General features: G+C 43.5%; 2 protein-coding genes and 2 pseudogenes across 3 annotated transcripts; 2 read left to right on the forward strand and 2 right to left on the reverse strand.

Annotated features, from left to right (window-relative positions):
- The first annotated feature begins 25584 nt into the window (after nt 1-25584).
- LOC147456145 (uncharacterized) lies at nt 25585-26240 on the forward strand (annotated as a pseudogene).
- Nucleotides 26241-26373: 133 nt separating this feature from the next.
- LOC147456146 (uncharacterized) lies at nt 26374-27399 on the forward strand (annotated as a pseudogene).
- A 4499-nt stretch (nt 27400-31898) lies between these two features.
- LOC147456147 (wall-associated receptor kinase-like 3) lies at nt 31899-47584 on the reverse strand. Of its 2 annotated transcripts, none has more exons than XM_086514715.1 (4): nt 46556-47580; nt 34884-35066; nt 34069-34673; nt 31899-33345 (listed from the first exon to the last, which is right to left on the reverse strand). In XM_086514715.1, the coding sequence occupies exons 1-4, from the start codon at nt 47514-47516 to the stop codon at nt 32752-32754; spliced, it is 2343 nt and encodes a 780-aa protein (XP_086370841.1). In that variant the 5' UTR covers nt 47517-47580; the 3' UTR covers nt 31899-32751. The 2 variants fall into 2 exon arrangements, with proteins under 2 accessions (XP_086370841.1, XP_086370842.1); XM_086514716.1 differs by having other exon boundaries at nt 33054-33345; nt 34055-34673; nt 46556-47584.
- Nucleotides 47585-67149: 19565 nt separating this feature from the next.
- LOC147456148 (uncharacterized) lies at nt 67150-69462 on the reverse strand. The gene is made up of 3 exons (XM_086513815.1): nt 69269-69462; nt 68968-69159; nt 67150-67360 (listed from the first exon to the last, which is right to left on the reverse strand). Exons 1-3 carry the CDS (start codon nt 69460-69462, stop codon nt 67150-67152), a joined length of 597 nt encoding a protein of 198 aa, XP_086369941.1.
- Between the last annotated feature and the right edge of the window lie 2627 nt (nt 69463-72089).

The raw sequence follows: 72089 nt of genomic DNA on the forward strand, positions 1-72089 counted from the left end.
TGTGAAAGTATAATATATTAAACCCATAGTTCATGTATCTATAATCATAAGGCCTTTTTGAAATCTAGTAAGTGATGTCCCAACTATTTGTTCTTTGGTTTGTCCAGTTGCACCAGTAGGTAGCCAAAACTAGTTTTTTGCAAAACATTAATTAATTAGTTTGGGGGGGGGGGAAGAAAGGAAAAGGGAAGGGTGGGGGAAAAAAAGTGAAAGGAGAAAGGGAGGGGGGGGGGGGGGGGGGGGGGGTAAAGTTGTTTCTTCTAGTGCTTAAGGGAGCCCTAAGGGCAGCCAAGGCGAATAGCCTCGTGGTTAAGCTTGTACAAGAGAACAAGACCTTTTTTGAATTTGTACATAATAAAAATATTAATGACCTCCATTGTTAGACTCATTGATGTACTACAAGTTTTGTACAAAGTATTTAACCTCGTAATGTTTTCAATTGATGATTGTAGTTGTGATGTAAAGAATAGTGGGGCAATAGGTGTTGTTACACACTTTGTCAAGTAGTTCTCAAATAGGGATCCCAAAATGACAGCTCTAAATGTCTCGATATTTACACTTCTTTGCAATATATTATGGAGTGCTAAAAATAGTTCTTGATTGGAAGGATTTGTTTGCACAAAGACTACATCAATGTGACTATCTCTTGCAATGTTCATATTAAGAGAATTATCCATGAGGATGTGAATGTTGTCTTGTATATGTATGGGCGTGCATGCTTGTGTTTGCGTGCTGATAAGGAGAGAGTGAGATGGAGAGTAAGTACGAGGGACAACAAATATATATATATATATGAGAGAGAGAGAGAGAGAGAGAGAGAGAGAGAGGGGGGGGGGGGGGGGGGGGGGGGGGGGTGTTGTTTCTTGTGTCTATGTGTGTGTGTGTGTGTATTTCTGTGTATTCAATATTTGAGACAAATTATTGCGATGGTTTGTAACAAAGAGAGAGAGAACTGTTGTGTTTTTTCAAGTTCTTCTAGGATTATTCATGTGTGTGAAAAAAGGTGTGTTTTTTCTATGTGTGTGTGTGTGTGTGTGTGTGTGTGTGTGTGTGTGTGTGTGTGTGTGTGTGTGGCTATAGATAATAAAATTATGGTGTACTTAAGAGATAAAGAGAGAAGAGAATGACAATATAATTCTTCAAAATCTTGATTATAAATACAAAAGATACGTGCTTCCAACTTTGCAGTTGTGATTATAGTGGTGATGCTATCGCACAATCGGCAACAAAGTCCTTCGCTACTCCTATACACTTTTGTGGACCTACACTTTGTACAATGCTTCTCCGCTAACACACTATTGATATTCACAAATTGAAGGGTTCCAACAACCTGCAAAAGCACACTTTGTTAGAAAATTGAAGAAATGGTATGTGATTGAACACTTCTTCTTATGTAATGTCCCCTCACGATTGTAGCCGAAGCTTTCAGTTTGAACTTCAAACGCACTAGCAAGCTCCTGTCTGAACCGCACACTATAAACTGGCACCAAAATTGTAATATCCAATACAAACAAAGTGTTGGGTTTAATGAGTAATGGACCAAGATTCCGTATGACACACATTACATGCCCATTTCTAATCATTTCCTCTAGCAATTCTTGACATTCGTTCTTACAAGAATTGACAAAACTCACCTACAAGGGAGCATTCAAAATTAGAGAGAGCAACCACCAATTATATTCAACTTAATAACAAACACAAAAAAAAAAAAGCAAGGCAGATGAAATCTTACAATCTCTCTACCCGATAGAAGAGGGCCATCAGCAACCAAAAGATCCGCGTCCAGCAAATCTTGATTGTGAGTTGTGCTTTTGTAAAATAACAAAGCATGAGTGGTTAATTGAGGGCATCCACTAGAAGGTTGTTTTGCACTGACATCATCAAGAAATACACGTATCTTGCATTCAAGGGAGAAGGTAAGAGACACTGGGAAAGGTTGACCAAGAATCAATACAGTCATGGCATCAATATACAATGAGTACAATGTAGAGCCTCCATCTGTCTTGTTTTTGCGCTTGACAATTGGGCTATCGATAAGAACAAACTCACCTGGGTAAAGCTTATCAATATAGAGCTCTATGTATGGATCATTAATCACCAATATAATAATAGTGTCGTTGCATTCTATATCAACTAGGTCAAACTTTAGGAAGCCGTTGTATCTTGATTGATCAAGCCCAATTTTGTAGGTACCATAGACATTCAATACCTTACCCTCGATACAAAATCGTGGACTTGAAATCAAAGATATCAGCAATCAAGAATTGTGAAATAAGATTCAAACCAAATGGAAAAATACTAAGATTGTTACTCTCGCTTTCTAATTGGGATGATTGACCCATGTCATATTGACTGTAAGATTGGACAATAGGCTCACTTCTAGGTTGGACACTTGATTCAATTTCAATCGCACTTGGATCATTGGTAGTGTTTAGAGGTGTAATATTGACAAGATTTGGCAGTATTGTGGCTTGTGGTGGTGGGCAAGGCTCAATATGTGGAGCTTCTGTCTCACTCAATACATGAAGTGGAATAGGCAACTCAATATGTGTGCGCTTTTTGACATTAGCCCACTCTTCCGACACTCCCTTCGTTGTGAAATGTGAAAAAAACAAATAAGCACACACCTCTACAACTTTATGAAACAAGCTCATATACAAAATGTAATGATAGCATTGATATCTCACATGAAAAGTCCATGGATTTCTCCAAGCTAAATAATTCATATGCGACACCCATGCAAGGCTTCTGAAGTTGTTGCTTTGACCTTTTCCATGGCACAGATAAACTGGAAGAAATCAAAGGTTCATCAATAGATTTGCCACTTTGCTGAGAAGAACCTTCTGTGATCCTTCGAAGCTTTGTATGACGCAAAAAGTGAGTAGAGAATGTCTTCTTCAACTAATCAAAATTTCTGACCGACAATTAATCATTGACGCTTATAGAAAACTTAGACAAAGCACAACAACGCAAAGTTTTTAGTGCCACACAGATATCTCAATGTTTAGCCTTCAATGGCAAAATTGAAGATGGGCTACAGATCTATTAGGTAAAGAGGACCTATAAACTACAAAAGAGCTTGCAAATGTTAGATCTAGACGATTATTTGTGCCACCAAACAGATCCCCTGTTGCAGCATCTACAAGTAGAAGTGGTTCTTCAAGGCATTAAGGTACCCTTTCGTTTGTCTCGTCCATCTTTACCAACAAAGAAAAATGGTAGCTTCTTTCCTTCAAGTTCCGAAAAAGCAAGGATATGCCTCGCTCTTACAACAAGCTATTGTCAGTGCAACATAAATGGTAGCTTCTTTCCTTCAAGTTCCGAAAAAGCAAGGATATGCCTCGCTCTTACAACAAGCTACTATCAGTGCAACATCGTTCACAAAGCAGCATCATCCTATGGTTCTCCCAACTCTCTCATTGTCCAAAAATGCACAAAATGTGATTGTTGTCTTGCATGAAGTTGGCGATGGAGTGAGCTCTTGGTATCTGGCTTGACTGAGTTAAGTCATGAGCTACGCTTGTGGAATGCTATTGACATCATACGCTCAATTTTCGACCCTAAATTGGCTCTCTAGGTTTTTAAATGGATGTGAAACCATGCTCCTTTTCGCCATGATCAACATACATACAATGCTCTAATTGAAGTTCTTAGTTTGGCGCAAGAGTTTCAACTCATATGGGACACCATTAATATCATGGTTCGTGAAAGCATACACATCTCTGATGCACCTTTCAATGTCCTTATCAAGGGCTACGGAGCTGCAAACCTTGTGGGTGAAGCAATGCAAGCCTTTGAGGCAATGAAAGGCTATGACTATCATCCCACCATGGCTACTTATAAGGAGTACATCTCAGTGTTAGTGGATGCAAATAAATTGAGTGTTGTTATTTCTGCATTTTCACAGATGTCGGAAAGTGGGTTTTTCTTGGATATGTGGATATATGCCATCCTAGTTGCCTCACTCTGCAGGGCTGGACAATTGGTCAAGGCAAGAAGCCTAATGGAAAACATGTACAAAAAAGAGTGTGTCCCAAACCGCTATATCTATCATTCCTTTATCGATGGCTATCTAAAGGGAGGACATGAAAAAGAGGCATTGGCTATTCTTCAGGAAATGCTACAAGTTGGCTGCACACCAAATATAATTACATACAGGCAAAGAGGGAGCATCTGTAGATCAGTTTTAGAAAGAGGAGGAAATCACACCACGCAAACTAGGCCTAAGCTCCTACGTTAGCAAGATGCATCGGCACAACTGATTGTGCTCATGAGCTGTGAAGAGATATGATCCTCTTTTAGCTTATACACTTCTAGATTGTCTGTTGGTTTGGGCTCCACCTATAGACTTTGACCCCAACAGCACATCATATAAAGTGTTCACGTTGAAACCCTTCCGCAAGGCCCAGTTGACAATAGGGTAGAGCCAACACCTACACTTCTGGCTTCTCTACTGGTTCCGGTCGTGCTACAAATTCTCACCTCAATAGCATATCATCGAAATTGTTCAGACTGTACATCAAGAGGCAACCGGCATAGCATCGAGGGCAAGCCAACAAGCACGAGAGATTGAGCGCTGGACACGACAACCTTGCCCCGATTCACAACGTTAGAAAAGCACACTTAAAACCGTCACAAAATATCCATCACAAAGAGCTCGTAAACATGACTAAAGAGTAAGTAAGAAGAACTGTAAAGATTATGAATGAGCATTCGAATCGAGTAATGAGCATAATATATCATAAAGAAGGAAGACAATAATATCCAGTGAAAATCTTTAGCCCTTTACAATAGCTCACCCTGCTCGAAGTCCATGCTTTCAGCCTCCGCAGATTCATCACTACTCACGTATCACATCTCGGCACCAACGTCAACAGGACTAGCAGCATGCCGTTTAGAAGCCATCGCCACAAACTTTAAAAACAAAAAAACTCTCAAGTTTGCATAGCAAGTTTACTCAAAAAAGAAATCAGTTTCGGCACTTATATAGAGGAGTTCTACATAATCATAAAGTTGCACAATACAATAAAACTTTGCTATTCACAGCATTCTGCAAATTCCCAATGTCGTTGTCAGGAGTTTTTTGGAGCAAGGGATTGCGCATATGTACATACACATGCATGGTGCATCGAATAAAGAATTGCCTATTTTTCAGAGCCAGGTGGTTACGTGGGGCCCACATGTGTACAGGTAGGACAGGGTGTACATAGTGCATCGATTTTCACTATTACCAGTACCACTGTGTTTTTTCTACAATAAGGAGGAGTTGGTAGCGCGTAAAACTTCTCGAGGAAGCTATCCACGGGCCGACGACATGAGGTAAGCAGGTGCGTCAGATGGCATCGAGTGGCGTCAGGAGGTCGAACGGGGTCAATATTTGCACGTGGATGAATACGGACACAACGTGGGTGTTTTCTTGTGAGAGGTATGCAAAAAGGTCATCATTAGGACCACTTTTTGGGGCCACTTCACGTGGTTGCGAGACGCATTATTGAAAAGAAATGAGTGCCAGGTGTGTGGATGATGCAAAAAGGTGACAACTATGCACTGCGAGGTAAGTTTTTGGCCTGTTCGGGGTCCGTTTGAGGTCATCTAAAAGGCCAAGGGTGCCCAACTAATAAAGCTAATTGTGGGAACTGAAAAAATAGAGAGAAGACCAGAAAAAACGTGGAGAAGAGAGGAGGAACAGCCGCAAGTGTGTTTTTGCTGTTTTTGGAGCATTTTTGGCCTTAAACTGCTCATCCGAGGTCGGATTTGAGCACTTTGACATTGTAAACTGGGGTTTTTGGGCATTCCGAACGCAATGGCGTTGTCCATTTTTCCAAATTACTCACAAGCTTTTTGCTGTTTTTCTGTGTAATCTTCTTCGGTGAGTGAAGCCTCTGCTTAACTTTGTGGTTGTATCTGGTGTATTTCCTCCATACTGTGTAAACTATTTGCCCCATTGGTGTTGGGATGAGGTTCATTGAGTCTAAACAATGGCATTTGCCTCCTTTGATCTGAATTGAGAGTGTGTGTGTGTGAGTGTGTATGTGTGAGTGTTGAGTGGGCAAGTGGGAAATCTCTCTCTTCTCACTCCGTCTGTGTGTGTCCTGTCTCGGCCAGGCTGGTTGTGTAAGCCGAGTGGTGCCCCATAATGTGTGTGTGTATCATCCCAAGAGTGTGTTTCGGGTCATTATAGAGGCGTTGTGTGTGTTTCCATCTCGCTCACATTCTTTTGGCGCCCCCACTGAGGATCTTCTTCGAGTACCTTCTGCTTCGAGCTTCAAGCTTCGAGATTCGGGGCTACAGGTTACAGGTTACAGGTTACAGGTTACAGGTTACAGGTTACAAGGACAGGTACAGGTACAGGTACAGGTGATTCACACAGGTACAGGTAGTTGGAGTATAGTGATATACTAGCAGTGATGTCACTTACAGTTGTTGTGGGTATGCATCACTTGGCGCCTATTTGAGCGCATTGTCTGTTGGATTGTACGTTACTTGTGGAAACTGCCATTGTACGCATTTGTGGAGCCATACTTGGTTGTATTTGGCAGTCCCAGCCATTTCTGAGACTTGGTCTGAAAGATAGTCATTTCTGAGACTTGACTATACGCGATTTGCATTAGCCTTTGTGTGAGGGTCGATAGCGTGAGGTTTTTATTGAGCTGGGGGATTCTCAAATGTGGAGATCCTTTCGGTGATACAGGTAGCTGGAGCACCCTTTTCGTGACCTTGCCATAGGCTATGTACTAGTGAGTCCTATTTGATGCTCGGGTTCTATTGTTGACAGTTTATGCATATATATACAGTCTATATTTTGGGTTCCTACTGCTCTACTTCTGGGGAAACTCTGTCAAAATTTTTCCAAGTTATGATGGCTGGTTTCTTGGTCTTTTGAGCCATTTATGCTATTATGCTGCTGAAATTTTGGCAAAATCAGAGGTTAAGTCAGGTGTGCCTTCTTGGGAGCTTCATGGTTGGCTTTAATGGATGATCAAAATGGCCCTCAATTCACTCCATTTCATTTAACTCAAAGAATCCAGATAAATGTTCATGTGTCCAGGAAGATTTTTTTCCAGCAGCACATAGTCTTTATGTTCGGGCCAAGAAGATTAAGAGAGATCCTGGAATGTCCTTTGCCTGTTGTAATTCAGATGATCAACTATGAAAACTCATTTGATGTGCATGTGTTTGTCCTTATCTAAAGTTGAGCTCCATTGAAGTTTCTGGGAATTGAGTCGGTAAAAGTTTTGGGTTCTTGCATGTGTGTTCAAAGGGGTTCTCAAAGCATTGAAACTTGGGTAGCCATGGCTTTCTCTTATCCGGAGTTTCATGGAAGAAGTGATGAAGATGTGGAAGATTTTTTGGACAAGATGGAGGTTGCCTGCATTAGCAACCAGATTCATGACCCTGCGCAGATGTTACGTCTTCTCCAAATTTGTTTGAAGAGTGATGCACAAGTATGGTCCAAAACATTTGAAGAGGAGTTGCGTTTAGCGGATCCACCTGTAAGATTGAGTTGGGACAATCTAAGGCATGGGTTGGAAGTGGAGTTTGTGAAGATAGAAGATCCTGACAAAGTGTGGCAAGAAGTACAAGGTTTGGTGCAAAAGGAAGGTGAGCCAGTAGATGCGTATATACGTAAGTTCTCATTGGCATGGGAGCGGATGTGCAAGGCCTTAGCACCACAGGTACCCCCACCTGACATGATGAAGAAGGACAGGTTCTTGGCTGGTCTTTGGGAGAATATACGTTGGAGAGTGGAGCTAAAGAAGCGTAGGACATATGAAAATGCACTAGAGGTAGCAAGGAACAAAGAGTGGAAGTTGAGGAAAATGAGCTAGTTAGGGGTGGAGTCTTTGCCCATGAGGTCTGAATTTCAACCTATAGAGTCTTTACAAGGTCGCACGTCAGGGGTTCATCATGAACCAGTGGTTCCTGTTACTACTCAGGTTATGCCAGCAGTGGTCACTACAGCAGTGCAAGATGATGGGCTAAGGCAAGACATGAGGCAAATGGTAGATTTGATAAAGAATCTCAGCTTAAACATGCTAGGTCAAGTGGGAAATAATCGAGGTCGGGGGAGGTTTGCAAATCAGCCAGGAGGTGAAGAAAGGCCTAGGAATGGTGTTGGACAAAGCAATGGTAGGTTTTGGAGGCAGACGCCCACATGTTATAATTGTGGAGAGTTGGGTCACATCAGCCCGCAATGTGATAAGCCACCAAGGATGGGGGGAGACATGTATCCAATTGCCAAGACAGGTGCTAACTAGGTCAAATGATTATGGCATCGAAATTAAGGGAGACGAAGGAACCAGTGGATTGACCCAGGAGGAAAAGGGAAAGACAAAAGTGCTAAGTGTAGGCACCTTGGAGAAGGCATCAAAGCTAGAGGATACATTAGTGATGCCTATTGGGAAGAGGACCACAGAGGATAAGGAAGGAAGAAGTGTCCCAGGTCCTAGTAAGAAGAAAGGAAAGAGCCATGAAGGCGAGGATGTCAAGGCCAAGAGGAAAAGGAGAGCTCGTCGAAAGTTTCATGTTTCAGATTTTCCACTAGGGGATGGGCAATTAAGCTATGACTTGAAGGAGGATCTGACGAGCAGGAAGGCAGATGTTACTTTTGGGCAACTTATAGAGATGGTGCCTAAGCTAAAGCGACAGTGGAAGAGGATGGTTAACCCAATGGAGAAAGAGCCAGAGAGAGGTTCAGTAAAGGTGTTGGCAATGGATGAGCTACCAGACATTTGTCCAATAGTAGATGTGTGGCATAAAAGGAAAAATTTGGGACAAGGTTATGTGGATGGCGGAGCCCAAATATGCGGTATAACACACTCATGCGTTGAGAAGATGGGTCTCACAGTGGCTGGGGTGTCAGGTTTTTGGATCAGATTGGCAAACCATCAAAAAGTAAAATGCTTGGGTGTTGTAAAGAGCTTAGAAGTGGAGGCATATGATACAAAGGCAGTGGTTGATTTTCATGTGATGCCAGCAGGGTTGGGAGCATATCCTATTATACTGGGCAGACCATGGTTACGTGCAGTGGGAGCTGTTCAAGATTGGCGACATGGTACGATTAGCCTCTATGGAAAGACAGGTACCAAGAAGCTTTATAATATGGACACAAGGAAACGATTAGAGGAGCTTTATGAAGATGAGGATGAGTCTAGTGATGAAGACTCTTCCACGGTGACAGATGAGGACAGTGATAGCACTACCAGCAATGATGAGGATGCTGATGTTGCATTTCTTTTGATGGACAAAGAAATCCAGGAGTTTGGTTTAGTTGCATTTGCGAATGAGGTTGAAGATGAAAGTGAAGGGCCTTACGAAGTGATTGAAGGGTTGATGCAAACCAAGGTTGAGTTGTCAAAGAAGCAGGAATTGATGACACAAATGATCAGCAGAGACCTCTCAGCTATGGAGAAGGATATTTATTTGCACATGCTGGCTAGTTTTCCTGATTTGTTCATTACTTCATATGAAGAGATCAGAGGGTTCAAGGGTGAAGAGATGCATATAGAGCTGAAAGAAGGTGCTAAACCAGTGTGGCAAAGGCTAAGAAGGATGGGTCAAGAGCAAATGGAAGCCTTGCGAGAAGAGGTGGACAAGTTATTGAAGGCAAGGTTCATAGTCCCTGTGGAGACCACAAAATGGGTGAGTCCATTTGTAGTCAGTCCAAAGAAGGATGGGAAGTGGAGATTTTGTGTAGATTTTAAACCCTTAAATGCAGCCACTAAGAAGAACCCATATCCTCTTCCATTCATCGATCAAATCTTGGATTCAGTGGCTGGTTATGAGCGGTACAGTGTGTGTGATGGTTTTTCAGGCTATTTTCAATTGAAGATTGCTCTTAAAGACCGCACAAAGACAACTTTTATTACACCATGGGGCTGCTATTGCTACACAGTATTGCCATTTGGGTTTTCAAATGGACCATCTTTCTATCAAGAGAGAGCAAATTGGGTATTGGAACCATTCATTGGTAGTTGTGTTAAAGCTTTCATGGATGACTTCTGTGTCTACAGCAGTAGGGTTGAGCATCATGAGAAGCTGCAGATGGTATTGGCTCGATATAATGAATGTGGAGGACAACTAAATCCAAAGAAATGTCATCTAGCACAGCCAAGGGTGAAGTTATTGGGCCATATGGTGTCAGAAAATGCATTGAGGCTGATCCAGAAAAGGTTAAGTCTATTATTCTTCTTCCATCACCTACGAGTACAAAGCAATTGACAACTTTTATACACAAAGTGAAGTACATGGCACGGTTTATTCCATTGTCTTCGCAGCTTCTTTATCCATTACAGCAAGTGGCAAACCATGATCCATTGCAATGGGATGACAAGTGTGAAGAAGTGTTTCAAGAGGTGAAAGAGGTGTTAGGGGGGTTGTCAGCCATGCAGGCTCCTCATTGGGAGAAAGTTTTTTATGTAAATCCCTCAGTAGGGGATGATGCCATTGGAGCCATGCTATTGCAAAAGGGGAAGGGCAGCCATTATATGAGGCCAGTGTATTGTGCAAGCCGAGTGAAGTTGGTAGCGGAGAGAAAGTTCTCGGAAGTAGAGCTAGTGATGGCCAGTGTAATATTTGCTTGTCGACGATTTCGTCATTACTTGCTACCACGGCCTTTTGTTTTCTTGACGAGTTATGCCTTTTTGCCACAGTTAATTAATGGTATTAACATGTCAAATGTGGTGAAGAAATGGGTAATTGAGCTGCAAGAGTTTGAGTTCTCTTTTCTAGTGGAAGATAGTACAAGGGCTACCCTAGCTGATTTGTTGACCTACAAGGAGAATCCCCTTATTGTTAAGGAAGAGGTGGTGAGAAAGGTAGTTGAAGAAGTGCCACAGATCAGCAATGCACATGTGTTGTTCTTTGATGGTTCATACAGAAAGAGCCATGATGCAGCTTCAGGGGGTATAGCACTTTATGATCCAGAGGGGAAGCTAGTATGCAAGAGAGGGTTCAAATTGGATGCTCATAGTAACAATGAGGCTGAATATGCTACTCTGGAAGCCGGATTACACATTTGTTTGAAGCATGGGGTTCGAAGGTTGAGCATAAAAGGTGATGCCTTGTTAGTGGTGAAGCAAGTGCTGGGTGTGTGGAAGAGCAAGAACACCTCATTGAAGGAAATGTGCTTCAGAATTAAAGGCCTGTTAAAAAAGTTCGAAGCATGGATCATCAGACACATTGAACGTGCTCTAAATGGAGAGGCACATGAAGCAGCTCAAGGCATGATTGGGGAGCTATTTGTGTTGAGGACCACTTTACCTCTTTATCATGGCCGGGAAAGTTTGGCTCAAGAAGAGGAGTTTTTGCTAACAGGAATCATTCCAAAGGAGATTCATAAGTCTAAGAAGTATGGCTTTGTGCGTAGAGCATACAGGTACAAATTGATTGGTGATGTCTTATACATGAAAGGGGCTGATCTCGTGTTGAGACGTGTACCTTGGCGGGAGGAGCTTTACAGAGTGTTGGAAGAGAATCATGAAGGCGCATGTGGTGGCCATTTTGCTCTAAAGATCACCTTGCATAAGATTTTGCAAGAGGGGTATGTATGGCCTAGTTTGCACAAGGATGTTCACCATTGGTGTAGGTCTTGGAATCGGTGTCAAGCATTTGGGAAGAGAGTGTTGAAGCCAGAGCTACGAAAAACCATTATGGCGTTTGATGTGTTTGAAAAGTGGGGGATTGATGCAATAGGCCCGTTACCTATCACAAGCAGGGGCAAAAGCTATATGTTGACGGCAGTGGACTCTCTCTAGATGAGCAGAGGCTATAGCAGTAAAACAGATCACTGCAAAGGATGTGGCAAAATTCGTGTATGATGAAATATGTTGCAAGTTTGGGGTGCCATTAGAGCTACTTTCAGATAAGGGGCCAGGATTTAGAGCTAAACTGCTAGACTTCTTATGCACAAAGATGAAGATTAGGCACCAGCATACCACTCCTTATTACCCGCAGTGTAATGGCTTAAATGAAAGATTCAATGGTGAGTTGGTACAAATTCTTTCTAAAGTGACAGAGCACCAAGGAAAGAATTGGGATTTGGAATTGCCTAGTGCATTATGGGCTTACCGTAGTTCGGTGAAGACAAGTACGGGGTTTACTCCGTTTCATTTGGTGTATGGAAAGGAAGCGCTATTGCCTGTGGAGGTAGAGTTGCCTGCGGTCAAGATGTTAGAGAAGTTGCTTGGGCCGCCTAGTGATGCATTCAAAGAGAGGCTCTTGCAGTTACAAGAGGTCCAGTTGGATAGGATGAGCGCATTAGAGCATTATGGGCAGATGCAGGATAAGTCTTTGGCAAAGATAAATGAAAAGGTCAAAAGTAAGGGTATCAAGAAACATGACTTGGTTTTGCGCTACAACAGTAAGCTAGACAATACCTTCCAAAAGAAGTATCAAATTAAGTGGAAAGGCCCTTTCAAGGTAGTGGAGTGTTTTCCAAATGGCACATATCAGCTGGCTAACCTGGATGGTGTTCTACATAAGTCAAGGGATGGATTGCGTCTTAAATTGTATCATGCTAGATTGATGATGGTGGAGCAAGATGAGCTGTCTGTGGATCAAGCAGTGTTGGTGAGGGATGAGGAGACCTGTGATGCGGCGACTCTCATATCTCTCTTTGCTGCTGCTGATCATGAATGATCTAGCAGGCTAGGGGATGGGCAAATTATGTCAGGAGTTTTTTGGAGCAAGGGATTGCGCATATGTACATACACATGCATGGTGCATCGAACAAATAATTGCCCATTTTTCAGAGCCAGGTGGTTACGTGGGGCCCACATGTGTACAGGTAGGACAGGGTGTACATAGTGCATCGATTTTCATTATTACCAGTACCACTGTGTTTTTTCTACAATAAGGAGGAGTTGGTAGCGCGTAAAACTTCTCGAGGAAGCTATCCACGGGCCGACGACATGAGGTAAGCAGGTGCGTCAGATGGCATCGAGTGGCGTCAGGAGGTCGAACGGGGTCAATATTTGCACGTGGATGAATACGAACACAACGTGGGTGTTTTCTTGTGAGAGGTATGCAGAAAGGTCATCATTAGGACCACTTTTTGGGGCCACTTCACGTGGTTGCGAGACGCATTATTGAAAAGAAATGAGTGCCAGGTGTGCGGATGATGCAAAAAGGTGACAACTATGCACTGCGAGGTCAGTTTTTGGCCTGTTCGAGGTCCATTTGAGGTCATCTAAAAGGCCAAGGGTGCCCAACTAATACAGCTAAGTGTGGGAACTGAAAAAATAGAGAGAAGACCAGAAAAAACGTGGAGAAGAGAGGAGGAACAGCCGCAAGTGTGTTTTTGCTGTTTTTGGAGCATTTTTTGGCCCTAAACTGCTCATCCGAGGTCGGATTTGAGCACTTTGACATTGTAGACTGGGGTTTTTGGGCGTTCCAGACGCAATGGCGCTGTCCATTTTGCCAAATTCTTCACATATTTTTTGCTATTTTTCTGTGTAATCTTCTCCGGTGAGTGAAGCCTCTGCTTAACTTTGTGGTTGTATCTGGTGTATTTTCTCAATACTGTGTAAACTATTTGCCCCATTGGTGTTGGGCTGAGCTTTATTGAGTCTAAACAACAGCATTTGCCTCCTTTGAGCTGAATTGAGAGTGTGTATGTGAGTGTGTATGTGTGAGTGTTGAGTGGACAAGTGGGAAATCTCTCTATTCTCACTCCGTCTGTGTGTGTCCTGTCTCGGCCAGGCTGGTTGTGTAAGCCGAGTGGTGCCCCATAATGTGTGTGTGTATCATCCCAAGAGTGTGTGTCGGGTCATTATAGAGGCGTTGTGTGTGTTTCCATCCCGCTCACATCGTCACTAGTACAAAAAATTCAAGATAATCCAAAAGGCTACATATCATCACCAATATGCTACTGCATTCAGTGCATTACAAATTCCTAGCCTTGTAATTCTCAAATCGGACAGTAGAGACTCCTTGCAAAAACCAGTACACACATTTATGACAGTACAAAGGCCTACATATCATCACGAATACCACACTGCATTCAATGCATTACAAAGCCTAGCCTTGAAACTTTCCAGTTGGACTGTGGAGACTGCACGCACAAAATCATGCTTTCATTACCCCCTTCACAAATTCCAAAAGCATCCTGCTCTGCCCCACATGTGGTTGGACATGCAACAAGACCACAAACTACAGTAAATAGTACACTTGAAAGAGAATGCTTGAGACGCCAACGAGACTCAGCAGGACGGAGTTGTACACATAGAGAGAGTGGACACCCCTTGCGGTAGACTGCTTGAAGCATGCACTGCTTTGAAGAGGTGGAAAACATGCTGTCAAAACGAAGTGACGCACTCCTCAGCCTCCTATGCACTGAAAGTGACACCCTCCTTAGCCTCCTCTGCACAGACTCCATCACGCCTTCACTGCGTTGAATGGCATGCGTAGCCTCCACATCCAAGCCACAGAACATTTGGCCTCACGCCACAGCAAGAAACCCCATCGCGTTCAATGCAATGCATGGCTTGCCACTTCCAAGCTACAAGCCCCGGCTTCACGCCACAGCAAGAAAGGACTTAGGTTAATGAAACCCCTCCTTTTCAAGCCAAAACTCCACGTGTCCTGCATCCATTCACCTTGCATCTACGATCCATGTTTTGCACCAGAAATCCACCCACCCACTATGGCCTCCTGCAGACCAAAAAATGTAGTGAATTATAAACTCTTTTGTTTTCATTTGGATTTGAATTCTAGCACGTAGCATAGCTAAGCCAAACCCATCGACAATGTTTTTGCTGGTAACTTTTGTCTTGCTTGAATTTTCATCTTGAAAAAGGAAGGGCAGGGGGGGGGGATGCATCAAACAAGTCGCTCGATTGTCTAGCACATACATGCTCACAAAAATTGTGAGCAAAACTAGACAACTCTATCTGTAGTTTTATAATAGGTTTCTAATAGAGTTGTGTGTGTGTGTGTGTGTGTGTGTGTGTGTGTGTGTGTGTGTGTGTGTGTGTGTGTGTGTGTGTGTGTGTGTGTGTGTGTGTGTGTGCACATGTGCACGCGTGCACACGCGCTTTAGAAAATGCATAATAACATGCAACATTGTCAACTATTCATTATTTTTTTTCGACGCACCAAAGGGCCCACAGGGGGAGTGTGGCTTATCCCTTCCAAATATTATCCACGAAACATGGTTGGGCAAGGGCCGTGTACCATCGGGAAAGAGCCACGCATAGGCATCACCATGACCACCTAATTGCACCGTAATCATCAATTAATTGAATAATGCTTTGAGTTCAGTTTAATCAATGACCAACGCGGGTTGTTAGCAACACCGTCACTCGAATAAACTCAAAATTAGTAGCTTAAACTCCCTTTTTACAAGATTATCCGGGCCGTTAACGACATCGGGACTTAACAGGATGATTAATCAATCTTCAAGCTGATGACGGTGATGGAGTTTTCCTCCATGTGGCTCTTCTTGCTTCAATTTTCCTTATGAGCTCTACAAACTAACTCTCTGTAGCATTCCTTGATCGTCTTTGTCGTCCTCCTCATGCTTAATTGAGAGAAAGATTGAGAGAGATCTGCAAAATTCCCCGTCTTTCTCGTTCTTCACCTCCTTCATAGATGCTCACTTTTACTCCTTCAATTTCCCTTAAGGAATTTGCCAAACTCGCTGATAGCTTAGGATTCCATAGCTCTATTCCATAGCTCTTGTTCTGGTTCTTTGCTTCCTCTCTTCTTTGCTTACCTCATGGGTTTACCTCCCCTCATCTTGTTCATCCTGCTCTTTTTTTCTTCAGCTTCCTCGCTTCACCAAGGTCGAGAGTGAGCATACCCCTTGCTAATCTACGGTCGAGAGAGAGAAATCTCTGTATTGGAGTGAGAGATAAGCCTTGCTTGCCTCCTGTGCCGACAACGCGAAAGAAAGAGAGAGAGAACTCTCGAGCTTCTTCTTCTCTGCCTTCCTCGCTTCACCAAGCTTCTTCTTTCAACTACGTGTTGTTGCCCAATGATAAGGAAGGGTTTTGCCTGCAACTCTTGAGGATGAAGGTTGATTGTCTTGTGGGTAAACCTTCCTTGCAGTCTGCTTTGTGCGAGCCATGGAAACAAGTGTTTGTCCTGGAAAGCGTTGTGGGGAAGAATAAGAAGAAGATTGAGCAATGAAAAGGTTAAGTCGCAAAAGCTGACTCTTAAGAGGTGAGGAAAGAGGTCAATTAGCAGTGGGATATACGGAAATAGAAACGTTATATAAGCGCGAAGGACACCATCATCATTACTAAACGTGGAATATGCATTTGGCGAAGACCACAATCAATTGAGTCGCTCATCATCATTGGGAATAGTGCATCACCGCATGAAGAACACGTGGCATACTGCATGTCGACTATGTGGTTATCGCGGCACAACGCGATATAGGATGGGCCTTGATCAACCAAACCCCCTCCTCGCGTTGTGTCGCGACAAGGAAAAATATCACGGCACAACGCGAGAAGGGGGAGTGTACCACAGCCAGAGACCTCCTTATCGCGTTGTGGCACGACACTCTTGATGGCGCGCCACAACGCAATAGGGACCAACCATGTTGTCGAGATGCCTTCCTATCGTATTGTTGCGCGACATTTGGATGTCAAGTAACAATGCGATAGGAACCACCTATATTGTGAAGATACTCCCTATCGCGTTGTGGCGTGATATTTGGATGTCGCTCCACAACGCGATAGAAACCACCCATATCGTAGACGTGCCTCCTTGTCGCATTGTGGCGCGACATTTGGATATTGCACCACAACACAATATGGACCACCCATATCGTGGATGCGCCTGCTACAGCCGGAGGCATGGCTGCCCTGCAACATACTGGAAAATAGCACATAACAAGACATAAAAGACTAAATCTACGTACATGTCGACTCGCATAGCACATACCCACGATGTATACAAACCGAGAGAGATAGAGAGAGCGAGAACGTGCAAGCGCACCTCCTAGAGCGGAGTGCTACGCCTGGCACGGCGAGAGAGGAAAGAAGAGAGGAAAGAAGAATGAGACGGGCACTGGGTGCAATCTCCCCCCGTACAAGAGTGACCATTTTCCTCTTGCACGTATTTAATTTATAGATTCTTGAATGGTCAAAGTGAGTACAAATTGACCGGTCAAACATAATTAGCCAAAGCTCACAAAGAGCACTTGAATAATCAAATATACATAAAATGTAACATCCTTCTGCATAATCCATTATCTACTGATGCTCTTGCCACCTGTCAACTGCAATAGATAATAAAACATCAATTCTATAACATACCTCTCTGTTGGAAAGCAACTGTCCTCAGTTGCGAAGATAAAAATCTGCAAACAATACTTGTCAAAAACAATGATTAGAAATCTTTATCAAATAATTAAAAAATTCATAAAAAACAGTGCCTCCCTATCGCATTGTTGCGCGACATTTGACTGTCGCATCACAATGCGATAAGGACCACCCATATCGTGAAGAGAGCTCCCTATCGCGTTGTGGCGCGACATTTTTATGTCGCTGCAGAGTGCGAGCATATCTACGGCTATGTGACATAAACCTCCCACTCGGATTGTGGTGCGACACATTTTGATAAAAGATCTTCCTTCACAATCAATAACCAAAAAAAGAAACAAAGAGGTAGAGACAAAGGAACAAGATATGAAGACATTTGCATTATCATCAGGGACTCCATTACACAAAACTAAGAGGTGAGATGCACTATCTTGTTTGTCCATTACAATTATTCTTCTTCCTCCTTTATCGTTGGTGGTTTCTTGTCCTCGGTCTTTGCAATGCTGATTTCCCCAGCCTTTGCCTTCTAGTTTCCTTTGTTTTTCTTCTTCAGCTCCTTTGAAAGAGCTTTTGCCTCAGCTAGCGTTTTCTCGACCTTCTTCATTTCCGCCATCATCTTTTGGAAAAAGCTTCGTCTTTCCTCTCTTCTTTTCCTCCATACTTGTGTTGTGTAGATGTGAGCGAGTTTTGGAGTGTGCAGTCAAGGTGCTTCATATAGTTACGATACTCACCCAACTAGGACACGTGTCATAGGAATGGTTGAGCTTGCCTTGGTCTTTGTGTTGCATTCATTGCACCGTTACTAATGCAATCATAAGGGTGGCTGTAATGACCTCGTCGAGTTCCTGAGGAGTCTATATATAGAAGGCCCGTCAATCCCCCCTTCGTACTCCCTAGAGTTAGCCGGTGCCTTCCTACCTTTACCCTAACCAACAACCCAAGTTTTCTTACCTCTCTCCACAAATGGATCCCTTTCAGATAGAGATAGAGGAGGAGTTGCCTTGCTCTAACGAGACGCCCAAAGACAAACTGTACCATTTTCTCTATAGAATTGGGCTTCAACAGCGGGAGCAGCAACTCAAGCATGTTTTCAACCCTGCCTTCTCATTGCAAGAGTTTTTGGCTTCTACGTCACATTTCCTTATAGAGTTTTATCAAACATACGAGCAACAGACGATCAGTGACATATTTGAGTTTGAGGATTGTCGATATGTTCATATAAAGGATATCAGTTTTGATCGTTTAAAGAAAGATATTTGCTACAGAAGCATCCTCAAGTTGTCACTGCTGCAGTCTCGCAGGAATGACATCAGATGTCCCGTACATAATCGAAAGTGTCGAGTTGCAGATTACTATGCTGGGTTCATACTCATTTTAATGTTAATCTGGACGATCATCGGGACACAGCAGAGGAGGCCAAGAGCAGTCACCATTCAGTTACTAGTGACAAGCTGGTGCAACCACCAAGTGGTGCTTTGTGTATTTCAGAAGGTGTTCAGTTGCAAGAGAGAGCTTTGCCAACAAATCTACTCCCTATCGTCCCCATCGGTGATCATCATTATATAATGCTTAATGACATCATGGAACTATCTCACTTGAGAGAGGACTATTGCCTTGCTTTAGATGCTCAAAATCTACAAGAGGATGACAGTATAATAGACCATTCCGATGAAAAGTATTTTGTCATGGATGTTCATGTAACAGCGGGTGAGTTTATCGAACCAAGAGAGGCACTAGCAATGATATACAAGGATGTAGACGCATGTGCCGCGACGCTTCCAATGAAGTCGAAGTTCAAGTAGGTACAGGAAAGGCTTGGAATAACAGAGATGGGGAGAATTGCTCCATTGACACCTTCCTCATCCTCTGCAGACGAGAGTACACTTGACTTATGGAATGTTGCATTACTTGAAGAAGATGAAAATCATGAGGTATACTACTGTGTAAATAGTTTTTTGCTTCCCCGTATGAGAGTTTCATGTGTATATACCAACACTAGCTTTTATTTCTTGTAGCTCGTTTCCTCCCTTGGTCAGTACTTGGAGAATTTGAACGCTCCAAACTTCCTATGGTTACATTCCAGCTTCTCTGAGGACAAGATTGGATTCCCTCTTTTTGTATTGAAGACACTCTCAAGATATCTAGGAGGTGCGCCATCAGATGGAACGCTGACAAGGTGATGTTGTTAGACAAGCAAGCAACGGTCTCAATTTTTGGTGTAGGGACTGGCATGTATGGACTTCGCAGTCGCTACTTTTTGTCGCATGCTGCGTATGGTCTAGCTTTTGGAATCACACACCCGTCCCAGTTGCCACAATATGGCAAACATGATCTACTGAAACAAAGCAGTCAATCATTCAACTTATAGAAGAGGCCCCACAGGTTGAGGCATTTGAGGAGATCCAATTTCTCGACCTCAACATGCTTGCGACGGATGTTGATGACGAAACGCGTCATTCAAAGAGACCAAGGCACGAGGAAGAGGGTCCTTCAAATAAAGCCAAGAGGCCAGAATATTTTGTATCATTTTCAGATGACTAGAAATAAATAGAATGTATTTGTTTTTTGCATCGAAGTTAGATTGATTATATAACAATGTCTTGCAATGTACTTTTTTTGTTGCAACCATCATTCACATTAAAAAAACTTGAAATGATAGAGTATGAATGTCTTGCCACATTTTTAATTTTGTTGCAACCATCATTCACAATATGAAAAGCTAAAATCCCATCAATTCTTCTAAATACATTAAGTTTGGTGTTTGGATCTTGCTATGGCTGAGAGTTATGGCATAACTTGCAACGGTGTTGTCCAAACCCTTTCCATGCACTATTTTTGTAGCCACCAATCGCATGTTGTCTAGCCGCAGACAATAACTCTCATATCTCTTTTCTTCGCCGTTTTTTACTAATCTCACCACATGGCCAATCTGACTTTGTTTGACTTGTTCTTTGCGATGTGACCTGTGCATTAGTTTTTGATACGTCCATTGGTGTAGCTCCTCTAAGCTATTTGCTTTGTCTGCACCACCTCCATGTTGAGTGTGACTCAAAAAACTAGTACGAGCTTGGTAGTGGGTTTTTTCCATGCCCTGTGTATACCAAACATCCAAGCTGTCATATTGCCTTGCAAACCAAGGCATGTGATTACAAATAATGTGTTTCACACAAAGCATGCAGACATTAGAAAGATGAGTATTCGCAATTCAAAATATTATCATGTCATCCAATCAATTACAGTACCATGTAGTGAGTAATATGTTGATTTGTCCATGCACTTATGAATGTCTTGTGGAAGGTCTCCACAGCTTCTTGGAATTTTGTATAGTCGCCCCATAAGTCCATGAGTTCAATTCGCAGAACTTGAATATTGCGTCCAAGGTTTTTCATACCTTCGCTTTGCGAGTCCTTGCTACACCATTGTCTACATGGTCAACTACAGCAGTGTGTAGATTTTTCCACCAATTGTAACATAATTCTTGTCTTTCTTGTGCACTTTGGCTTTTGTGTTGTCGTCCAGTTGTGGGCACTGAAAGGAAGAGTCGGGCTTTCACACCACCAATGGACAGCTTCTTTGAAACATCCCGATCGTTTTTGGATCTCTTCTCATCCTGCTCTATCTTAACATGTCCTCTGTGCAAACCCATTTTTGAGAAGGCCGTCTCTAAGGCTGAGATTGCCCTTTGCTTCGCAGAGAGAGGTCGAGTGGTCCAGGCAAAATAGATGTAGAGAAACATTAGTTTTTCTATTATTCTACAAAGTGCATGCATTGTGCACATGTGTGCTCTAGATAGTGGGATATCCAAAATGGATCGAAAATTAGGATCGTGCAGATGCCTATCCAGAGCTCTTCTCCAAAATGGTTTGTCAGAGATGTGAACCCCTTCCATGTAATACAAGCAACGGCTTTTGCTTGTTGCTCCTTTGAAAACGTTGTACATGCATTTCAAGGTTTTTAGATCTCCAGCCATGTGCCACTCTATATTGTAGGATCCCATGTCCTCCACATCCAATTTCTTTCCATTTCTCTCTTCGTTTATTGTTTCTGGTATGTTTGTTTGATGAAAAACCCAATTCAATATATCGAAGTTCTTAGTGGACACTTGAAAGGATAATTTTGAACTTATTATAATGCACATTTGAAAGCATTCAACTAAAACATATCTTAAACATAACTTCTACACACCTTGAACGTCGCAAGAAGGAAAATGTTATGCTCAGGTTGCACAATAAAGATTCGAGGGTCATCTAGTCCAATGCTTGCATCCAGAGCTTTATTCATAAGTGTGATTGTGACTCCCTCAACCTTTGTCTCCTTTACAAGCTCGCGAACATATATGAAAAAGGGTTAAAATGAATCTTCTATTATCTCTCTCTATGCTAACATGGCATTTCTTACAAAGCCCAACTTTGAGTCCAAACTTTTTCTAATGAGAGAGAGGTAATGTCATCAAATATAATATCTAACCAACCCAAATGATTTTCTCATATTAAACTGATCATTTAATGTAGGAGAATAAACAGGAACAAGGGTTAAAAGATAGACATGTGCTTATGGATCTGTCTCAACACAAGCCCAAGGTTAAATGGGTCCAAACGAGAGATGGTATGTTAAAGAGAAATGATACCTAATGGAGCTTAAAGACCTTAGGGTAAGCTTTATTAAAGACCTCCAAAAATTAGTGTTAAAAAGTCCTGACCTTAGGCAAGCTAGGAGTGATCTTGAGGTAGGAATCCTACCCAAGCATGAGGTGCTTGTCGTGCTTGCTAACTAAGGTGCTTAAGGTGTTTGTGGGAATTTTGCCTAAGCTTGAGGGGCTTCCTATGCTTAAATGACTAAATTTCTTGAAGTGTTCAATTCAAACATGATCTCTCAAGTGACATAAACGATTTTCACGCTTAAATGACAAGGTGCTTGAAGTGTTCAATTCAAACATGATATCTTAAGAAGCATAAAAGACACATGTCAAGATCCTCCCCATTTGGCCCTCGTGATGTGCTTGAATCCTATTGGATAGGCTTTAAAGGGGTCCAATGAGAATTTAGATGCATAAAAATAAATAATTAAGTTCTTTCTATCAAAAAGGAAAAAGAGGACACGTGTCCAAATGATATAATTAAATAATAAGAGAGAGAGAGAGAGAGAGAGAGAGAGAGAGAGAGAGAGAGAGAGAAGGGGGGTGGGGGTGGACAAAGCATGATAGGGGATATACTCTCCCACACACACACACACACTCTCATTGTGTGAAGTGCAAAGTGCAAGAGCTCCATCTCTTTCTCCAAGCTTGTTGAGAAGTTGAGAGCCTACACCAACACTCTTGGCTATGGAATGCAAATCCAATCAAGAGCCATGCTTCAATGCTTAAGCTTGTCATCTTCTTCATCTTCATGACTATGCTATTATGCTATGCTAAGTAATAAGAGTGATGATAAGTGAGAAACTATTTCTTTCTCCTTTGGATGATTTTCTTCCTCTTCCCTACCCTCGTTCCCCGCTAGCTCTCTCCCCCTTAAAGGTGTTTGAAGCCTTGGGACTGAGGCTTGGGATAGTTAATGCTTTTTTTAAATTTTATGTTATGCTCATGATGCATGAAGCTTTCCATCTTCATTGCATCACCTAAGTTACAAGGAACACAAAGATTTTATTGTACCAAAACTCTTTTGATGGGAGAATCTATAATACAAACGCCTTTTGGAGGGGGGACGGGCTCTAAGTAAATCCGGTCCTCAAGTATTGTCATGTTCTCTAATACTCTCTCTTGCAAAAGTATTGTGCATGCCAAGTTAATTAAGTACTATGTTTATGTTGCTACCATCAATTAAGTTCATCCTCTATGTTCTCAAAGTAATCTCACAAAAATGCTCACTCAAATTCTCTTAATTCCGTTATTCTCAAAGTTCATAGGCCATTTCCACAACAACATTGAAGCCCTCCTCCTAAAAACTAAAAATAACCCACCCTTCCCACGACAGTCACGGTGTCGTGACTGACGTGGCATGGGAACGGAGGGTATGACGTGGCAAGGCAATTTTTGCAGTAGCATCAAATGCGGCAAGAGTGGAGCCAAAAAGCATCGCCATAGCCTGCTCTGCAGTTTTCACTTCCTAGCCGCCACTGTTGGAGCACCATCTTGGCCTGCGCAAGCCAAATTCCCCATGCAGTGCTGTCCCTCACTGTTTTCACGCCATTGCCCCTTCTTTTCTCCCTTTTTCCACCCCTTGGGTGGCAACTTAATTTATTTAGGTCGCGCGGCCATTTAATTTTCCCTTGGGCGGCCTTTGTAGTGCACCACATTTAGTTTACATGTCCACCGTGCCACATGCCCTCAAGATACTAGTGTAGGTGATTGCTTTTGACGAAAGGCCTTCCCTTCGTATTCATAGCAGCCTTGCTTCAACCAATGCATTCCAAAGGATGACAATTCAGAGGGGAAGCTCTTCAAGAACTTTATGTGTTTTCGTAACGAACACCATATTTGGCTACAAATTAACCAAGGCATTCTCCGAACCTTTTAAGTGAAAGCTCATCGAGAACTTTTTGTGCCTCCGAAAGCACACCACATTCTGCCATCATATCGGCCAAAGCAATGCTAAGCCTTCATTTGTCCTTAAATGACAATGTCATCATGAATTTTATTGCCCACTTCAGCATCTCAGATAATGCCACATGCCTTTAAAACGCAAGTATAGGTGATTGCATTTGCCAAAAGGCATTCACTTCGCATTCGGTTAAAACTTTTATGAGTTTCTTTGCCACAACCATATCGGAATCTGGAAGCCTTTAATAACAATATCGTCTTGGATTCCAAAAATCATCCTCCTCAGTCGTGCCCGCAACTGACACCGGCCTCAAGCCATATTATCTCATCAACTTGGACTTGGTCTGACGAGCCGTAAATTCCTTTAGACTTCTCAAGATGCATAGAACGCATACAAACCCTGTTGAGGCTGTAAAATTCCCATATGGCACACTAATCAAGGTGATTGATCTAGCACGGAACTAACTCCCGGAGAAACTTAAACTGGTAATAACTTGGCAACTAGAACTTCGATTGCTGATCTGAAAAGACTGACTTGCTCTACAAAGTGAGCACTTTAGGCCCATGCATTCACTTCATTTCTATCCCCTCAACTGCAGTTGCCCAATCTGGTACGGATCTGCAATTGACTCAAACTTCAAACTGCCATAACTTCTTCATTGTAGCTCCAATCGACGAGCCATAAAGTTAGGCCGGTGGAGCACTTCAAGCACTACAAGGCTAGATCATAAACTCCCAGTTGTGCTCACTTCAAGAATGCTCCTTTATAGCATCATCAAGGCATCTGTTGGCCCTTTAAAGCCGCATCTGGCATACATTAACTATAAAACTAGCTTGTTAGCAAGCCTTGAACGCTGATCATTAATTCAGTAAGCTTCAATTAAGCTCGATGTGCATCTTCCTGGTATATTTCTTAGCATGGGAGCAGAGTTGCACAACAGCAGTCCATATGAACCACAATATCCAACATCTGAAAGAGTTTTTTAAACAATGTTCCACAGCTAGGTCTTGGGAGTTGAAAGTACCAAATGTGGATTGCAAGGTGTCTGTGTATACAATCACATTTCGTTCTCTCTCTCTCTCTCTCTCTCTCTCTCTCTCTCTCTCTCTCTCTCTCTCTCTCTCTCTCTCTCTCTCTCTCTCTCTCTCTCCATGCCTGCCCGCCACTCTCGCCCCCTGTAGCTGTCCACGTGCCCTCCTTGTGGCTGCCTGTGCATTGCTGCTGCTCTCACCTGCTGCTGCTGTTTCATCCCCTGCACGCGCAACTGCTGCTGCTGCTGCCTCACCCATTGTGCTTGTGCCCGCCCCATTGCTGGACGCTGCTCCCACACCAGGTGGACACTCGACTGCCTGTCGTGAACTGCTGTTGCCCGCCCCATTGCTGGCCGCTGCTCCCACACGAGGCAGGCTCCCCCCACACCCGGCTGCCCACTGCTTCCTCCCCACACCCGGATGCCCTAATTGCTGCCACACAGAGGTTACAGAGAAAAACAGGTAGGGAAAGAATTTTAAAAAAATTTGAGGCAAGCACACAGGACATGACAATTGCAAAAATTGAAGACCTCACGAAGATCGAAGACAAGCTCAACGTCGCCATCAAAGAAAATAAAAAGATGACGGATTCAACACTCACATCCGTCGTCAAACGCCTATGCAAACTCGAGAAGGACGGAAGCCTACATCAAAGAACGCAAAGCATGGGGGAAAGAGAAGGAAGAATGCGAGATAGAGAGGGTGAAATAAAAAGACGAATGGCTCAAGGAGAAGGACGCAATGCGGGAGCAAATCGAGCTCCTCAAAGCCTCGATCGCATCCCTCACCCCCGAGGACAGGGAGCTCAAGGAAGAGACAAAGGAAGCCCTCAAGGTAGAGTTAACTCAAGCCTTGACCGCGAGCATGGAGACCAAGCTAGAGGCTACCAAAGAGGGTTGGGTCGAAGTAGTGAAGAAGAACATTAAGAAGGGGGCGAAGGAAGAGGCACAAAAGGAAGAAGCTCTCATTGTGCACACCACCCTTGAGGAAGAGAAGATGAGACAAGCCCGGTGTCTCAATGTGCGCATCACCGGCATGGTGGAAAAAGAAGGCTCTACTCCAGAGACCGATGGGAAGACACTATGCAAGAAGCTTGGCTACAAGGAAGAGGAGACCCTCCCGTTCATCAAATCTTGGAGAGCGAGGAGGGACCCCACGAGGAAGAGAGCTCTCATTTTACACTTCCCCTCCGAAGAGGTACGATCCACCTTTCTTCGCAAGAGGGTGATCTTGAGAGGGCTTGAAGGGGGATCTACCAAGTTGATGACGACCTCACGCCTATGCAGGTAGCTCATCGTCGGACATGTATGCCGCGAGTACACCAAGCTCACAAAGAGGGAAAGAAGGCTTCATACAGAGACGGCCGGGTCATCATTGATGGCAAGGCCATCCCATAGGGATTCGCGGCCTATGAGACACTAGAGGAGATACATCTTGCAGTCTCGAACTGCAATGGAGATTTATGGACACATCCAGAGAGGCTTAAGGAGGTGAGTCGAGGCAAAGATATCATTCTCTTGACAGAGACACATGAGAGCCTCGACAGGAGCCTACCTCGGGTTCAAGGATTCCATTGGGAGTCTACACACAGATTGTACACGCCATCACACTACGAGAGGATCAAGAGGAGTGGCCATACTCTTCAAAGATGGGCTTTAGAATAGAATACAGATTGTCGCACGTGATCCACACGCCAGATATCTTTGGATCCGGCTATAGCTCTCACAAGAGAGGACCATCTACATAGCTTTATGCTACTTCGCCCCTCATGGCTCGAGATTCGCTATGATAGATCGAGAGGAGGACTCACCTTACACATGCCTGTCAGAGGGGATCATGGAGTACTCCACACTAGGGGAAGTCTTCCTTATGGGAGACTTCGATGCCGGGACAGGCAGTGATCAATGCGAGGCATTTGACATAGAGGACCCACAGCTACTACCCGCCATACAAGAGGAGGCTAAAGCACGAGTTTCAGCCGATACTACACGTACACTCTACGACCCCCACCTACTCAGACTAGGCTCTTGACACCGTCTCGTTATTTATAACGGGATGGCTCAGTGGCCTGCTTCAGGAGGATTGACATGCACACCTCTTTCAGTCGCGGTTGGAGGGGGGAGTACAGTAGACTACATCATGGGATCCAAAGAGGCCACCCACACACTCAGCTCCTTCACCATCCCACCCATACCCATTGGAGCCGACCACACATATCTCGCACTCTCCCTCAAGGGAGACACCCCCACACATACACCCGCCACACGCACTCCACACATCACCATCCACTTCATACACGAGCTAGCTCCCATATACTCGGCCCACGTCGAGAACAATCTTCTTTTGCTTCAACTTGACAACCCACTACCCTTACTCACCTCACACATCACATCCATCCTTCAGACATCAGCCATCAGCTCATTTCCACACACCACCCACTCCCGTCACCCCCCCCCCCCCCCCCCCCCCCCCCCCCCCCGAGGATTATGCCACAGATTTGTTGGTATGATGATGAGTGCAGGGCTCTCTATCGTCGATTACGAGCTCAACGAGTAGTTGGAGAGATCACGGAAAGAGAGGCCAGGAGACAGATGAAGACCCTCACACGCCGGAAGCGGCGAGCCTTAGAGGAGGCATAGGAGCTTGAGCTATACCGCCTATTCATGAGCATGGATAGTGCTGCAGCATGGCGTACTCTACAAGAGCCACGACCGACCACTCCTATTGGGGATCCACAGACATGGCATGACTATGCTGAGAGATTGTACGAGGTACCTGGGCAGCCTCCCATCCGCTTTGTGGATTTCCGCAAATCTTTTGATACAATGCCACGAGAGAAGCTCTTCCGACGCCTCCAGAGCTTGGGGATACCATCAGATATGATTTGGGCCATCTATGCACTCTATGAGCAGGTGATTGGGAGGGTACGCTGTTCAGGAGGTTTTTTTGAGGCGGTTGCTAGAACCATTGGTGTTAAACAAGGCTGCCCACTCTCCCCCACTCTATTCGGACTCTACATCGACGAAATTGAGGACTACATTCTACGAGCTGGAGGAGAGGGGTCAGACCTCGCAGGTAAACATGTACACATTTTATTATATTTTGATGACATTGTATTGATTTCAGAGTCACCCGAGGGATTACAGCACCACTTGGCTGCCTTGGATGAGTTCTGTACACACAGGGGTTTGACAGTAAACCTTGGCAAGACCAAGGTCATGATCTTCCACACCTCTCCCATGGTGAGGGCTACAGTAGTATTCATAGCCGTCGGCAGAAAGATAGAGGTCATCACCTCATATGTCTACCTTGGAGTCACATTCACGAGTTTGCCTGGTCTTTTCTCCATGAGACACGCAGCTACAGACAGACTGACACGGGGGTACGCAGCGTTGGCCATGTTAGAGAGCGACGATGTCACTAGGCACACTTTCAGGAGCCCCGTACGAATGGGTGGCTAGTTGACACATTATTCACACCAGCTATGATCTATGCAGCAACAGTTTGGGTCCCATGCCTCACAGACACCCAGTGGAGTGTGGTCGAGAGGGCCCTAGTACGTATGATCTTGCGATTATTTCGCGGGAAGCCGACACTTCCACATGACATCATCAGAGCAAAGCTAGCGGCACCTCCCATGATAGTAGAGGCACTGTTCCAAACTATCTCCTTCATTCGAGGATGAGAGAGCTCCCAGCAGACAGACTCACACACACAGCATTTGAGCCAACTATACAGATCTCAGAGACAGAGTATGACAGAGCTTGGTACACTCAGGTTAGAGCATGGTTTGACAAACAGGGCCTAGACATGGATAGACTACCACCCTTTCAATATGACCCAGATTCACCCCACATCCGCTTCTCACATAGTGAGAGGAACATTGTGCTCAGACAGGATCTTTGGCAGCTCTACACCAGTCGGACATGGCTCACACCCGACCTGGCATCTAGACAGTCACATTACCGAGATCAGCTCTCCTTCGAAACTTCAAAAAGCGTCTACTGTTTGTTCTTCTTGCAGAGGGGTTCATACTCTCGTGAGAACTCTATGTGCATGTGTTACACATCTCTCCTATTCCTTGTAGAAATTTTTCGTGGAGAAACTACAAGTGACATGACTGGTCGAAACTGTGTGCAGAAGAAGGGAGGGGCGATAGAAGAATGGCAATTTGAATATCATGCGTGCGATAGAAGAATGGAAATTTGAATATCGGACGTGCGTGAGAGAATGCATGAGGGAATGAGGGAGAAGGAAGAGGCAAGGAAACAAAGCTTAGTTTTCAAAAACACAGAAGATTGAGATATTCGGCATTGAATTCAGTAGCCGCCGCACACAATGAAGTGTTATCATTACTGGAATACTTTTTGGGTTTTTTAATAAACGTACCTTGCATGAATAAGATATCCAGATTTTAGAAAACATATATGAAAAAGGGTTAAAATGAATCTTCTATTATCTCTCTCTATGCTAACATGGCATTTCTTACAAAGCCCAAATTTGAGTCCAAACTTTTTCTAATGAGAGAGAGGTAATGTCATCAAATATAATATCTAACCAACCCAAATGATTTTCTCATATTAAACAGATCATTTAATGTAGGAGAATAAACAGGAACAAGGGTTAGAATATAGACATGTGCTTATGGATCTGTCTCAACACAAGCCCAAGGTTAAAGGGGTCCAAACGAGAGATGGTGTGTTAAAGAGCAATGATACCTAATGGAGCTTAAAGACCTTAGGGTAAGCTTTATTAAAGACCTCCAAAAATTAGTGTTAAAAAGTCCTGACCTTAGGCAAGCTAGGAGTGATCTTGAGGTAGGAATCCTACCCAAGCATGAGGTGCTTGTCGTGCTTGCTAACTAAGGTGCTTAAGGTGTTTGTGGGAATTTTGCCTAAGCTTGAGGGGCTTCCCATGCTTAAATGACTAAATTTCTTGAAGTGTTCAATTCAAACATGATCTCTCAAGTGACATAAACGATTTTCACGCTTAAATGATGAAGGTGCTTGAAGTGTTCAATTCAAACATGATATCTTAAGAAGCATAAAAGACACATGTCAAGATCCTCCCCATTTGGCCCTCGTGATGTGCTTGAATCCTATTGGATAAGCTTTAAAGGGGTCCAATGAGAATTTAGATGCATCCCCCCCCCCCCCCCCCCCCCCCCCCCCGAGGATTATGCCACAGAACTGTTGGTATGATGATGAGTGCAGGGCTCTCTATCGTCGACTACGAGCTCAACGAGTAGTTGGAGAGATCACGGAAAGAGAGGCCAGGAGACAGATGAAGACCCTCACACGCCGGAAGCGGCGAGCCTTAGAGGAGGCATAGGAGCTTGAGCTATACCGCCTATTCATGAGCATGGATAGTGCTGTAGCATGGTGTACTCTACAAGAGCCACGACCGACCACTCCTATTGGGGATCCACAGACATGGCATGACTATGGTGAGAGATTGTACGAGGTACCTGGGCAGCCTCCCATGCGCTTTGTGGATTTCCGCAAAGCTTTTGATACAGTGCCACGAGAGAAGCTCTTCCGACGCCTCCAGAGCTTGGGGATACCATCAGATATGATTTGGGCCATCTATGCACTCTATGAGCAGGTGACTGGGAGGGTACGCTGTTCAGGAGGTTTTTTTGAGGCGGTTGCTAGAACCATTGGTGTTAAACAAGGCTGCCCACTCTCCCCCACTCTATTCGGACTCTACATCGACGAAATTGAGGACTACATTCTACGAGCTGGAGGAGAGGGGTCAGACCTCGCAGGTAAACATGTACACATTTTATTATATTTTGATGACATTGTATTGATTTCAGAGTCACCCGAGGGATTACAGCACCACTTGGCTGCCTTGGATGAGTTCTGTACACACAGGGGTTTGACAGTAAACCTTGGCAAGACCAAGGTCATGATCTTCCACACCTCTCCCATGGTGAGGGCTACAGCAGTATTCATAGCCGTCGGCAGACAGATAGAGGTCATCACCTCATATGTCTACCTTGGAGTCACATTCACAAGTTTGCCTGGTCTTTTCTCCATGAGACAGGCAGGTACAGACAGACTGACACGGGGGTACGCAACGTTGGCCATGTTAGAGAGCGGCGATGTCACTAGGCACACTTTCAGGAGCCCCGTACGAATGGGTGGCTAGTTGACACATTATTCACACCAGCTATGATGTATGCAGCAACAGTTCAGGTCCCATGCCTCACAGACACCCAGTGGAGTGCGGTCGAGAGGGCCTTGGTACGTATGATCTTGCGATTATTTCGCAGGAAGCCGACACTTCCACATGACATCATCAGAGCAAAGCTAGCGGCACCTCCCATGATAGTAGAGGCATTGTTCCAAACTATCTCCTTCATTCGAGGATGAGAGAGCTCCCAGTAGACAGACTCACAAACAGAGCATTTGAGCCAACTATACAGATCTCAGAGACAGAGTATGACAGAGCTTGGTACACTTAGGTTAGAGCATGGTTTGACAGACAGGGCCTAGACATGGATAGACTACCACCCTTTCAGTATGACCCAGATTCAGCCCACATCCGCTTCTCACATAGTGAGAGGAACATTGTGCTCAGACAGGATCTTTGGCAGCTCTACACCAGTCGGACATGGCTCACACCCGACCTGGCATCTAGACGGTCACATTACCGAGATCAGTTCCTGGACATACTAGCAGACGGGTTCATTCAGCGACCACGATACATGGATACTTACATGCCTCACAACTCGAGAGTAGCTATTGGCCAGCTGAGGGTTTCCTCAGAGATTGAGTCTGGTCGAGCATCAAACACCCCCAGAGAGGAGCGGATATGCCGGGTATGCAGAGTAGAGGTAGAGGATGAGGAGCACTTTGTATGCAGATACACAGCATATGATGACATCAGAGGCAGATATGAGGGTTTATTCACAGGGCAGCCTACCCTTCGAGAGATCATGGACTCCAGAGACGAGTAGAGTTAGAGAGTAGAGCACCATTTTGAGACTTATAAAAAGTACATCTAAATACTTCTAAGAGTCTGAAAAAGGTACACACTAGATGGTCACATGGAAAATGGCAATGGTCACCCAAGCACTAGAGATGTTTAAGTCTAAATGGTACAATTAGAAAAAGGAAGTTCATACAAGAATAATATTTCTTACTATGAGGATGTGAAATTGCAGTTAATCTCATCATATGAAAAGGGATTGCTTTGATAGGTACATTAGATTATATGACAAGAGTGAGTACTGTAGATGAATTTGTGTCAAGAGAACAAAACTTTGCTCTGAAATTAACATAAGGTGTTGTAAAGAAATTTGGAGCAATTTGGCTGTCTTGCATAGAGAGGTGCAGATACTCTTTTTCTTCGGGCATGGGCAAGATCTTCAGTTCTTTTCATACTGGACCATAGTCATATCACATGGCGTTATGCACCTCCATAGGGGTTCATTTTGCATTCCTCATTAAGGCCACCTTGGTGTATACATAGCCCTCAATTTGTTCTCCTTGTCTTGTACATCCTCTCAGTGATAGGCATTTGAGCATCTCCAGAGTTCTCGTTTGTACACCATATACAGCCACTTCTCTTGCCAAAAAATAAGTATATTCAAAAGTGTAACGTAGGCATAGGCTATGGAACCATGGGTCTTGAAAAGGCAAACATCGTCTCTTGGGATGGGGCTACTTGAGGTCTTGGAAAGACGAAGACTTCCAGTTGAGTGTAAACATGTCTCTTACTGTTTGTGCAGTGTCTAAGAAGCTTTCAACACTTGAAAACTGTTGAAGACTTGCCCTTAAGATGGTGGGTTGGGCTACCCAGTGCAAGTATAGAAGAGCAGCCCAATGGAGATATCATTAGACATCTTCCCTCTGTTTTACCTCTGCAACTGCCCTGAAAGTGGCAACACAGCTATATCCTTTACCGCGGCATAGTACAATCAAGCACAGAGCTATCTATGCTCATAAAGCTCGAGCTAGCGGGTGTACGCCCAGTTTGAACAGAAAGCTGTAGGTCTTTAGCCACAACAGCACCAAATGAAGTACGATGGTAGCCTAGGTCATGAGGCTGATGCAGAGGAGCAGGTGAATCGAGAAATTCATCCATGATATGGTGAAGCTCCTCAGACACATGGCTCATGAGGGGCCGCTGGGAACCATGAAGGGACAGGCAAAGGAGGGCGAGGGTGGCGACAGCCAAAATAGAACAGCGGGTGTGAATGAGGTCGTTGTGAAGGCGAGGGTCGATGACGTCCTCCACCCTGCCCTCGTTCATGTAGTGTATGAAAAGGAGTGCTAGGTTGGCGAAGCGTGGCTCCCTATTGTTGTTATCCACTGGCTTCAAACCCGTGATTAGCTCCACCAACATCACCCCCATGCTGTATACGTCACTTTTTTCCGTGAGTTGCAGTGTTTGAAAATACTCGGGATCCAAGTAGCCAATGGTTCCTTGCACCGCTGTTGATATGTGAGTTGCCCCTTCTGGCACCAACCGCGACACCCCAAAATCAGCCACCTATGAGGTTGCAGTGAAGCAATTAGTTTCTCCTTTTTTATGACAGAAAGCAGAAAAGTGTATGTCTTGTACAGGCTCAAGCACAGATAGTACAAGATACCAACACCAACCTGTTTACAGAGAGAAGACGTCTTATATGGGGCCAAGTACACACACATAAGATATAAGCACCTGAGGAGGCAATAAATACAACCTTTTTAAATATAAATCAACACATATTTGAGGACAAATGGAGAGCCGTTTCTTGGATCTTCTTCGGTGCACGGAGCTTGGCTCGAGTCCACATTCTTTGCATAAGCACCCAACCCAATGAACATCATACACACACCTCTTTGCCTTTCTGTTTTATCACATTATCATGTTCCTTCTTATACTTTATCTCTATTCTTTGCCTGATTTCAGAGCCCTCCTGGCAGTGCAGACTCCCTACAAGGGCCAAATAGCTCCAGGGAGGTACCATCAGTTCATGCAACATCTAACAAGACACGAGTATACACGCATGCATAATGCAGCTGTTTGGTTTCTCTCACAAACCAAAAAAAAAAAAATCCTTCTCTATTCCCTCTACCTTCATTAACACGTTGCGGATAACGAATAGCTAGTGTTCATGATATTAATAAGAGCTTGCATCAAAAACCATATATCTCCATTCACTGACTAGTCAAAAATATATGCTGCAAAAGCTAAGTGGAAATCTTACAGCTTATACCTTGCAGACCATACCTTTGCGTCAAAATTGTTGTCAAGTAGCACATTTGAAGACTTTACATCTCGATGGAGGATGGGTGGTACGGCTGCTCCATGTAAGTATGCCAATGCTTCGGCCGTTTGTCTCGCTACTTTTAGTCGCTGTCCCCAATTCATGATGATATGATTGCCTTCCCTCAAGTTTTCCATCAAATTTCCATTTGATACATACTCATATACTAGTAATGGTTCCACTGTTTCAAGGCAGCATCCTAAGAATTTCACTATGCTCTTGTGATTTATCTGCACCATTATCTCCAACTCATTCAGAAGCTGTGTAGGATCGACTCCCTTGTTAGACTTCTTGATGGCAACCACTCTACCGTTTGCCAAAACTCCTTTGAATACCGTGCCAAACCCTCCGGCACCCAATTTCATGTCACTAGAATAATTTTTGGTTGCTGCTTGTAGCTCTTCCACTTTGAATAGCTTTCTAGACTCCTCTCCTCTTGCTCCTAGAAGCAATAATTTCTGTAGTTGAGTACCTCCATTTTGTATGAAGTACCTCCTTTTTAACCTCTTTCTCCAGAAAACTTGCACTGTGAAAAAGCTGGCAATGGCCACGATGAGGCCCAGAATTGCTTCCACATTGAAAAACACAAAATGTGAGATACACATGTAAGGACTCTCACAAATGTTACAACGTGAAAAGAAGCAGCATTGAATCTTTTACAATCATATTGTTGCATAGGGAATCGCTAGTTATTTCTAGCACAATTGTCATGAAGAAACCAGTACCAAACTTAAGCACATAACAATGAAGTATAATAGCAGCTCAAGAGGATACTCACATGTACTTATTGCAATTGCATTTCTTATGGTAGGCGAGAAGTAACAACCAGAGCCACTTTTACGCCCATCTCCTACTTGAAATGGGGACTTGCACCGGCATGTGTAATTCCCGTCCGTATTATAGCATGTAGTCTGACCTTGAATGCAGTCATTCTGCACTACGTCCTTGCATTCATCAATATCTGCAACAATAAATAATAGACCATAGAGTGAAATGCGACTCAAGATCAAATTACATTGAAAAAAATGACTATGTGGGGTGCTTTAATTGAGAAGCTAAAACACATTTTGGTTGAATAGTCCAGGATGATTGTCTCAAGGGATTACAGATTTCAAAGAGTACCTAGATGAATCCAGGATAAGCCCAGAATCACCTTTAAAGGAAACTGCAAGGTATAGACTCCTGGTAGTCATCCACAAGACATTATAACCATCAGCTCCATCATGCATAGTATTGACTAAATACTATGACATCCCCACTAACGTCGTCAGTGCCCAATAGTGGATTATGGATTCAAAAGAGGCCAAAGCCAAAAACAATTTCCATGATAATCAAAAAAAACATAAGAGTGTTGTTTGAAACCTCATGAAACTAGAAAGACCATAACTAGACTTGCATTGTTCTTGATTCTAATGGAGCCTTAGATATCAGAGGAATATCAAGAATTCCTCTCAATTTCATCCCAGTTGAAAAGGTTTTCCAAAATAGATATCTCATATGCATTCATGTCGTCAAGTCAAAGCTTTTAATCAAGATGCACAATGTCGATGTTTCAACGAAAGCCAATCAAATCCCATGGTAATGCTCTTACACAAGCAAATTTTTATTTTAAATAGTTATAATTTTTTAGCCTACTAGTTACGTGGTCAAGCTTTTCTTGAAGGTGAGCATAAAGTACACAGTCATGATTGAAAACATCCATGTACTTTTTCTTGAAAGTTGGCTATGTCATCTCTCTCTCTCTCTCTCTCTCTCTCTCTCTCTCTCTCTCTCTCTCATATGGAAGTTTTCTAGAGATGGTGGCATCATTCTCTTGGGGGACTTTAATGCCCGCACAAAAAATCATCAGACAATGTTTTATAATATCTCAAATGAGATACTGAGAGAGCTAGATACCAATGATACGGAACTTGACAGAATCACACGATGAGTACATTGAGTACGGGAGATATCTGATGGAAATGGGGGCCTCACATGGATTGGCCATACTTAATGGCCTACAACAATTTCCCGCACCAACTGGGTTTACTTGCTTCCCACATAATGCACATCTAACCCTATGTGTACGTAGTCAGCCTAGATTAGGACGTGTTCTGGCACCTTTGTGAGTCTGTTCGGCAGACCGTGCATGTCCATACACTTAGAGTAGATGCATATCCTTTGGTTGCACACAGCATGATCATCAGATTTCAGTCAGGACTCATCGGGAGCATTTTTACAGTGCATAGACCTATTTCCCTATTTTAGCTAATTTTCACTTATTATATTTAAGTGACTTTTGTTGGGAACTAGGTAGGGCAATTTTGATAAGCAAGTACATAAGAAACCTAGCGCTAGCACTTTCTGGCAGAAGAGGCAGCAGGAACCAAGGTTCAACAGGCACCTTCTCAGCAAGACCCCCCCCCCCCCCCCCCCCCGGGCAGTCAACCTTGCATTTTCAGCCACAGACCCCAGATCCAGCATAGCGTTTTCGCATGAAGACAGCCTCGCGTTTGCATTGCAGATCAAACCCGGCATTAGCAGATTCCAGCCTAGTGTTTTGCATTTGCAAGCCCATCTAGCAACAGCAGCACAACATTCAGCCCTAGCGTTTTTGCATCAGCATGACAGCCTAGCGTTTTGCAGATTCTCCGCGACAGGACCGGCATATGCATTAGTGTTTTGCAGATCTCCCCTTCCCGCAACAAATCCTCGCCGCGTGGTCAGATCAACGAGCGTTTGCAAATTCAGCCCAGAAAACGCAGATTTCAACATCTGCGTTTTCAGAGCGTCGTCATTGCATCGTCGTCACCGACATAGAGTCAGAATTCAGCACATAAAGATTTTGCAAATTCCAGCCACTAGCGTTTTCAGATTTCAACCCGTCTTGTCGTCGTCCTCACCGTCGTCGACAAGTCCATAGCATTGTAGAGATTTGTGCAATCAATAGTAGACTGCTCTCGCCGTAGAGAGTGGGGCCGAAGCATCGTCCGTCGTCCCCATACCGGGTCCATCGCGCGCCCCACGGCACCAAGCCGTGGTTTGCCAAGATCGGGTGGTCACGTCCCACCGTTACCCCGGAGACCCCCGCTCAAGCGGAGTCCAACATACAAAGGAGGGTTTTGACAACATTCTGGTGTCGTATTCTTCTCTCTGTATCTCTCAGTCTCAGCACCTTCATTGACAATGTTCACCACTTTGTTTGTGTCCATTGCACTCTCTCACTAAGGGAACGGAAATGTTAGGTGCAACGGAATGAATGTTGTATTTTCTCAAGATTAGTGATCTTTATTGCTGAAGGTTCCTTTTAGTTCTTAGGGAAAGAGAGAGCTTTCCGTCTTATGGAGAGTGCTATGATCACGAACAAAGTGAGTGGATATTGTGCGTGCAAGTGAATGAGACTGAGAGATAGAGAGAGAAGAGAAATACGACACCGGAGACGTTGTAAAACCCTCCTCCGAAGGCCCCACTCTCGTCGGCGAGAGTGGTCTACTTATGATTGCACAATCTGGTACAAATGGTATGCATGAGACTGATGCAAGTCTAGACTATGTCGACGATGACGACGGTGATGACAAAGTCGACCTAAGGGCTGAAAGCTGCAATCTTTCTACTGCTGTCCAAAAACGCTATGGGCTGAAATCTGCTAATCTTCTATCTGCTCAATTCTGACTCTATGTCGGTGACGATGTCGATGGCGACGATGCGACGACGACGCGCTGAAAACGCAGATGCTGAAATCTGCGTTTTCCGGACTGGAACTGTAAACCTTGTGGAAACTGACCGTGCGGCAAGGAACTACTGCAGGAAGGTGAGATCTGCGAGGTTCGGGACTTGATCAGCAATGTCAAACTACTGAAAACTGAAAACGCTAATGGTACTTGAGTTTCCGTCGTGATGATCTGCAAAAACGCTGAGGTTGTACTGCAAATCAAAAACACTAGGGGCTGAAATTGGTCTTTCTGTCGCCGTGGTTCTGCAAATGCAAAAACGCTAGGCTAATCTACTGTGTAGCGATGGCGCCGGGGCTGATCTGATGTGCACCAACACGCCAGGGCTGATCTGTTCCCAAAACGCTAGCTTTAGGCTTCTGCTCCAAAAACGCTAGGTCTCTTGGGGGGTTCTGTTGAGAAGTTGCCTGTTGAGCGTGGAGCTCCTGCCGCCTCTTCTGCCATTTAGTGCTAACTTGGCTTTGCTTCTTTACAAACTTAGCAAAATTGCTCTACCTACTTTTGTTGGGAAGTCACTTAAAAATAATAAGTGAAAAATGTCAAGAATAGGGAAAATAGGCTAAAATCACTGGAAAATTCCCCTGACTGAATCTGATGAATTCTGGTGGGAATACTGATAATCATGCTGTGTGCAACCAGAGGACATGCATCTACACTAAGTGACTGGGCATGCACGGTCTACGAATAAACTCACAAAAGTGCCAGATCACTTCTAATCTAGACTGACTGGACTGACGGAAACCCTGTTATGGTGTAGCTTGTCCACGGACACATAGGGTTGAATGTGTCACGTGACATCCCCTCCTTTTCAAAGTGAGGTACTAGTACTAAACTGTATGGCTCGAGGGAGATCGCCAATAGCATCCGAAATCCTGGAAGGGACTCTTCGCCGGCCCACTCTGATGTGTGGGTCGTGCGGTACTTGAACTTCATAAAGGTCTGCAACGCTTGCTTCTTTGGGCCGCGCCGAAAGCGACACAAAGTCTTATGAGTTTCCTTCCTTGCTTCAACTTCGTCGAGAGTCATGTTTCTTTCTTCTTCAAGAATCTCCATGGCTGAAAATTTCTGAAACCACTTCCAACACAAAAACATGAACATACCTATTCCATGTAAAGTGAAGGGAAAAAATCTTGTCTTCTCTAAAGACTGTGTATGCAATGTAGATGAACATAGAGACGAAGTGACAACCCGTTCATCAAACACATGCAAACAATGAGATCGAGTCTTTCTCTTTTGATCTAGAGCAATGAACTTTGGCAAAACACAATGGAAATGCCCACGCTTGGTGCTCATACTTTCATGTGCTCTTTCTACAAATGTGTCGTGCCAAGGAAGAGACATGGAATGTGACTTCCTTGAATGCATACTTTTCAGCTTTTCATGAAAAATCCGCATACATTCGTGCTTATCCATGAGAGAAACGTGCTCAACATACAATATGTCATGCCTAGGAAAAGGGATCACATAAAGACGCTGACTAAAATACAAGAAACGATCACGAATGAAACACTCAAACAATGTGTGCGTATCAATCATGCGAACACATAGTACTTCCTGTGATGGTTCTTTGGACCTAGGCTCGAGAGCCAAGATCGGTTCTTCATGAATGATCGAATCGTCCTGTGGGGGTTCTTTGGACCTCGACTTGAAAGCCAAGATCGGTTCTTCGTGATTGATCGAATCTGCAACGAGGTTAGCTTCGCTAGAAAAAGCATCAACTAACACATCATCCTTGTGAACAATCACATCTTCTTCATGCAACTCATCATGCTTGTGAGAAATCACATCTTGATCATGCAAATCATCATGCTCATCATGATCATTCAAATCATCATGCTTATCATCATGCAAATCCTGTGTGTCTTGCTTGGGAGAAGAAGAGTCTGAGGGAGTCTCCTTTCCCCAAATCTCTTGCATCTGTGCCTGAACTTGAGAATAGAGTCGCCAGAACTCTTTGTTTTGTCGATCGCTCTGTTCTTGTATTGCTTTTCTTTCTGCTTTGTCTTCTGCGTGTCTACGATCCATTTCTGCTTTTCTTTCTGCGTGTCTGCGTTCCATTTCTGCTTTTCTTTCTTTGCATTCACGATCAAATTCTGCCATTCTTTCTGCATTTCTTGCTTCGCGTTCTAACTTCCTTTCCATAAACATCTAGTCTAAAGCCTCCATAGGAGTTAGTGCAATCCTTGACGTAGATGGGGAAGGGTGAGGATTGGAAAAACTTCCTGGTGGGGAAAATTCTTCTTCGCCTCTCTCATGCTCATCACCTCCAAGCGAAGTATCCATTCCGCTTTGAGTGATGACCATTCTGAAGTCGTGGGTTCTTGTGGGTTCTTAAGTTCACGAGGAACTTGGGTTCTTGGGGGTCTTGAGTTCTTGAGGTTCTTGAGGTTTTCTTTCGCTTGCAAACCGTGTTTGAGAAGGATCTTCTCTTCACCCAAGTTCTACCCTTTTCTGCGGGCGCACCCCTTGGCGGCCCTGCGCTCACACCAAGGTTGCTTTTTCCCACCTCACGTCGATTGGCCGGCCGCTAAGTGCACGGTCCGTTCTTAATGAGTGAAAAGAGACACAAGGGGAGGCTGGACAAGCCCTTCTTTCTTGGGATTCCTGTCACTCTTCAACAAAACAAGATTAGCAATCGCCACGCCCAAGTAAACTTGGGTTCGTGCGACCTCAACAAGCAAAAAAAAAATTATTGTGGTTCTTTCCTTGAGTAATGCAGAACACTTCCAAAGCCCTGATACCAATGTAAGGTGCAGCGGAATGAATGTTGTATTTTCTCAAGATTAGTGATCTTTATTGCTCAAGGTTCCTTTTAGTTCTTAGGGAAAGAGAGCTTTCCGTCTTATGGAGAGTGCTATGATCACGAACAAAGTGAGTGGATATTGTGCATGCAAGTGAATGAGACTGAGAGATAGAGAGAGAAGAGAAATACGACACCAAAGACGTTGTAAAACCCTCCTCCAAAGGCCCTACTCTCGTCGGCGAGAGTGGTCTACTTATGATTGCACAATCTGGTACAAATGGTATGCATGAGACTGATGCAAGTCTAGACTATGTCGACAATGACGACGGTGATGACAAAGTCGACCTAAGGCTGAAATCTGCAATCTTTCTACTACTGTCCAAAAACGCTATGGGTTGAAATCAGCTAATCATCTATCTGCTGAATTCTGACTCTATGTCGGTGACGATGTCGATGGCGACGATGCGACGACGACGCGCTGAAAACGCAGATGCTGAAATCTGCATTTTCCGGGCTGGAACTGTAAACCTTGCGGAAACTGACCGTGCGGCGAGGAACTGCTGCGGGAAGGTGAGATATGCGAGGTTCGGGACTTGATCTACGATGTCTAACTGCTGAAAACTAAAAACGCTAATGGTACTTGAGTTTCCGTCGCGATGATCTGCCAAAACGCTGAGGTTGTACTGCAAATCAAAAACGCTAGGGGCTGAAATTGGTCTTTCTATCGCCGTGGTTCTACAAATGCAAAAACGCTAGGCTGATCTGCTGTGTAGCGATGGCGCCGGGGCTGATCTGATGTGCACCAACACGCCAAGGCTGATCTGTTCCCAAAACGCTAGCTTTAGGCTTCTGCTCCAAAAACGCTAGGTCTCCTGGGGGGTTCTGTTGAGAAGTTGCCTGTTGAGCGTGGAGCTCCTGCTGCCTCTTCTGCCATTTAGTACTAACTTGGGTTTGCTTATATACAAACTTAGCAAAATTGCCCTACCTACTTTGTTGGGAAGTCACTTAAAAATAATAAGTGAAAAATGTCAAGAATAGGGAAAATAGGCTAAAATCACTGGAAAATTCCCCTGACTGAATCTGATGGATTCTGGTAGGAATACTGATAATCATGCTGTGTGCAACCAGAGGATATGCATCTACATTAAGTGACTGGGCATGCACGGTCTACGAATAGACTCACAAAAGTGCCAGATCACTTCTAATCTAGACTGACTGGACTAACGAAAACCCTGTTATGGTGTAGCTTGTCCACGGACACATAGGGTTGAATGTGTCACGTGACAGGAGGCTCTCCCTTCCGTAAGTAAAAGGAACCTTGAGCACAGTTCGGAGCACTCATCTTGAGCAAAGTTCAACATTCACATCCGCTACACCTTACACTTTTATTCAATTTTGGGCGGACCATGGCATCAAACGAGAGCTTGCGAATACCGGTATCACCTTCAAAGAATGGTGTTGTGAAGCGGAAGAATAGGACAGTGGTAGAAATGGCACGGACCATGCTTGAGCATCGAGACTTGTCGAAGTCTTTATGGGCAGAGGCAGTTGCGATGATAGTTCATTCCATAAACGAATCTTCAACCTCTTTAGTTCCTAAGAAGACCCCATTTGAAGCCTATTTTGGTAAGAAGCCCGACGTCTCCTACTTTTAGATTTTTGAGAACGATGCCTATGTCCATGTACCGAAGGAGCACTCAGCAAAGGGGGAAGTTTGACCCCAAGTCCCGAAGAATGATTTTTGTCAGCTGCAACTCTTTCTGAGGAATATCGACTTTATGATCCTCAGAAGAAGGATGTTGTACTCTGCCGTGATGTTATCTTTGACGAGATCTTACCTTCAAAAGGGGGGTTTCCACTCCGAAGTCTTCCACGACAACCCCTGATTTGCCCATACTTGGAGACCCTCATTTTGATTTGCCTCTTGATGAACCCTCTTCTCCTACTAATGTCCATCGGGCTTCGGAGGAGAATGCACCAATCCCGGTGATGCAGATGACAGCGGTTCTCATTACAGTGCAAAGTTAGAGCCAGATATACCAGTAGCTCCTCCACGAGGAACAAGACAGACAAGTTGTCGAAGTGTCTATTGAAGACTTTGCGAAATTCAACAACTTCAGATTTTCCACCTGACTGGCGTGAAGCCGGTACTACACCACAATCTCACCGACTCCGTGTTGCTGAGGTAGATGGGACTTTATTACAAGTGAACTATGCTTTGATGTCTACAGTGATCAAGGACAAAGACCCTCTTACAGTTGAGGAGGCACTTTCACAACTGAAGTGGAAGTTCGCCATGCAGAATCAAGAAGAAAAACACTTGACAGGACCACAAATCTGATGGTTCTTTGGACAAGCACAAGGAAAGACTAGTTGCCAAAGTCTTTTCTTAGAAACCTGGTGTGGATTATGACGAGACCTTTGCACCGACTTCAAGGATGGCGACCATTCAGATAGTTTTTGCTCTGGTTTTTCATATGGTTTTTGTTTCAACTTTTCTCAATGGTGATTTAGAGGAGGACGTGTATGTGGAGCAACCTCTAGGGTTCGAGGATTCAAACTTCGCAAACATGGTTTGTAGGTTGCTACGGTTCTCTACGGCCTAAAGTAATCCCCTAGAGCGTGGTACCAGAAGATAGACTCTTTCTTCCTACGACACTCCTTTTGACGATCTTCTACAAACCCAGATTTTTACATTTACCATGAGGGAGGATCGGTGACACTTGTTATCCTCTATGTGGACAATCTTGTGATTACAAGTTGCCATGTTGAGCACATCCGCAGTACTATGGAAACCTTGGTTAAGTAGTTTGAGATAACAAATCTTGGCTTGCTTCATCATTTTCTTGGATTGAAGAGATGGCAGACAGAGGGGGGGCATCTTTCTCTCCCAGGAGCGCATATCCAAGAATTGTTGGAAGCATTTGGTATGACCAAGTGCAAACCTATCTCAACTCCTCTGGATCCCAATCAAGAGTTGTCACAGTTTGATCTCCCAGTTATAGCAGATGCTACATAGTCTCGGAAACTGGTCGGTTCTCTCATTTGGGTACTCATCATACGGTTTGATGTCAGTTTCCCGGTGGGACTTCTTGGTTCTTTCATACAGAAACCCGTCAAGTCACATTTGGAGTAGGCTCTTCAGACTCTGCCATATTTATAGGCAACCAAGTAATTAGGCATTCACTATGCGGCTGGAGGTACAGACTCCCATATCATTCTACAAGGATGGAGTGATTCGGATTGGGATGGAGATCCAAATGGACGACGGTTGACTACAAGTTACACCTTTTCTTTTGGCTCAGGAGGAGTTTCATGGAGCAACAAGAAACAGCCAGCAGTTGCCTTTTCTTCCACCAAGGCAGAGTACCGAGTTATTTGCAGTACTACATGTGAGTCAATGTGGATTCGAAGGTTACTTTTGAAGATGAGCTTTCCCCAACAAACGACCATCATGTACTCTAACTAAACCGGCCCGTAGGATGGTAGACTTTGTCGGTAGACTTTCGCTTTCACCCGATTCTCTACTTGATAAACTTTACTTGACTTTACGACACAGAAACTTCACGAATAAACTCGTGACTAGAATTAACACTTCAAACAAAGCACAGCCTGGGAGCTAGAGTGCTTCCAAGCACAGCGACACCTTGTAGGCCCCAAAGACTGGTGCCCCTTTCAATATTTCATTATTCTTACGAAACTTGGAGAAAACCTACAAGTTCCTATGAGTTGTCCCGCTTTTACCGGGCTGAAAATGTCGTCCTCTAGCCCGATTTCGGTAGCATAACCGCAGTAGGAGACCAGAGCTAGATTGATGCGAAGATTATAGGAGATGGGAGTACCCACAGAGCTGATTTGGGAAATTATGGCATTATACAGGTCAGTAGTGGGGCATGTACGCACTCCCAGAGGGGTTATCTACATTAGTTACCTCCACTATCGGGGTGAAGCAGGGCTGCCTGCTCTCTCCTACTCTATTTGGTATGTATGTGGATGAGGTTTCTGACTATATTGGGAAAGAGGGAGATACAAGTGCACATTTGGCAGGGACATGGATTCCACTATTATTATATGTTGATAATATTGTGTTGATCTCCGACTCTCCAGAGGGGATGCAACGTCACTTGGAATCTTTGCATAGGTTTGCTCACAACAATGGTCTGTCTGTCAACCTTGGTAGAACCAAGGTTATGGTGTTTAACACCACCCCACAATGGACCAGGATATCAGCACCCACATCCACATACAACAATGAGACAGTGGAGTATACAGATGCTTACACCTACCTTGGGGTGGACTTTAGTGGACCAGCATTTTCATTGAGGAGAGCAGTAAACACTAGACTGACTAGAGCACATGCAGCATTGGGTGGATTGGAGAGGATGTATTCACAGATTCAGTTTCAGGAGCCTCGGACGAAGCTCTGGCTTTTTGACACTTTGGTGGCTTCTGCACTGCTCTATGGAGTTCAGATATGGGGGCCTTCATTGGACCATCACGCGAGGTCGCGTCGCACTGATGGATGGGGAGACATGGAGAAGCCTCTAGTCTCTATGATCTCGCAACTTATTAGAGCCAAGGTTCCAGTACCACATGACATTATTCGAGCAGAGCTAGCTGCCTCCCTACTAGTGGTTGAGGCACTTACCATATCAGTCTCCTTTTTACACTGCTTGTGCGACCTCCCCAAAGACAGATATGCCGGCCTAGCACTTGAGTCCTCTGAACAGTTAGCTTTGCAGGGAGACACAGCATGCTGGTATGGGGAGATGACATCATGGTTTCAGGTACATGGGTTCAACATGGATAGATTGCCCCCCTTCCAGTACTCATTGGATGCACCCTCACTGACTCTTATACAATCCCAGATCACCAGGCTCATCCGCCAAGACCTGATTCAGCTAGATACTAGGAGGACTTGGATACACCCGGCTCGAGAGTTTGGGCACGAAGATGGCTTTCTATAGAGAGCATCTTCTCCAACTTCCTGAGGATGGTTTTGTGAAGAGGCCCAGATACATGGACACCCACTTATCTCATGGGATACGATGTGCTATTGGCCAGATACGTACATCTTCATACCAGCTTTGGATCGAGACTGATAAAGAGGGGAGTACCAATAGAGGCCAGGACATGTCCCCTATGTCACCTGGAGCCTGAGACAGAGTTGCAGTACAGATGCCATTGCCCAATTTACTGTGAGATACGAGGCCGCTTTCACTGCCTGTTCAGAGAGGGCTTTGGACCGGTCTGTTTTTGCTCGAGCTGCGCAGACACGGTGAGAACCTGATGAGAGGAGAGGCTAGCCAGTCTCCAAGACGGATCACATACTTCTTTAGAGTGGACACCAAGCAACCAGAGGTGCAACTACCACAACAGAGCTCACATTCTTCTCACACAAGAGGCACGTTGATCGATCGAGCGATTGAGCTAGGGAGATCTAGACGCCCACGACTACGGAGGACTACACAACATCGATGGATGCTACATCAGAGGATTCGGATCACTTTGGCCCAACATGCAAGACGCCTGGTCAGACTATTGACCATGGAGGAGATTGATGAGATTCGCTAGCGACCAATGATGGATCTCCTATGATTTCGCTCTTTTGAGGATTATACATCCTGCTCATCTTGTATCACTCTTTGTATCAGCTCTCACCCATTACGCACATCCACATTGTGTTGTATTACCCCCTAGTCATTACTTTCACCCCCCCTACTCAAATCCTACACAGTTCCAACTAGCTGCTTCGTTCACATCTAGCAATTAAGATTTTAGTTTTTCACTTTACTTCATTTTAATTTTGTATTAGATCCACCGAGATTGTATCAGTTTGGTCTCCTAGGTCATTTTGGCCTTTTGAAGACGGTCTATCTATCTATCTATCTATCTACGCGCGCGCGCGCACGCACAAGATTGTGATTGCCAATTGACTTCAACAAGAGACGAACATAATAATTCACACTTAAACAAGAGACATGAGAAAGGTATGACCTGAGCATTTGATCCCTTGAGCAAAGCCATCACCAGTATATCCAGGGAGACAATAGCAAAGATATCCAGGAACTTCTTGAACCAGAGAGATAGTGGAAAAATTCGAGCATGCGTACTCAGGGCTTTGCATGATGCCAAGATGGGTAGTGTGATTGGATGGCAAAGCCCACATGAGCTTGATCCCGTACTTCTGGCTATCGAAATCAGTGTAATTAGGGTGGAAAAGTGTGGCATAATTAGAAGAGCAGCTTTCAGGATCGTATGTGGCAGCCGATAACAAACTGCGTTCCGCTGCATACAAAGTCCAGCGTGGAAAGGAGCCACGAGGCCAGTGAAAAACGCAGCATTGGTTATGCCCACACTCTGCATTATTGCCACCACTGGGGCACAACATATCACAGCCCCCAAGAGACACATCAGTAAAACTGGCTGAGATATTGGCAGGGAAAGAGGTGTTATTTCCTGCTGGATTGGCAATCACTAACACGCCGTATGCACAACCAAAGCCGCCAAACTGGTTTTCATCAGAGAATACATAGGGAGATGGAAAGGAGGGAAGAAGGAGAGATTTTAAGTCCCCATCACAGAGTGTGCCATTTGGTGTAAGCTTCATGGTGACCATTGTGCTGGTGACATCCAGAATAATGCTATTGTTGGCGAGGGCTAGCACTCTCAGGCTAATTAGATCTGCAGTGGCATTCGCCGATGTACCCAATGATGCTTTGTTGAAAAGCAGGTAGCCGTTGAGAGGATCACATTCAAGCTCGAAAAAGGAGGAGAAGGAAGGGCAGCCAGTTGCGTTTGCGAGCTTGAAGGGGTAGCTGACCTTAATACCTCCACATGTTTGGTTCAGGCATGCCGCCTGCTGCTGCTGCTGGGCGGTGATGACAAGTCTCACACACAGCAGGATGAATGCCAATGTGAAGGTTATGAAGGGCGCAAGGGTAGTGTGCATATGCATTGATGATTGAGGGGAGGGGAAAATCAAAAGAGTGTTAAGTCTCTCGCTAGGAGAAGAGAGCTTCAGCCTCTGTTTCATATTTAACGAGTACCCAAATCATTCATTCATTTGACTTGGGAAAAAATTTTCAGTCCCTAAATAAGAGCAACGAGGACCTAATAAGAAAGGTCATAGATGCTTCATATTTAGCTAGGCCTACAGGTTAGAACTTTGGTGTTTTACTATGTCTATGAACTAGAGTAAACACACCAATAGCGGACCACCCAACATTAGATGGCACTGTTCCAAGCTTGAAGGGGTGCAAACAAACCATGCGTGCAGCACCTATCCGCAACAAAACCAGCGTCACGAATGTCTAAGCACATGTGGCGAACGACACAATTCTATAAATCGTGTGTATCAAAAAGTGGGTCCGTTAACAAGACCGATAGGAGGGGTGTTGTGGGTCATTGCAAAAGCAAGGCACGATCCTCAAATCCCACGGCCTAGATTTAAGAGTCAACGCTCTAACCACACTAGCATTGGGGGGTAGTGCTATAATTGATGCGAAATATGTTTTATTATTGGAGGTGGACGAATCTCTCTACATAGACCGACCCATCCTCTTATTGGCTCCTTTACCCTATTGTTTGAATCGATAAAAATTGGAAGTTTGGTGAAATCTTGTGATATGCTCTCCCTCTTCTCTCCATTGCAACCGAGTCGTCGACTCTTTCCCTCTCTTTATATTCATGGCATCCATCTCTCTCTCTCTCTCTCTCTCTCTCTCTCTCTCTCTCTCTCTCTCTCTCTCGTCATAAAACTTTTAACTACTTAGATCTTTGTTTCTTTCAGTGCATGATAAGGTCTTCACAATGACACAGTTTACAAGGACATTATTAGCCAGGTAGCGACTGTGAGAGTGAGGGTTTGTTGTGAAAATCCATGACAAGATTGTCAATTAGGGGTTATTGGGCAGGCAAGGGATTTCATGGGAGGATTATTGGGCGCGGTCCGTCCTGAATTTAGATGCCTACCCAAATTTACTTTTTTCTCCGAATTTACCAAATGTCCCAAATTTATAAATGTGCATCGGACATCCCAAATCACTTCATTTGTTGATCCCCTCTCGTCGCGCCCGTGTGAGAGTGTGGAGGCAAGGCTGTTGGAGGAGGCTATCATGGAAGACAAGGGAAACGGGAAGAGCGATGCAGAGAGGAGGAGATTGAAGATAGTCACCTCAAAAGGGGAAATCTTATGAACTATCAATTTGAAGATAGTCACCTCAAAAGGGGAAATCTTATGAACTATCAATTGATCTTATTTATTTTGAAGCCAAAGGCCAAGAGATATAAGTAGCTTCTCTTTATATTTAGCAACAAAAGTATTAGAATAGCCCTTAATAGTGCCAATATTCTCCACATAAAGACCACCAATGAGCCCTTCCTAACTGGTGCTCACAAGACACACATTGCAAACTTGACGCATCCTGGAGAAGGAGCACTAAGAAGCACAAATGGGTGCTAAATAGCATCATCCTTCGGGTGAAAAAGAAGAGAAAGAGAAGGCAAGAAAGTATGAAGACTTGCCAGATCATCCGCAAGGTGTGTACAAACCCCTCCCATGTCAATTAATGCATGTCTCAGTTATTAACGCAGAGAGAGAGAGAGAGAGAGAGAGAGAGAGAGCATTCCCCTCTTGGATCTATCTATGCATAGAGAGGCAATTCCATCTAAGAGACCTTGAGTTGCACACACAATTGACCCGAATAGAGATATCTCTAGTGAGATATATATATATATAAATATAAATAAATATATATATATATATATATATAGAGAGAGAGAGAGAGAGAGAGTCACATTTAGTGATGTACAAAAAGATAACAATGTCATAGCTATGAAGCGTAAGGTTAACATTAAAAAATATTTGAAAAGCATATTTTTATTCGAATACACCCCTCATTCTTACGAGCACTACATATATTATGTGTGAATCCTATCGAATCTCCCCAATCTCGAAAAAAAAATATTTCAAAACATATTAATTGTGTAAGTGAAGAGTGAGCTTAGGAAGTCAAAAGTCAAAAAACATACGGCAGTCGACAAGTCAAAAGATATACTAAGGTGAAAAGTCAAAAGACTTTTTTTTGATATACTACGTATAAAGTCAAAATACATGTTGTGTCCATATAAAGAGATAGAAAGAGGTAGTAAACTTTACATTGTATACTTTTGTTTCTCTTCTCTTTTATTTTTCTTTTAGTGTTTTCTTTCTCTCTCTCTAAGTTGTGTATGTCTTCACACTCAACTAATATTGTTGCAAATCTACGTGTTTCCACATTGCCTGTTGTGTTTCCACATTGCCTGTTGTTGCACGAGAGAGAAGAGAGGTGTGTTGTTGAGAGAATCTTTGAATTAAGAATATCTTTTAATTTTTTTGAAGCCATTAAAAATATTTTTAATGGACTAGTTCATCGCTTTTGTGTTGTTGAGGGAATCTTTGAATTAAGAATATCTTTTAATTTTTTTGAAGCCATTAAAAATATTTTTAATTATTTTATGTTGTGAATTCTATTATCTCATGAAACTTTTTTTAAGAAGGTAAAACTTAACTCTCTCGACTTTTCAGAACGTAAGCTTTTCATTTTCTACACCATTTGATTCATATTTCTTTTTCTAACCCATAAAACCGAGCGATATATTAGAGAATGTGAGAAGGCACAAAGACGTGCTAAGTTAAGGGGAGATAAGGGAGAGTAAGTTTAAATATGTGCTCATAATCACATGGAATTTTTGTTGTGTTTTAATGTAAAATTGTATGATCTATTATACATACGAGCTCGCACAACCCACCTCTTGCGGGTCTTGTTCGCTCTTACCAAGGGGTCAATCATATACATTCTCAAGCTCACTCATGCGAGTATGTGTGTACATACCAGTGTGTGTATGTGTGTGTGTGTGTACACACATCTACTGATAATAGATCTCTCTCTCTCTCTCTCTCTTTGACATGACCCTGTTGGACATATCTTGCAATCAATGCACTCCTTGAGACAACATTCCATTTGGAGAGACACCCTTGCTTCGTATTAGCTGAAAACAGGCCAGAGCGTATGTGATTGCATCTAAAGAGACACCCTCACTTCACATCCGTTGAAAAACACCAACAGTTCCTTGGCCCTGCCCAAGTTGGGCATATCTTGCAATCAATGCATTCCAAGAGACAACATCCCGAACATGAAGCTCCTCAAGCACTTTTTGTGCTTTATGAAGTGCGCATACATGTCGACCAAGACAGTGCAAAGCACAGAAAGGGAAGCACCACAAGATGTGTATTTCGCATGCATCACCTGTTCTCTCAGTCGATGCACCAACACAGTCAACCTTGAGTTGACTGCCATCCTCTTGTCTCTCAGCTAGTCCACTCCCTCTATCAAACTTGCTCTTCCTCGAGTTGGCGACATAAGGAAATGCTTTCCCATGACATATTGATGGTCTCTCTCTCTCTCTCTCTCTCTCTCTCTCTCTCTCTCTCTCTCTCTCTCTCAGTGCGTGTGTGCAAGCGGACAAGAGCTCCTGAGTCCTCAGACACAACGACAGCTATTCAAAGAACACATCGAGGGAAGTACCGAATGACGCAAATCAAGCCACGTGGCCTTCCCTAAATTTGAGCCTCTGTAATAGAGTAAATAGATTTAATCACAAGTAATTTATATATTACAAAGATCCCCAGTTAAATAATGTGAAAGGTGCATATTGCATATCAATAAATTGACATAAAATAAAATGAAAAAGAAATAAAATAAAAAATTTAAATTTAAAACAAAAAATCTTTTAGTGCTTTTTTTATTAAAAAATATTTTAGCGCTCTTCTCATAAGAAAATATAAATTTAATAAACATAATAGACAAGATAGTGAAATGAATATTTATGAAGTTTTTAAATGAAAAGACCTTTATCAATATCTCATAGCATAAAGCATAAGATCAAACTCTTATGAATACACTTTTTATTCCAAAAAGGTGAACGGAACTCTGGAAATAGCATTTAGAAGACTATCATGTTTTTCTATTCACAAGACTTTCAAGGCCCCTCGACACTTGTCAAGATAAAAATTGAACAACCTTCACCGAAAGTGCACTAAAGCCTTTAGCAAACCGAAAAGCAAAAGAGCTTACAAAGGGAAAAGATGACCCGAATACACAACACAAGAAGTTAGAGGGGCAAAATATGAAGGGATATCCTAAAAGCTACCTATTAGGATATCCCAAAACCAAAATTGGCAGGGCCTACTAGGTTTGTTCTTTGATGACTTCTTTGTCCTGGACTCTCCATGGTCGAGTCTCAAGGCAAAAAGAGAACCTTTCTTTATTTGTTCCACTCCTCCTCAGGGCTAGAAAAATACATTTTTCCTTATCGAAGAAAATAAGGGCAAACTTGAATTTCTCCCCGTTTTTAGGTCAAAATTTAAAGCTTTTGCCGGTAATTGCACTAAAACTTGTGAAAATTTCTCGGTTTTCTTCAAGGCAAGCTCAAAATCTAACCAAGATTTTAGGATTTCAACCGGTTAAAATACATTGGACCCCGGTTTTTTTCTAACACTGCTCCTCCTACTTTTCCTCTCTTCTCTAAGGATTTTAAACAAGTTTTCCATCTTCAATGTTCACATGTTTTGATAGAATTTTAAAGTTTTCAAGATTATATGGACATATAAATTCCCCCCTCGCATATAGACCCTACACTCCAGTGAGCATTTTGGCGATCCCTTTTCCTGCTTGCTAGATACATTTCTTACATTTATTAATTTCTCAATAAGATTCCTTTGATACCTAAGGACTTCCACATCAAATCTGACGATGCAAGCACACAATAGCATGGCCATGGGATGCCTTAGCATAGGAGTAGCATGAGGGGATATGCGTAGCAGCAAAATCAAAATCAGAGAGAGGGGAGGGGGAGGGGGGGATTCCCTGCCTAAGCTTTGTACACACACACACACACACACACACACACACATACACACAAAGAAAGAGAGAGAGAGAGAGAGAGACTTGTGCAAATCTACGATGTGGAAAACTATTTCGAATTTAACATCGTTGTCCAAGGGCAGATCAAGCAAGAAACACAATATGTAGCATGCGCATGTCACCAAGGAAAAGGAAGAGCTCATGAAGGCTTTGGTGAAAAGAATAGATGTAGGCTATAGCCCCAATCCCATCATCAAATACACTAGCATAGCACTTTGAGAGTGACGAGGCTCCCAACGCGCACTCACAAAGGGGAAGGGACTCCCTGCGCACTTGGACACATATATGCTCAACTTGGACACGATCTCCAAACACCCCTCTCTCTGCAACACGGAGACATGTCCACTTTCTCTAGCCTCATGCTCGCACCTAGAGTCTCCTCTCTCTCTTTTCTTCCCTCCCTCCTCCACGTGCCCTCCACTCCTTTTTCCTCCTCAAACCCACAACATCATCTATGCAGATTCCCTCTAATGCAAGCACCTCAAAAACTTTTGTGCAACCTAGAAGCACTACTACTGGGTCTAACTTGTACACAAACTCATTAATTTGTATGATTCGATTCTAAAGAATCTTTCAATTTGAAGCAAAAGCAATCTGGAGCCCATTCTTGTGTGAACAGTTCGTCTTCGGAACCTGCCTTGATGCATCGCTCAGTCTGCAGTGTTGTCGATGATTCCCCTACCTCGCCCATGCCTCCCTCCTGCAATTTTAGTTGCACCGTGCTCCTTCTCCTGCGCTCGCCGTCCCTGCCTCACCTAGTCCTCGCTGATTGCACGTTCTCTTTACTCGACCATGGCTCGCAGTTGTCGCAATGCAGGGAAGCACACCAAGGGAAATCTTGCCATGCCCATTCACGCGTCAGGTCGAACACACCATCGCAGCAAACACGTTGGCCTAAGCCTGCTGTTCCATCCTTTGCCAATGCCATGGCACAAGCATCGTCACCTTGATCCTTATTGTCCATATTCCCCTGCAACTCTTGCTATGGTGTTGCCCCCAAGTTCTTTCGAGCCCTCAAGTCATGAGCTTCTTCCATATTCGCTACTCTCTCCCTGCCTTCATCCTATCAATTGCCCACATATTGCTCTACGCAACCATCACACTCACATCTTGCCCATCGCCCCTCCCATTGCAACTTTCTGTCGTGCAATGCAAAGAGACAAGACACCTGCAAAGTGAAAACGAGAGAGAGAGAGAGAGAGAGAGAGAGAGAGAGAGAGAGAGATGGAGATCTAGCCGCCTTTGATCCCTATGCACCGTATATAACCAACAACCGGGTGGCACTATCTCTGTTTTCGCACGCAAAACAGATCCCCAACTTCGCGCGACACCTCCATCATCCCCTTTATGCTCGCGTGCCAGCTGCCAAAGCTTACCTTTTACTCTTTGGCTCAACTCAAGGGATCTTCTGAGATTCCAGTTAATAAACCCTCAAGCAAAATTGGGAGGACCTACTCAAGTCCTTGGAATCGGATATGAATGTGCTGATAGACTTTAACACAAAGCTAGAAACATCCAGAAAAAAAGAACACGACATCATAGACATCTATATCTATATATTATCTAATGCATCTTGAAGACCCCCTGCCACATGACATAAGGAGAAGGAGTGGAGCCCAAGGCAAAGAACGAAAAAGAGGGAGGCCTTGGGTGGGGAGTGAAGCAAGAAAAAAGTCTCTCTCTCTCTCTCTCTCTCTCTCTCTCTCTCTCCACAAGGGATATCCCTCCCCCCCTCCACCCCCCACCCCCCCTTCTCTGCCTCCCTCCCCCCATCCTTGTCAATAAAGAGAGACTTCTAAAAGCTGTGCTGAGCTAGCACTTTTTTTGTTTGGTTCCATACTACAAGCTTCCAAACGTTTAATCATCACATTACAAAGTCAAACCGTATGGTGGTAACTTTTGTTTGGTCCATAGTACACACTGCCAATCGTTTTTGTTTGGATTTGAACTTTAAATCATCAAATTGCAAAGTCAAACCATTTGGGGAGAAAGTTTTGGTGGGCATTGTCGTTTTCTCTGGCCTCTAAAGGGACCCCCACATGGAAGGGGGGTAAGTTGTAAGTGTTAAGTTACCCCTTCCCCCCTCCACTAATGGTTGCAAAACAATGTTTTTACCCTCCACCCTCAACGTTTGTGCATGACACAATGGGTCACGTCAGTTTTGTCCCTCCCTCTATTACGATTACCCCCTTCGTATACAGAGTCCCTAAGAAAAAGCCTTGAAGAACAAGGGATTAAGGAGTGCATGCATAAAAGTTCGATCCCATGGTACCAAGTATTAACTCATTGAATTTTTAAAAAATATTTTATTTTATGAAAGAGTCTTTTCATTTAAAGATCTCATAAAGATTCATTTCAATTATTTTTTATGTTTATTAAATTTCAACTTTTTTTATATAAGCATTAAAATATTTTTTGTCTTAGTTTATCAGGATTCTTTTATTTTATTGTTATTAATTTTTTTCATTTCATTTTGTCTTAATATGTTAATGTGAATCTTTCACCTTGTTGTTTAAGTGGATCCCTCAATAATATATAAAGCATTTGTGATCATGTGTGTGTAATACACAATACGATTTTGTATTAAAACACAACAAAAATGACTTGTGATTGAAAGTACTCATTATGTATTCTTCATAACTCTCATCCTCCCTTAACTTCAACAAGCCTTAGTGACTCTTGTCTTTTGGCCATACTCACAATTGTGAGCTGAGAGAATTTATATTAACTCAATAAGAATACAATTGCCCTCAACTGCCTTGAGGGGGATAGGGTTCCACAAGAGACTCATGAGATGTTACTCCTACCATCTTGAGTGTTCTAAGTAGCTCAAAGCTTGCATCCATTTTTCATCTTTGTCACCAACCCCTCTTCTTGCTCCAGCTATGTGTATGAGCTCAGTGCTCAATCTCACAATGTCAACTAGGGCAACATCCAGTTTGTCCTCAAATACTCGAAGGTTCCTGGACTTCCATACCTGGTTCAGGTAGCAAAATCTGATCATTTGAGTGCACACCAAAACGGTCTGGCTTTGGATATCAAGACCTCCCAAGATTAAGTCATCCGTTAAAAAATTATCTTCCAAGTCCTTCATACCCACTTGCAAACCCTAGCGGCAAGTCCTTGCGAAGTAGGGCATTTTCCAAACAGATGAAGGGGGTCTTTCGAGGCTGAATTGGAGCCAGAGCAAGTTTCAGAGCTAAGCCCTCTAGCTTGCACCTTAATCCCAGTGGACAAGGCTCCCCAAAGCACCTTCCAGATAAATACTTTATGTAATCCGGCCCTTCAGTCTCCCCATATGATAGTTACCCTCTTTTGCCAGCGTTCTTCTGACCAATTTTGCTTCCAAATTCTGTTGAGTGGGGCAAACCAATCCGCTGTGTATACCGGCACACAGTAGGTACTCTGGGTCTCGGGAAGCGAGAACACTTTGTCTTTTGGCTAATGCCAGGCTCTTCAATATATTTATGATCCGCATACAGAAGGAAGTGAGGAAGCCAACATTTCCAAGAGTTTACTAATCAACTGCCATTCGTATAACCCTAATTTATGTTGCATCACCATGAGCTCCACATCTTTCAAGCAAAAGCTTCTTTCATCCCAAAGATGCGAAAGTTTAGAGATTCCTTTGTTGTTCACCAGTCGTGCAACCTCCCTGAAAAAGGGGTCCAAGGAGCCCCTTCCAAGTTTAGATATCCAAGGGGATTGTGGGAGGAGTCCTTGAAGTATCTGAGATTCTCTCCCCATTCGGAGTTGAGACTGCTTTGTTACACTTCTATGCAAGCTCCCCTCTGCAACCTCCAAGCTTGAGTGGTGTCCAACAAGCTGCTAAAATCTTGTCCGGCATAGTGGCCATCTTCCATATTCCCCCTTTTGAGGAAATCTTTGCGCCGTTAATCATATCCCATGCCATGATAGCCCACTCCTATTTCTGGTTCATCAGAGAGACAACAAGTTTGGCACACGAAGCTTCCACATGCACCATGGGATCAATAATCCCTATTTCGCCCTGCTTCTTAGGTCTTGCTACCCATTCCCATTTACCCCATTGGTAAGAGGTTGTGGCTTTCATGTTGCTTTTCCATAAAAACCGCTTGATAGGCTTCAAGAATTCTTTCCAATTAGATTTGCTCATTTTTAGCAGCGGCAATACAAATAAAATGCACGGTATCAGCATTAATCACCATGACTCTGCTATGAAATGGGAGGAGCACAAACATCCATCTTCTTTTTGTTCTTAAGTTTGGTCAAGAGCCTGTCAAATCTGTGTTTATCCGTAATGTGCACTCCAAGAGGAGCACCTAGGTGCCTGAACATAGTGCACTTGCCTATACCTTATCCTGACCATTTTGCGAGGTCGAAGGTCTCGCTTTTTGAGAGAGATATCAGTCTTGATTTCTCATATATTGCACATCGAGCTAGAGGCAGAGGCAAGCAATTGAACAATCTTAAGGGCTCTTCTTAGCGTTTCTGATTCAGCTTTGAGAAACAACAAAGAGTCATCTGCAAAGAGCTTTGCAAGCAGTTTCTTTCCTCCAAACAGTGAGAGACCTTGAATTTCCCCTTTCGTTGCACTGTTCCCAAGTGAAGTCACAAATGGGTGAGAGCCAATAGAAAAAAGCAGTGGGGCAGCCTTGCTTGATCGAGCGCTTGACCTCAAACCCTCCCACTATCTTGTTATTGAAAAGGAGCTCATAGTAACTTCCTTCCCCCAACGTGCGGACCATCGCACACATTCTGGGTCCAAAACCCAAAGCCTTCATGACTGCCTCAATGTATGGCCATGAGATACTATCGTAAGCCTTATCAAGATTAAGCTAGAGGAGGATACACCCTTGCTTGGTGAAGGAAGCGTATTCAATACCAACTATGGCAGCCAAGATGTTGTCATAAATGGACCTACCTTTTATGAATCCATGTTGGTGGGGAGTGATGATTCTTTTCAAGATTGGATCCAATCTTAGAGCAATCACTTTAGCAATGATCTTGTACGCAACTTTCATCATAGAGATAGGCCACTAGTGCTTCAACAAAGAGCAACACACCAACTTGCGGATAGGTTTGATCAACCCTTTCTTCAGGCTTGTATCCAATTGGACCTCCAGAAGAGCCCTGTTCGCTAGTTGCGCTATCGGGATTTTAAGATCCTCCTAGAACTCTTTGAAGAACTCGGCAGTTAGTCCATCCCACCCAGGGGACTTTTCCTTCCCCATAGCTTGCAAGGTAGTCCAACATTCATCGACAAAGATAGGCCTCTCCATTGCTTTTGCTTTAGTAGGTATTAGGTCACATTTAATCGTACCAAGTAGTAGGGCTCTAGCCTCCCCGATCCCCTAAGCGCAGCCTTTTAGCTGACCAATAATTTGACTGAGATGGTCGAGCATGAGCTTGGCCATATCATTTTGGTCCCTTATAACATCCCCCCTCTCGTTAGTAATTGATGTAATAGAGTCCCTGTTATAGAATTGATGTAATAGAGTTCCTGGTCGAGCATGAGCTTGGCCATATCATTTTGGTCCCTTATAACATCCCCCCTCTCGTTAGTAATTGATGTAATAGAGTCCCTGTTATAGAATTGATATTTTATTATCTATTGCATCTGATAGGTGGCAAAAGAATCAACAGATAATGGATTATGCAGAAGGATATTACATTTGATTACTCAAGTGCTCTTTATGAGCTTTGGCCAATTATGTCCGGCCGGCCAGTTTGTACTCATTTTTGGGCATTCAAGAAATCTATAAATAAATACGTGCAAGAGGGAAATGCTCACTCTTGCACGGGGGGAGATTGCACCCAGTGTCTATGTATTCTTCTCTCCTCTCCTCTCTTCTCTCTCATCGTGTTGGCGTAGCACTCTGCTCTAGGAGGTGCGCCTACATGTGTTCTCTTTTGCTCTGTCTTGCTCGCAGTCTCTCTCTGTTCGCATACGTCACGGTTTATGTGCTATGGGAATTGCCAGGGATGCAGACTTGTCAGTTTATGCTAGATATTGTGTTATCTTGGTTATTTTGTAGGGCAGCCATGTTTCCGTTTGTAGCAGTGGTATCAGAGCACGAGGATACGCTCTTGGAGACAATCAGTCTCACACAGATCCAAAAACTAGAAATTGAGCAAGGATCTATATAACTATGTACCGAAGCTAAGTGCACTTACATAATTTTTTAAAATTTTTTTTTCTCTTCTTTCTTGATTTATCAAGATCTTGTCATTTTATTTCTCTTTGATTATACTTATTTATTATAAATCTTTGGATACTTAGCATTACTCCTACGTTAATTTGTAATTCTCAAAAGAATCTAACTAAGATATATAAACCATGATAATTCATGTATTGAGTGACGATCTAAATATTGCTAATATCTCATTTAGCACTCGGTAAATAACGATATAGCTTGTAGTTTGTTCATGATGCACGAGAGGATACATACAATCAAGGAACGAACGGAGAAAAAAACTCTCCATAGAATTCAAAGATCTATCTGACGAGGAGAGTTGAACTTAAGACTTGTTATTCAAGAGGGAAATAGCATAACCAATCTACCACACTTGGTTGCTACGAAGCGAGACAAAGATTCCCTTTTCTTTCTTGACATCACGAGTCTGTTGCCCGTGAGAAACCTTCCCTAATGAATAGAACTTGTAGAGCTAAAATTTGTTTAATATATGTCTATATCTATATGTCTCTCCCCCTGCCCCTTTCTATTCCGTTTCCATTGGAGCAGCAGAGAAAAAAAAAAAATCACCAGGGCGACCTTCCTCACCGCCAGATTTGAACCAGCAGGCTATAACACAGTGGAGGATCAGGTGAGCAGAGACAAATGCATTGGGGAACAACATTATCCCCATCTGTCCTACACTTGCCTGGCCTCTGCTCCCACCTGAGCCGCTACCCACCTCCCGGACTTAGCTACCCTTCAGTTGCAGTGTCGTTGCTGCCGAGACGACATGCAGCCAGCTTGTTTAGCTGCCAAAAACATTCACTTGTTTAGCTTGTCAACTGGTGACTGCACACATCGGCTTGTACAGGCTCGTAATTTTGCAAATCATGCAAAGTGAAGACACTTTAAATCATGCAAAGTGAAACCACTTTGCTTTGAATCTCTCTCTCTCTCTCGCGCGCCATGCTCTTTCTGTGAGTTGCATGAAACCAACCAACCCCCCCATCCCATGCAGCGGCTGGTTTTTTTGTCCACAATCTCAACATGCAACTCCCGCCAAACCAACCACCCAGGCCTTTTGCTGTCTCCCTCTCAGTGATCTCTCAGTGGCTTTTGATCGCCATCTACTCTCTCTCTAGCTCTTCAGCTAGCGGCCACACACACCGTCCATATTTTCGGTCTCTGTTTGACCAAATGCTATTGAACTCTCTCATGCTCTCTCAGTTTTCTGCCTACACACTCTCTCCTTCTCTTTCCCTCTAATCCTTTGACGGCGTAGCGCCCGCACCACCTGTTGCTTCTGCATGAGAGACTATTTTGGGCCATAAATCATAACTTTGTGCAGACAGTAGAGGGGGCTCAGCCTGCAATCAAAGGGGTGACGTTAGGGAGCACATCCACAGAAAAAGGGCGGCTGCAAGGCACTGGAGGGAGCATAAAAGGAGGGTCGTGAGCACGGCTACAAAGTAGGAGAGGAGCAGCATGCATGGCAAAGAAGGGCCATCAACGCATGGGTTCAGGACCGCCGGCCAGAGATGGCCAGCAGTTGCGTGTAGCGTTTTCCTTAAGGATGATATTAGTGATAATAAAGATGATAATGATCACGAGGATCAAGCCGATAATCAACTCTCAAAGCTCTTCATCGGCTGATATCGACACCCCCCAGCCGTCCCCACCCCCGGTTTCTTTCTCTCTCCCTCTCTCCCCCAAGTGGGCTGCTTACAGAGGCAGACATTGACGAAGCTCCTCCGTGGTTGGTGCAATACTCTCTGCGATGCCGCTCGCTGCAACACATCCTCGGGCATCCACGCTGCAGATGGCGATTAAGTCTATTTTTTGGGTTTTAACTTTAGTGTTTTTACAATTTAGTCTTTTATTGTCCTTCATTTTGCTTTGTACCCAAACATCAGATAAGATCCATCAGGACTGTTTGAGTTTGATCCCATCGTCTTCTGAAGACGAGTAATGTAACATTTCCTTTTTGCTATCTCTCTTCCCCCTCCCACACGACTCCTTACGGCGACGGCGGACATTGACAAACGCTTTTCTGTGCCCACTGCAATACTTTCTCCGATGTCGGACACCCGCATGCATTGTCGATGACGATATTGCTTTTCATCACGACTTTACGCGTTTAGTTTAATATCTGAGTCTTTCCTTTACTTCATTTTGTTTTTGCACCCACACATTGGAGTCAACCCACAAGGATTGTATCACTTTGGTCTCACTATTCATAGGAATATAACATTTCATTTCGTTTCTCTCTAGCACATCTGCTGGTGCAATTGTCCATAAACCTCTTTCCAGAAAAGAAGGATAAGCTACCCACTAATTGTCTTACTAAGAGAAAAGTAATATATGTCCACAGGCCGTGAAGTTAGTGGTACTTAATAGCTTGAATAATTCTAGAGTTTGTCATGAATATAGATGTTCCATACTTCAGTAGGTTGTGATTTTTTTTTAACTCTACCTGGCTCAATGTGCACATGTCTAAGGGTCCTCATTTCTTTGTTAGGTGAAACTATAAACGGTGATAGATCTATTTATTTATCTTAAAACAAAAAAAATTATTGTTTTTGTTCCATCATATGGTATAATGATAGTGCAATTTTTGTTAGATATTACTTAATGTAGTTTCATTTATTTGCTTTTGTATGACATCCATGCTATTGTTTCTAGTACTCCTCTGTAGCCGATTAAGGTAAACCATGATGAATATAAGATCATATAGTTAAAATGCATTTTTATTTCTTATTTTTTTATTAATATTATTATTATTTTTCAATTTTATTTGAAAATAGTTTAAACAAAAGTCCCATTATTAGTTTCTTAATTGAAATTACTATTTGCCCTTCTTATTGTTATCACACAGCATTAATCTCTACTAACTACCATCCCTATGTTGTAAACAAACTCTCATTAGCAACTTTTAAAATGTTAATGAATTTAGTGTGTGCTTCAATTCATTTTAGAATTGTTTAGAAATCATGTTTACTCCTTTGTCTTTGCGAATTACTACTGCAGACAAAGCTAACCACCGTACTCTCATATCAACGAAACCCCATGTAGCATTTTTTTTGCAATGTCTTCTGCAGCATTTTAATTGTCCTTGCTTTAAGATTTCATCATTATAAAACATCTCTCAACTGCTCATACTGCAATGTACTTGATTATTATGCTACTGTGATAAAATTCACCTTTTCAACTCTCTTGTAAGCTGTTTTTTTTGTGGTATAGATACGGGACAAGCTCAACGAGTTTGCAACAAGAATCTTTTGCTTATCTGCATTCTTTTATGACACGTGAAAATTAACCATCCCTACATTGTGTCTTCTATTTATACTGAATGCAATTTCTATCGAGATGAAGTGTCATTGAATTGTACAACTCCCACGAGAGCTAAGATGCTTTGGGATACTAGAAAAACCGTTTGTAAGTAATTTTTCACCTGAGAATAGTGCAATTTTGTGTCAAACAAATAGTAAATATTTTTCTTAATTTTATGTCTTGTCTAATCCATTGGTCACATGCACACAGATTCGCCGACTTAGGCAGCACAAAGATTCATGTTTTAAAAAAAAAACAATACCAAATGCAGCTTCGCCGATTTAGGCAGCAGTAGTGTAGATTCACCGGTTTAGGCAGCACGTCTTATTGGTGTAGATTCGCCGATTTAAGCAACACCAATCATGAAATCATGCTACAATGGCTGGCCCCCACTGTAACTGGTATGATTTTGTTACCCGAGTATATAAAATAAAAGATATTTTGGAATTGGATTTGGAATTGGATTTGAAATTGGTATATGATGATTTTCTATCTCGACAGTATTTATGAAGTGAACTAGAGGTTGATGAAGATTGATTTATAGAATGATGAGTGTGACCAATGATATCCTGGCTCATCAGGGTATGACATACATTGCTTATTCTAGTGGTATGGGACTAGAATAGTTAGTATGTAGATGGGGCCAGGCATAACCAATGTGTCTAATTTTATGGATTTTTCTTTTACTATTTGATACATATTTCTAATCATTGTTTTTGACAAGTATTGTTTGCAGATTTTATCTTCGCAATTGAGGACAGTTGCTTTCCAACGAAGAGGTATGTTATAGAATTGATATTTTATTATCTATTGCAGCTAACAGGTGGCAAAAGAATTAGCAGATAATGGATTATGCAGAAGGATATCACATTTGATTATTCAAGTGCTCTTTATGAGCTTTGGCCAATTGTGTCCGGCCTCCCAGTTTGTACTCATTTTTGGGCATTCAAGAAATCTATAAATAAATACGTGCAAGAGGGAAATGCTCACTCTTGCAGGGGGGGAGATTGCACTCAGTGTCTGTGTATTCTTCTCTCCTCTCCTCTCTTCTCTCTCGTCGTGTTGGCGTAGCACTCCACTCTAGGAGGTGCGCCTACACGTGTTCTCTTTTGCTCTGTCTTGCTCCCAGTTTCTCTCTGTTCGCATACGTCACGGTTTATGTGCCATGGGAATTGCCAAGTATGCAGATTTGTCAGTTTATGCTAGATATCGTGTTATCTTGGGTATTTTGCAGGGCAACCATGTTTTTGTTTGTAGCAGTCCCTTCTTCTTTTAGCTATGAGAGCTTTGAAGAAATGTGTCTGGTTAGCGGGCTCGGGTTTGAGGGCAAGTTCTTTGGCCAATAGGCAGGTCTTATTAATCTCCTCAGCTTGCAAATCAACAAGACATGATTTGGCCTCTAGCCATCTTTTGTGCTCTTCCTGAAGAGATATTCGTTCTTGCTTTCTTTTGGCTAGTTCCTTTGCCTCTTCCTTCAAATCCCTGTTAGCGTCTTCTCGAGCCTTTTTCACTTTGGGCCCTGCTCGTTTAATTGTGGATTGGATTCTTCGCACCAGAGAGGGTCAGGCTCGAGGGTCAGCGGCTCCCACATCTTGCCTTAGCTTGCACAAGGCCTTCTTAGCTAAAGACTTGAAGAGGGTCCTTAAAGAGATGATTCCCATAGGCTAACTTTTTCTTCTTTCCCTCGGGGGAACCTACATCTTTACTAGCCTTGGCTATGTGAATCTCAAGGAGGAAGTGATCCGACATGCTTTTGGATGTGTCGGCACATAACATTGCAGATGAGGGAAGCCAATATGCCTGATAGGAGACGTAACATCTGTCCAGACGGGACGCCGTGTTGTCATATTGAAGGCTCTTGTGCAACTTTCGTCTCCACAAGGTGCTCCGGTGGGAAGCGGTCCTAAGTGCAATCCCAAATCTCTAAAGTAAAGCTTGAGAATAAAGTCTCAAGACAACACGCATAATATAGCCAAAACACAAGTGCACGTAAGATAGGCACGCATAAGATGGGTGCACGCTTAATAAAAGGCTTAGCTAGAGCAAATAGGCGCGCTAAAGATGGCACGGGCCGGGCTCGAATGCAAAGCAGACTGCGGGCATGCAACCTCCCACACCCTCGCACCTCAGGACACTCCTAGCAAAACAACAACAACAAAACAAAAAACCTTAGAACCCCGCTGGGAAATGCTGTGCAGCCACCACTACCTGTACGTAGAGCAGGCCCTGTTGCTACCTGTCACCCACAACTCCACTGCGATCCTCCTACCCTTAGGTGCTCAGATCTTGCTCCTCACGCTTCGCAAAGGGCCTCAAATCAAACCATCGCTCTTTCCCTAAGCTTCAGGTCCTCATCCATTAGCACCAAATGATAATCCTTAGTGACTTGTTACCTTGTTTGTAAAGGATGGTTAGTTGTTTTTCCCCCCCTTGGATGCACCTTCAAAACTTTCTGTACCACATTACTTTAAAACAAGGGATATTTTTTTGGTAAATTTTTTCATTAATTATAAAATTACATTTACCAAAGGGGTTTATTCCATTTAGGAAAAAAGCCGCGCATTGCACTGAAAAGAACTAATCTTATGGTACTTGTACTTTTGAAAACTATAGACGTGGTTGCTATTCGTGTGCACTACTGCCTCCACCTAAGTTCGTGAATTCTCTCTCTCTCTCTCTCTCTCTCTCTCTCATGGATCAATATTATCTCTCACACAAGCTTTGATCGAACATCAAAGCTCTCGTTTTGCAAATCAACTACTTTTTAAACACCTATTGCAGCTTTGTATTAGTCGATGATGCCTTCTTCCATGTCCTCTCACCATGCAAGATTTAGGCATAACAAGAGGAACCCCCCCTCCCCTTTCTTCCCCCTAGTTCTAACATATAGCAGTTTGTAACAAAGATAATGAAATTGTTTTGTAATGTTGGCTTATCATAGCTTAGGTAGAGGTGCTTATAGTTTTTCAATATTGAACCTACGAAAAACCATACGCTGTTGTTGTGTGATGAAAGAGGTGTAGGTGCTTACAATGTTTTATAGTTTTTATAAGGGATGAAATTGTGGCTAATTGAAAGATTTGTGGTCTATGGGTGAATTTGTGGCCTTTCGCTTTGTTGTGGTTCATTTGATGGATTGATTCAGATTTGGTTAGATAAGTTTCCTTATATTGCAAAAAGTACCTGGTTGGAAGCATGGTTAGGTGGTGGCACCAAATGTCCACTAATTTGGTGGTCTCCAAAAGTGGTTTTGAAAGGGGTGTTTTGATCTTCACATAGAAGTTTGAGTCTCAATACGACATAAAGTAAATAACTAGAGTGCTTCGTTAGCTATGTTCCATCGAACTGAGATCAAACAAAATATTGGAAATTGAGAGAGAGAGAGAGAGAGAGAGAGAGAGAAGAGAGAGAGATTTCATGAAAGAGTGTTAGATTTTTTTACCTGAGAGTGTTTGGGATACCGATCGTCGTGGTTTAGTGGTGTACCTCCGCATAAATTGGTTACCAATTGTAGTGCTTCAGAGGGGTACCTCGCCAAAAACCACAAGGAGTGTTAAGAGTTTTGTCAAGCTCAATGTTCATGATCATACAAGATGTCAATCTTATTAATTGTTTGTTGTTCCATTTTTATGTTTAAAAAAAAAGAAAACATGCAAGTCTCCTTGCATGGGGGAGTTTGCACAGTCCTCCCCAATTTTTATAATACGAGGGAACGTGCCATTCCCACGACAGCGTGCAATTTTCAGTGTGTTCATTAACTGCATTCTCAGTATCAAAAATCAGAAAATGATAATGCTTACTCACCGCAATTGAATGTTTGTCGGCAATGGCCTTCCTTGCATCAACGATGTTGGGCATCTCCTGCACGTAACCCGTTGTAAGAGACGACATCCTAGGGAGGATACCCTTAATGAAGATTTTGTGCTATTGTGAGAACATCACAATTTGTATATATATCGACCAAACCACCACCAAGCATGAAATCGTACTCCTTGACTAGCGATCATATCGTGAATTCTAATATCTATGGCTGTGTACATGATTGTATCTGCTGACCCGCATGCCTTCCAGATTCCTACGTAGACGTAGTTGATTGCGTCTGGATAGAGACCCTTCCTGCGATCTTGTGGCGGTGTTCCGCACAACAAGCTTGCATAAGGTCAATAGTCGTCAAGGTGCAAGCATAGGTGAATGCATTTGTAGAAAGGCCTTCCGTTTGCATCTGCTTCATGTTGTGTGTATTATGGGGAAAGTGCATTCCAATGCTTTACATCCACTGAAAATATCATAGAGCTTTCTGGCCCTGCTCTTGTTGCACACATCCCACAATCAGTGCATTCAAAGAGGCGACATTCCTGCAAGAAGCTCCTGAAGGACTTTTTGTGCTTTGTCAAACGCACCACATCTGGCATACATATCGCCCAAGGCATTGCCAAGCATCACGTGACTAACAATATTAGTCTCAGTTGTTGTGTCCATAAGAGCATCTTGCGTAGAGCTACATGCCTTCAAGATGCACGCATAGGTGATTGCATTTGAAGAGAGGTGCAACTAGAAAGAGGCCCTCGCGTCGCATCAGCTGAAAACAACCTAGAGCTTTCTGGCCTGCTCTCGTTTGCGCACATACCTGTTTCTGAATAGCTTGTGACTGACGAGCACTCTCATCATAAATTCTCTCACCCATGTCAACATATTACGAAGTCTTTCAAGATGCTAACATAGGTGCTTGCTTCCATAGATGATTGCATTGGAGAAAGGCCTTCTGCTTGCATATGCTTAGAATAGCCTTCATGAGCTTCCTTGCCGAATCCTGCATCAATTCGAAGTGATTACCCATCTTGTGGTTTTTCTGTGAAGGTACCAAGAAAGAAGAAAGGAAGCCGATCCCCTTTTTGCACTGAAAGGCTGTAATTCTGACGATTTCTCGTTTGCGATGAGAAAGACGCCAGAGGGCCGAAATTGTAGTTTAGAGCATGAATAGCTCATTAGCTGCACGTCTTGACAAGGCGACTGATGAAGGTCATAAAAAAAGCAAGCAAGCACTTGCCGTTGGATGGTCGATGCCATTCCAGATAGGAAGCTCCTCAGCCACATTTTGTGCTTTCTCAAGCGTACCACATTTGACATACATATCGACTTAGAGAATACTGCCAAGCACGACATCTTTCTTTAATAGCCTCCCACTCACAATATACTTCTGAGTTTTTGTGCCCATATGAGCATCTTGTGTAGAGCCACATGCCTTTAGGTACGTGCAAAGGTAATTGCATATGGAGAGAGACCCTCGCTTTGCATACTTATCGACCAAGACAGTGCCAAGCACAACATCTTTTCTCAATAGCCTTTGACTAACAATACAATTGTGAATTTTTGTGCCCATATCAACATCTTGCTTAGAGCTACATGCCTTCAAGATGCATGCATAGGTGATTACATATGTAGAGAGGCACTCACTTTGCATCTGCTGAAAACAAACTAGAGCTTTCTGCCCCTGCCCACGTGGGACAAATCTTGCAATAGTGCATTCCAAGAGTGCACACTCCAGATAGGAATCTCCTCGAGCACTTGCGTAGAGCCACATGCCTTTAAGATGTAAGCGTAGCATTCAAGACGAAAGTATAGGTGACTGAATTTTGAGAGATACACTTGCTTTTGCGTCTGCTGAAAACAGCCTAGAGATTTCTGGCACTGCTCTTGTTGCGCGCATCCCGCAATTAGTGCATTCCAAGAGGTGACATTCCGGACAGGAAGCTCCTCAAGCACGTTTTGTGCTTTCTCAAGTGCACCACATTAAGCATACCTAATGACCAAGACAGTGCCAAGCACGACAGCTTCTTATGCCCTTGTCGGGCATATCCTACAATCAGTGTGTTCCGAAAGACGACATCCCGCACCACATGTGGCATACATATCGACCAAGGCATTGCCAAGCATGGCAATTGTTGGCAACAACCCCTGACTAACAATATCATAGTGGTTTTTTAGGCCAATATCAGCATCTTGATGCACGCTTATGTGATTGCATTTGGAGAGACGCCCTCACTTTGCATCCCCGTTGAAAGCAACCAAGAGCTTTCTAGCCCTGCTCCTATTGCGTGTATCCTGCATTGAATGCATTCCAAGAGACAACATTCCGGATAGAAAGCTTCTCAGACACATTTTTGTGCTTTCTCAAACACACCACATTTAGCATACATATCGACCAAGGTATTGCCAAGCACGAAATCTTTCTAGCCTTGCTCTTGTTGTGCGTAGAGCCACATGCCTTCAAGATGCATGCGCAGGTGATTGCATCTGCTAAGAACAATCTAGAGCATCCTGAAATCACTACATTCCAAGAGTCCACACTTCGAAATCTGGCGCTACTATTGTTGTGCACATCCCCAATCAGTGCATTCCGAGAAGCAACATTCCAAACAAGAAGCTCCTCAAGCACTTTTTGTGCTTTTATGAAGTGCACCACATTTGGCATACATATCGACCAAGACAATGCCAAGCACAACATCTTTCTCGAGTGCACAAAAATTTGACATACATATCAACCAAGATAGTGCCAAGCATGACAACTTTTTCCAGCAGCCTCTGACAAACAACATAATAGATTTTTGTGTCCATATCAGCATAACATCTTTTTGTGTCCATATCAGCATCTTGTGCCACATGCCTTCAAGATGCATGCATAGGTGATTTCATAGGCTCTCCCATGAATACACCCCATTTGGCACATGTCGTGCAACAATAAGTGCATACCAAGAGACCACATCCCATCCCGATCCTGGAGGCAGTTGGAGTACGTAGGTGATTGCATCTGGAGAGAGGCTCTCGCTTGGCATCTGTTGAAAACAGACTACCACCTTGCTACACGATGCACGCTAGTTGATTGCAGTTGGAGTACGTAGGTGATTGCATCTGGAGAGAGGCCCTCGCTTGGCATCTGTTGAAAACAGACTACGACCTTGCTACACGATGCACGCCAGTTGACTTCCTTCTGGGCAGAAATTCTGCTAATGTGTTAACAATTAGAACCCCCAGAACACTGCTCAGCTCCAGACCATCTAGAGGTTCATTCTCCAAAGGCTTCTCATGATGTCCCAGGTCAAAATGCGAGCAATCACTTACTGCACAACCAGGCAATTTATTCGACAACCTGGAGGCACCGTCAAACCTCCGACCATTGCCACAACTTTGTACGCAAAGCTGCTAAATCCATGATCAAGATTTTACCGTAATAGTCATAGTTGAAAACAGACTACGACCTTGCTACACGATGCACACCAGTTGACTTCCTTATGGGCAGAAAGTCTGCTAATGTGTCAACAATTAGAACCCCTAGAACACTGCTCAGCTCCAAACCAGCTAGAGGTTCATTCTCCAAAGGCTTCTCACGATGTCCCAGGTCAAAATGCCAGCAATCACTTACTGCACAACCAGACAATTTCTTCGACAACATGGAGGCACCGTCAAACCTCCAACCATTGCCACAACTCTGTACGCAAAGCTGCTAAATACATGATCAAGATTTCAATGTAATAGTCACAGTTTGACGCGTCTACAGAAGCTTCTACCTATCCAACCACATAAGTGCATCCATAGGAAAGACCAGCTCCGGAAGGAAAGCACCATAGTGTGTATCTGCAACCTCCCAGAAGTTTGTAATAGTCACAGTTTGATGCGTCTACAGAAGCTTCTACCTATCCAACCACATAAGTGCATCCATAAGAAAGACCAGCTCCGGAAGGAAAGCACCACAATGTGTATCTGCAACCTCCCAGAAGTCTGCAATAGTTGCCTCTCTCACTGCAATTTGGAGAGGATGCTCCGTATCATATGGCACAATATTGCTGATGACAGCTGCAGGTGGACCATGCGAGATCAGCTCGACCAAGTTGCTGGTCGTGGTGAAGCCTCCATGGCTCCTTCTAAACCCTGTTCAAATCACTACCGCTTAGCAGGTGGGTGGGCATCCGTGTGTGTGTGTGTGTGTGTGTGTGTGTGTGTGTGTGTGTGAGAGAGAGAGAGAGAGAGAGAGAGAGAGAGAGAGAGAGAGAGAGAGAGTACTTGAATAGAAGCGCGCAGAAGGGATACTCAAGGGGAGATGAAAAACGACGCGCGTTGGCCTATTGAGTGCTGTTTTTGGAGCCACGTGGGCTATTGACGGGCCAAGGATTGATTTATGCCCACTACGCTAACGAAGTAAAAAGGAAAAAGGTACATGCCATGGCATGTAGTGATATGGAATGCAATGATGTCCAATTAAAGTCTGGCTACTACCCCTCTTCCACCTCACTTAAGACTTCAATGTTCCCGCCTTGGCAAATCTCTCACGTAAGTTGCGGCTGTATGTCCCCCAATCTTTGTCCTTGCTCACCCATTATCTCCTTTATTCTTGGCTTTGGTCTATGCTCACCCTCTGCCCTACTCTGATCTATGCTTGCCATCTCCTGCTCTCTCCATGTGTGTGTGTGTGTGTGTGCATGCTCAAATGTATTAGAAGGTGTCCGCCTACTCCCAAGGCCTCCCAACCATGGCCCTGTGTTGACGAGAGAGAGAGAGAGAGAGAGAGAGAGAGAGAGAGAGAGAGAGAGAGAGAGAGAGAGAGAGAGAGAGAGAGAGCATGACCGAAAATTATCTCCATGCTTACATAATAGGGAAAAACACAAGTGGAGAGAGAGAGAGAGAGAGAGAGAGAGAGAGAGGACTTTTATTTCTCTCTTTTTCCTTTTCTACTCTCCCGTCAAAATGCCCTGTCAAAGCATTTCGCGAGATTCTGACTAAAAGTAATTAGTATGTGACCCGCGTGTTAGTAACTAGGTATGTGACCCGCATGTTGCTGCGGTCTTAAAATTTTAAAAGAAGTCTCAAAATCGTGAGTTCTCCAAGGGCTTTGTGGTTCTAAAAGCAAAGGCAAGACCCCATGGCCTAGGTGTCCCTAACATCGTGGATTAGCAACAACTACAGAAAGCCGACTTTAGGGTGTGGTCACACGAAGCTCAATTATAAGTAAGTTGGGCGGATAGCTGAGCCTCTTGAGTGAAGCAACTCAGTTCTACTATGTCAAGGCTCTTGTAAGTATGCCAAAATCGGCATAGTCAAAAAGGCCTATTTAATGTACCTTATTTTTTTTTCTTTTAAAGCTTGCGCATGTTGACGACGTTGTTTGCACTTCACAGAGAGAGAGAGAGAGAGAGAGAGAGAGAGAGAGAGAGAGAGAGAGAGAGAGAGAGAGAGAGAGAGCCGGTTACACAGCCATGGCAATTGCAGCACATGCAGAGCAGACATTTTGTCGTGAGGCGCATCCAAGGTCAACTACCGCCTCGTGGTTGGAGATCAATCGCCAGGTGGTATCATCGCAGGTTCAATTTTGGCTCAGTCTTTTTGTGCGACCATGGAGTAGGCTTAGTAATCATTGAATTTCTCAAAATAAAGCATAGTAGGCACAATTATCAATTACTGATAAATGTGCCTCGCGTGACCACCACCTTAAAGGTGTCGCTTGCTCTATGTAGTAATGCTTATGTAGTGAGCCAAGGAGTGTTTTGTATGTTGACCACATTCCGTGTGTGTGTGTGTGTGTGTGTGTGTGTGTGTGTGTGTGTGAGAGAGAGAGAGAGAGAGAGAGAGAGAGAATAGCAAATAACAATTATGAGAGTTTAAATCTCTATGAGAGAAAAAATTGCAAATAACAAATTATGAGCATTAGTTTAAATCTCTTTGAGAGAGAATAGAATTATGTAGTGAGCCAAGGAGTGTTTTGTATGTTGACCACATTCCGTGTGTGTGTGTGTGTGTGTGTGTGTGTGTGTGTGTGTGTGTGTGAGAGAGAGAGAGAGAGAGAGAGAGAGAGAGAGAGAGAATAGCAAATAACAATTATGAGAGTTTAAATCTCTATGAGAGAAAAAATTGCAAATAACAAATTATGAGCATTAGTTTAAATCTCTTTGAGAGAGAATAGAATTATGAGAATTTGTTTAAATCTCTTTGAGAGAGGGAATAACAAATCTCTCTCTCTCTCTCTCTCTCTCTCTCTCTCTCTCTCTCTCACTCACACACACACACACACACACACACACACACACA

The sequence above is a fragment of the Adiantum capillus-veneris genome, chromosome 6 (assembly GCF_014529385.1).
Source record: "Adiantum capillus-veneris isolate H3 chromosome 6, ASM1452938v2, whole genome shotgun sequence".
NCBI lineage: Eukaryota > Viridiplantae > Streptophyta > Polypodiopsida > Polypodiales > Pteridaceae > Adiantum > Adiantum capillus-veneris.

Coding starts and splice junctions, on each gene's coding strand:
- LOC147456147 (XM_086514715.1), bottom strand. CDS start 47,516: ATGCATATGCACACTACCCTTGCGCCCTTCATAACCTTCACATTGGCA. Junction 35,067..46,555: donor TCAAGGGATCAAATGCTCAG/GTCATACCTTTC, acceptor TTATTGTTGCAG/ATATTGATGAATGCAAGGAC. Junction 33,346..34,068: donor ACAACAATTTTGACGCAAAG/GTATGGTCTGCA, acceptor GCAACCTCATAG/GTGGCTGATTTTGGGGTGTC.
- LOC147456148 (XM_086513815.1), bottom strand. CDS start 69,462: ATGTTGTCGAAGAAATTGTCTGGTTGTGCAGTAAGTGATTGCTGGCAT. Junction 69,160..69,268: donor GGTGTGCATCGTGTAGCAAG/GTCGTAGTCTGT, acceptor CGGTGCCTCCAG/GTTGTCGAATAAATTGCCTG. Junction 67,361..68,967: donor GGCGTGCATCGTGTAGCAAG/GTCGTAGTCTGT, acceptor TTGTATTGTTAG/TCAAAGGCTATTGAGAAAAG.